At 45.0% G+C, this 66,304-nt stretch overlaps 1 protein-coding gene across 4 annotated transcripts; it reads right to left on the reverse strand.

Annotated features, from left to right (window-relative positions):
• Positions 1–2,114: 2,114 nt before the first annotated feature.
• LOC119962988 (protein NOXP20-like) lies at positions 2,115–49,928 on the reverse strand. Of its 4 annotated transcripts, none has more exons than XM_038791410.1 (14): positions 49,793–49,927; positions 46,271–46,681; positions 43,351–43,435; positions 42,987–43,103; positions 39,579–39,679; positions 39,042–39,176; positions 36,370–36,522; positions 30,190–30,316; positions 16,607–16,689; positions 12,685–12,831; positions 10,430–10,569; positions 9,236–9,308; positions 5,831–5,884; positions 2,120–2,664 (listed from the first exon to the last, which is right to left on the reverse strand). In XM_038791410.1, exons 2-14 carry the CDS (start codon positions 46,667–46,669, stop codon positions 2,563–2,565), a joined length of 1,716 nt encoding a protein of 571 aa, XP_038647338.1. In that variant the 5' UTR covers positions 46,670–46,681; positions 49,793–49,927; the 3' UTR covers positions 2,120–2,562. The 4 variants fall into 4 exon arrangements, with proteins under 4 accessions (XP_038647342.1, XP_038647338.1, XP_038647340.1 ...); XM_038791412.1 differs by having other exon boundaries at positions 49,660–49,795; XM_038791413.1 differs by lacking the exon at positions 49,793–49,927 and adding an exon at positions 49,608–49,769.
• Between the last annotated feature and the right edge of the window lie 16,376 nt (positions 49,929–66,304).

Here is a 66,304-nt window from a genome sequence, read left to right on the forward strand (position 1 = left end):
TGGGACATTTTGTTTGACACAGTTATGCTTATAGTTTCTGGCCATTAGCAAAATTGAGAGTTGCACTTAATTGGGTCACTGATGTATTTAGACAAATGAACTATCAGTCTTACAAGGGGTTTCCTGAACTTTTTTGATGAATATTTTGCTTTGTCGATACAGCTACGTCAGAACACTAATGAGGTATTGTATTTAAACTTCCATTCATTTTTGTGAATACATTAACCAATGTAATAGTCAACATCATCAACATGATCCGACTTTTGGCAAAGAATAAGGGAATTCAATGTGAGCCAGTAACAATGTCAGTCCAGTTTTCCCTTCTGGCCAGGTTTTGTTTTATATCTGTTGTGCATCTCACAGAAACATTAGGTATGCACCCACCTCTCATTAACATACGAAATAGAGCTTTATGCCCATTAAGTTAAAGGGTTAGATTTTTCATCTATTTAATATGACTAGACCAAAAACAAAATCTAGATAAGTGTTTATTTATCTGCTGTACTGGAACTGGATTAAACTTCAGATTTTTTTGTTGGTCACTGTTAAATTAAAAACTCAAAATATGAAAAATACCAAAGGTGGAATTTTCCCTGCAAGCTTCTGAAACCCATTATCAGGTTCAAATGGGGCTCAGAAGCCCCCATTTGTGGAAACAGTCATCCTTGCAATTTACCTCTGGAGTATTCAATTAATAGTTAGAAGACGGGCTCGCTATCCAATTAAGGACAATGGGCAGCCTCTCACAGTTGAAGCACCAATCAGAGGTCTCCAGCTTGAATATAATTCAGCAGCAAGATGACATGACAGGGAAGTGAGGGAAGGAGTGCCCTAAAATGGAGGGGCCCTGTTTTTAAACCTCTGGGGAAACTGGAGGAGGAATGCAAAATCCATATCAACCTCCTTCAATGGTCTATTTTTAGTTTAATCAACCACCCACTGCATGCACTCTCGTCGTCCCCACTCGCCATCTCTGGACCTTTTACACGGTCCAACTACTGTAATGTAATAAGGCCAGATAGGCAAAAATAATTCTTTTTACGTTTAAAAAATTTTTTTTTTTGAGTGATGACCTGCTACGTTTATCTACACACAGCAGGAGTGTATCTGGGCTACTTTAACTACTCATCTGCTCCATTCATGATCCAATGGAGACTAAAAATTCAGTCCAGATCTTTGCCCACTCGTCTGAACTGCGTGAAGAATGTAATTTGGATTCCAAAATGGGGAATAGGCAAGTTTGGAATGCAAAATAAAAATAGAAAAATATGATCGCATTTCCCCAGGATAGGTAATGCCACTGGGCGATAGGTAGAGACCTTGGAAAACTGTCACTTTAATGCTAATTCTCATCAGTCTTACTAGTCTCTACTGAAGTTATGGTGGGAGGTGGAGAGAGCCCTGTGGAAAGCCAATGCTTATATATTTAACTGGGATGCATTTAGTTTATTTTTGCCCACTTCAGTTCCGTGTGGATTATATTAATGGTAACTGCTTCAAAAATTCAAAAATCTACTACAGTAACATTTAACTTTCACACATTAGTCATATCAGCATCTAAAGTATTGTAGTGATTTTCCTGCAATCTTATAAATTATATTTTTGCATCCACATCCTGAATCAAAACATTATTTGCTTACATTAACTATGAAACTATTGCAGTGACATAAAAATATTAGTGATGATGTTTGCCTAGTGTTTAAGCTTACTAAAATAGAAAAGTGCGGCTTTGGTGACAAGGGGCTGAATTTTTAAAAATTATTTCGAGGATTGTAGGCATCGCTAGCTAGGCCAGCATTTATTACCCATTCCTTTTGGATGGCATGATTTTAATATGATCACAAAATAGTTTTTAAAAACATTTTTGGATAAAAAGTCATTTGGAATTAATGTTAACATTTTGTAAAAGTTAATGAGAACATAGAACATAGCGCAGAAGGAGGCCATACGGCCCATCCAGTCTGCACCCACCCACTTAAGCCCTCACTTCCATCCTATCCCCGTAACCCAATAACCCCCCCTAATCTTTTTTTTTGTCACTAAGGGCAATTTATCATGGCCAATCCACCTAACCTGCACGTCTTTGGACTGTGGGAGGAAACCGGAGCACCCAGAGGAAACCCATACATACACGGGGAGAACGTGCAGACTCCGCACAGACAGTGACCCAGTGGGGAATCGAACCTGGGACCCTGGCGCTGTGAAGCCACAGTGCTATCCACTTGTGCTACCGTGCTGCCAGGAGTTGGATCTCCAGGTCTCTCAAGAAGTTAAGAAATTGGATATGTACAATATTAGTGATCATTGCTTCGAAAAGAGTATTGCACACCATGGAACACTTATATTTATTTCACTGTGTTAACTCATGTCTTTCTAAGGCAATTGGTGTTTCAATTGGTCTTACAAAACTAACAGAAATCCTAGTAATGACTTTTCTATTGCCTTAGCGTATACCCTTGGTGCAGAATTATGTTCCTGTTAGCTTTGTTGCAAGTTGTCTGAAATTCTACAACTCAAAAAGTAACATTGCTGAATGCAAAGGTAATGCCACAATTCCTTCCCTTATTTGGCTGCTTTGTTGATTTTGGACTGCATATGGCAAATCTGAAGAATTGGAAGTAGTAACTGAAATGCACCTTTGATGTAGGTGGTACTGTTGGAGCCCTGTAAAGAAGAACCCAAAATAAATTAGTTAATTTATTGCTAACAGTCCTTTATAGATAAACAAGTGTCTTTTTTCACAACCAAAACAAATAAGAAATTTTCTCTGCGCTTCAATTTATTGCCTTGTTTTCAAAAACGACTGACAAAGTGTGGGATTCTGTGAGCAGATAGTGTGACTTGTAAGTAGCAAAATTCTACCAGGTGTTTTGCAAACATATTTTCAGGATTAAAGTAACTAAATGGCAGAGTGAAGCATCATAACATAAGTAGTAGGGGTGGTGTAAATATCTTCAAAATCTAGCCCATAGCGTTATACAGCTCACAACTGCTGGTTCAGTAAACAGCATTCATTAGGGAATGTTGAGTTCTGCAGAATAATTAGATGATAATTATTCTGTTTGAATTAAGTGATTTAAAAAGCCCATTTCAATTTACTTCCAGCTACCATTAAAATTCCAGGACTGACTGTGATTCCAAGTCATAAAAAAAAAAGCCTTGGCTCAACATCTCAACAAAAGGTTTAAAATAATGAGAACATGCACTTTAAGAAATAAAAATGGAAAGGTGCAAATGATGGATATTTGAAATGAAGCGATAAAATACTGGACATACACAACAACTGCAAAGGAAAGATGTGCTACGATATTTTAAATACATAGCCTACTTAGAACTGAAGGTTGGAAGCTAAGCAAGCATTTTAGGAAGGCTAGGGGGGAAAAAAAGGCTAAAAAGTTGACAGAAGAGACAATCAACATATACATCAATCACAGCAGGGGATGCTGACCTGCATATTGAGAAAATATTTTCTTAATACTGTGCAATGAGATTAAACAAATGGAAAGAGCATATGTAGTGTTTCAGGAAGGGAACTGTAGACACAAGGCTATCTTTCACACATACACTCTTGCCACCCAACTCAACGTCTCCACCACCTTCTTCGATCTTGAATGAGCCATAATCTACTCCAGCTAAATATGGAGAAGGCTGAAGTTACTAACTTTGGCCCTCACTACAAACCTTGCAACTTTGGTGGGGAAGGGACAATCATCTAGGATTGAACCAGACTGTCACAATCTAGGCTCTGAACAATTCCGGAATCCTTTAAAAACGGCAGGCAGGATTCCTGTCACCATTACAAGCACGCCCAATTTTCACTGGTGCGGGATAGATGTGTTCGTAGTTTGCCCAAATCCTGCACTCCCAACCTGGCCAGCTCCATTGTGAGGGGAGGTGTCTTTTAGACCTCCACATTCTTCGTGCAGTTCAGCCAACTTCTCCGTGACCCATGGTTCATGGCACCACAGAAGAGTTCCGAACCATAATTAGGATTCAAAACATTAAAAAAGTCCAGTTAAAAAGACCTTGCCCATGATCCCCTGTCGCTTTCATTAAAACTTAATGCCAACTGATGCCCTCTACCCACTCCCAGGACCACTCATTTCCATGCCAACCTGTGGCCCTTCCATGCCCATTCATCCAGTATATACTGTGCCCAGAACCAATGAGCCATATAGTAGCAATATCATCTGTGGAACTGCTCAGAAAAAACAACACCCATTCAAAAGCAACAGTCAAAATGTGCAAAACCCACAGACAGCAATTTGATAATGACCAGATAATCCATGTTTTATGATGTCGGTTGAGGGATAAATATTGGTCATGGCACTGGGATCAACTCTTCTTTTTCAAAAATGCAGAAGGATATTTCACAAGTATCCAAGCAGCCAGATGGTGGTCTTAGTTTAACATCTAATCTAAAGATGGCACCTCAGACAGTGCAGCAATCCCTCAGTATTGCACTGGAATGTCAGTCTTCATTGGCGATAAAGCGCTTTGTGATGTCCACTGGCTTTGAACAGAATGATATAAATGCAGGTCTTTCTTTCCCCCTTTTGATGACGTTCTTTTACTGTTTAAATGTTCACAAAATACTTTTAGGTTCCCTTTGATGCTACTAACCGATTTTTGTACAATTTTATTGTTCCTCTCATTTCCATTTTCAGTTCGCCTCTGTATTCTGCGTAGTTCTCTACTGAATTATGAGCTAACATTCATCGTAAGCCTTTTCCTATTTTGTTTGACTCTTTTTATTGCCACGGGGCTAAGACCTCACTCTATATCATCCTGGCTAATTTCTAGCATATTTTTATTTAAACTGAAGCTAAAATGACTTAGCTATGACCTAAACAAAAATAATTTCTGGCCTTCTGAAACAGCAGCAACCTTGTCATCTCTAAAGATATGCTAATGTTCCCTGTGACTGCAGATATCAAATCCCAAGGAATTGTATAAAGCCCCTTTATACTTTTAAAGCCAACCCCTGGCCAACAAGACGATCCAAGGGGCAGCACGGGTGGCGCAGTGGGTTAGCCCTGTTGCCTCACGGCGCCGACGTCCCAGGTTCGATCCCGGCTCTGGGTCACTGTCAGTGTGGAGTTTGCACATTCTCCCCGTGTTTGCGTGGGTTTCACCCCCCACAACCCAAAGATGTGCAGGTTAGGTGGATTGGCCATGCTAAATTGCCCCTTAATTGGAAAAAATTAATTGGGTACTCTAAATTTATTAAAAAAAACAAAACGATCCATCTGCGAACAAAATAATTCTGAAATCTCTGTTGCACTTAATAATAGGTGAAGCATTAACCTTTCTGTTTACAAATAGGTGGTGAAAGGAGAAATCAGGGCTCTTTTAAATTAAACCCCATGCTGCCCGTAATAATATCTTTAGTCACCCAGGAAACTCCAGCTTTGGATGTCCTTCCATTCCCCTTTCGAGTTTGTATCCAAATTATATTTTTGTTAAAAGTATTCTAATGCTCATAAGGCATGTTCAACAAGAGACAGTTGTGGAAAGAGCATCCATAGTAGCATAACAAAGAGTAGATAAATAGTTGAAAAAGTAAAAATATAAAAGGTTATGGGAAAATTGCAGGGGAATAGGACACCGAGGAGACTGGCCTCTATCGGTACTGTTAATTCTCTGTCAGATCAGACAGACTTTACGTATTCAGCATGCAGTTAATAAACTAAAATAAATTTAAGAAAATTAAACTGGACATCTTGTTTAAACAAATGTTAATGGTAGGTGAGATAAGTTATCCTGCTTAAAACAAAGAACTACATTAAGGAGCATTGTATCAGCCTTATTTAAAAAGTATAAAGCTCACCTCCAATAATATGGAATTTATCTGTGGATTTAAAACCTCTGCTTTCTTTTTAGCCTGTAAAAAATTACACAAAAGCAATTAAAACAAATCAGCTGTATGTTACAATGAACCTACTACGGATGCTTAAAATCTGGAATAAAAATTTAAAATGCTGGAGCCGCTCAACTAGTCAGACAGCATGTGCGGGGAGAAACAGAGTATCGGCACAATTTAACGGACGTGTCGTGTCCGCCGAGGATTCGTGTGGGGTGGTTAGATCATGGGAGAGGCCCAAATTGGGACCCGTGCTCAGTACCAAGCAGTTTGTGATCTAACCGGCCCGCTCCAGTTGGTGGGGTCCGGATCCCACCTAGGGGCAACGTGAAGCTAATTGAAGGCCAAGGGCAATCGTTGTCTCATTAGCCAGATGGAAGCCCAATCTAGCGGCCACCCGTGATCTAACTGACTCCCCAGTGAGAGGTTGCGCAGGCGCCATTAGTACTGGTCCACACAAAAATCCAAGAATCCCTAAAACAACACTGCAAAGGTGAAAAAGCATGGGAGCCCTGGCCCTCTTGCAACTTACAATACTACCACTGGGCACTAATGGCCGAGAGAGTGAGGGGGTGGTTGAAGGAACCAAATTCATGGAAACGGGTGAGGATAGAGGAGTCCTCCTGCACAGGAGCGACCTTCCAAGCCCTCACCACGACAGCACTCCCATCCCCGCTGGCAAAACACTGAACCAGCCCAGTGGTAGTAGCAAACTGAGAACCTGTAACCAAACGAGGCAGAACTTCGGTCTGACTGAGGTGTCCATCATGACCCACATCTGCGGCAACTACAGGTTTCCACCAGCCATGCCAGACTCCACCTATAAGAGGTGGAGACAAGACAGTGGGATACTAGCGATTAAGAACTTTGACATAGGTGACAGCCTTACGACCTTAGAAGAGCTGACGGAGAGAAAGGAACTACCGAAATGGACAGGAACTCCGACATTTACAGATCAAAAACTTTCTCCGCAAGGAGACGACAAGGTACCCCAGGGCCCCGAGAGACACAATGTTGGAGGAGTTACTGGACAGGGCAGTTTGGAAAAGAGGAACTTGGGAACATATACGGTCGACTCATTGAAAGGACACCCTCCCCACTGGATGGAACAAGGGAGAAATGGGAGGAAGGGTTAGGGACGGAAGTAGACTGAGGACTCTGGAGCTAATACTGAACAGGGCTAACTCCACCTCCTCCTGTGCAAAGCTACGTCCCGGAAGACGTGCTGTTAGGTAATTTGGACGTTCTGAATTCTCCATCACTGTACCCGAACAGGTGTCGGAGTGTGGCGACTTGGGGATTTTCACAGTAACTTCATTGCACTGTTAATGTAAGCCTACTTGTGACAATAATAAAGATTATTATTATGAATAGATTCACTAAGGTTGATTCTGGAGTTGAGAGGATTGGCTTAGGAGGAGAGACTGAGTAGGCTGGGACTATACTCATCGGAATTTAGAAGAGTGAGGGGGCATTTTATACAAACTCAGTAGCACAGTGGGCAGCACTATTGTTTCACAACAGGGTCCCAGGTTCGATTCTCAGCTTGGGTCACTGCCTGTATGGAGTCTGCACGTTCTCCCCATGTCCGTGTGGGTTTCCTCCGGGTGCTCAGTTTCCTCCCACATGTCCCGAAAGACGTGCTGTTAGGTTAACTGGACATTCTGAATTCTCCTTCTGTGTACCTGAACAGACGCCGGAATATGGCGACTAGGGACTTTTCAGAGTAACTTCATTGCAGTGTTAATGTAAGCCGACTTGTGACAATAAAGATTAGTGTTATTATAATATTTATGAAGTGAATAGATAAGATAGAAGTAGGGAGGTTGTTTCTACTGGCGGGTGAAACTAGAACTATGGGGCATAGCCTCAAAATAAGATGGAACACATTTAGGACTGAGTTCAGGAGGAAGTTCTCCACCCAAAGGGTTGTGAATCTGTAGAATTCTCTGCACAGTGAAGCAGTTGAGGCTACCTCGTTAAATGTTTTCAAGGATAGATAGATTTTTGAACAGGAATTAAGGGTTACGGTGAGCGGGTAGGTAAGTTGCTTTGAGTCCACAAAAAAGATCAGCCATGATCTTATTGAATGGCGGAGCAGGCTCGAGGGGCCAGGTGGCCTACTCCTGCACCAGTTCTTATGATCTTATATTATGTCTGGGGCCACTAGAGACCCCTGGTGGTAAGGGACAGGGCGACATACTGGCACTCCCTCTGGCACCCAGATTCCTTGGCAGTGCTGGGATGGCACCTTGGCACTGCCACCCAGGCACTGCCAAGGTTCCTGGAAGACACTTGCCAGGTTGGCAGTGCCATGATGCTCAGGTGGTATTATCAAGGTCTGAGGGGGGACATGCCAATGAAAAAATGGGGGGGTTATGGCGGTGGGGGTGTGTGTGTATTTAAATTGCGGGTTTGAAGGGGCTCCCTGAAGGCTTGGAGAGGGGGGGGGGGAAAGAGGGGCCCCTAAGCGGCCCATAACCGGGTGTCCTCACTTGAGAGGTGGGGGAGGGGGGGTAATGCTGTTGAGGGTGACATTGCCCGTAGATGGGGTGTGGGGGACCCTCAAGCTCACTTAGAGATCGCTGCACACTTTCAAAATAGTGGCCCGATTTTGGAGGAGCTGGTCAGGCCAGCAAGGTCAGCTCAGGTGATGAAAATAATTCTAAGTGTGGGCTAGCGTGGTGAGGAGCTCCCCAAGGCCCACATAATTGGCTAAGTGTGGTTAGGTTGTGATGGAGAACTTGCCGGCAGAGCTGGGGAGAAACTCCCAGCCAAACCTACCTGAAATGACACTTGGAAACCTTTCCGTTAGATCGCGCCCAGTGTTGCAGGCTAACGTTGACCCTTCATCAGAACTGAGAATAGATATGTGATAGGCTTTGATCAAGTAAAAGGGGTGCGGGACAGGGAGCAAGGGAAAGGTCTGTGGTAAGGTGGAGGGCAGGAATGATTAAATGAGAAGAGATGTTGTGCTATTAGGCAAAGAAACAAGAGGTGCATCCAGATAAGGGGTAAATAGCTAGATGACATCCATCCAAATGCGAAGTATGCCTCATGTTAAATTGACTAACTCTACAATATATGGGAGGAATTTCAAAAGTGAAATCAACGTGTGTTTAGAAAATTATCCTATTTATGGAGTTGCTCAGTGAAGTATCTTTTGTCTTGACTTTTCTCAGCAATGCATATTCTTAATTCATTGAACTCTAATTTGTAGTGCGCCAATCACGAATATACTGAATTTTTATTAAGATACTGTGAGATACTGATAAACTCCCTGGTGACCTTGAAGACCATCTTCCTTAAAGAAGCCAATCCTCCTCAAGTTTGAGACAATAAAAGTGATAATATATAACTGCAATAACTTACCCCTGCTCGAGTCAAACAGGAAACAAACTTCTGAGACAGCAAAGACACTTCCTTACACATGGCAACAGTTAATCTGGATCAACATAAAATAAAACCTGATCAGAAAATGTGATTTAGAAACAAACTTGATGTAATCAAACTTGTATACGAAGGCTTGGTGAGCCAGTTAGTTGAAAATGTTCACATACACTCTAAGAAAAGGTTTGCACGACTAAATACGCAAACATGTTTTGATTTATTTCATAGCTCGGTATCAATATAAGGACATCGTATTAAGATATTAGTAATCTGAATAGTAGCATTCATTTTCAGAGAAGTAATGGATGACAATGAGATAAGAAGGGATAAATGCCTCCTAAATTGACATGGTTGAGAAGATTTGTGATCAAGAGCAATTTTTGTTAAAAAGCAGAATGAAAGGCCATGTCGCAAACTTTTATTTAATGCAGGTATGAACTTTAAAAAAAAAACATTTTATTAAGGCATTTATTATTTTCTAACAACAAATACAAATGTAAACATAGAACATAACAGCGCAGTACAGGCCCTTTGGCCCTCGATGTTGCGTCGACCTGTGAAACCACTCTAAAGTCTATCTACATTATTACCTTATCATCCATTATGTTTATCAAACATAACCCAGTAAATAAACCCCCCCCCCCCAACCAACAACCATACCCAGCCAACATGGCTTATACACACAATTCTCCAGTCCCATCACCTCCTCTAGCTGATCCCACCTACACTAAACAAACTACCCCCCCTCCCACGTTCTCTAACTCACCCCCTTCTATTGTTTCTGCTAACAGTTTTGTTTTCTCCAAAGAAGTTGATAAACGGCTGCCACTGTCAGGTATGAATTTTTATAGCTAAAAATAACAACCGTTTGCATATGGAGATTTAAATATTTTTAGCCTGTGAGTAATGAAGATAGTTTGAATATTGTAAAATTCCTTTTGTCATATTTTGTCAAAATTTGTGTCATAAATTCTGCTGCCCCAAATATGTATTTTTTTGGCAGTTGAGGGATTGTTTTTCTGTTTTCTAAGTTTAGCAAAAAAAGGAACCATAAAGTAGTGTTCCCTGATTCTCTCATCACTGTTCTTTTCTAATTATGTTATACTGAACACACACATTTGTGATTAAATCAAATAAATTATCCCAAATCAAGATCAGTATAGTTTTAGGTCTTACGCAGTGAGGATTTTAGACTGATCCAATGCTGGCTTCTCCACGTCCTGTCCATGAAGAATTAACTCAGCCACCTTATGGAGTTGCTCAATGCAGCGTGCTGTTATCTCAGCCAGGCTCTCAACGGACGACATCAAAATATCCTGAATTCAAAACAGTGTGTTTAATTTACAAATAAATATTTTTCTCTACAAATATTAGCCCTTCCTCCTTGCAGGAGCCACCCATCACTATGTGGCCCAAATAGCCATTACAACGTATAATCCTCACTGCAGAGGCATTACAGTCTAGCCCATTTATGTCCACACTTTGCGACACTTTTAGTACAGGTTGCTATGTGTCGCTCCAAGTTATTGGTACACCTTGGGCTTGATTCTCTGGTCCACCAGTGGCATATTTCTTGGCGGCGTGCCGTTTGCTGAAGGTGGGATTCTATACTCCCTCCACTTGTCAATGAGATTCCCAATGAAGGCTCCCCACGCCGCCGGGTAACCGGCGGGCGGGGTGCACAGCCGGCTGGAAAAGTCAATCGCATTTTTCCTTTATAAACTTCTGGGGCGGTATTCTCCAACCCCCCCCCTCCCCCCGCAGGGTCGGAGAATCGCCCGGGGCCGGCGTAAATCCCGCCCCCGCTGTGGCCGGAATTCTCCGCCACACCGGGAATCGGCAGGGGCGGGAATCACGCCGCACCGGTCGGCGGGCCCCCTGCGGCGATTCTGCGGCCCCCGGTGGGCCGAAGTCCCACCGCTCACAGGCCAAACCCTGCCGGCGAGAATCAGAGCACCTCTGGTGCCGGCGGGAGCAGGCGGCGCGAGCGGGCCCCGGGGGGGACGGGGGGGGGGGGGGGGGGGACGGGGGAGATGCGGGGCGATCTGACCCCGGGGAGGGGGGGGGTGCCCCCACGGTGGCCTGGCTCGTGATCAGGGCCCACCGATCGGCGGGCGAGCCTGTGCCGTGGGGGCACTCTTTTTCTTCCGCCGCCGCCGCCACAGCCTCCACCATGGCGGAGACGGAAGAGACCCCCTCCACCGCGCATGCGCCGGGGTGACATCAGCGGCCGCTGACGCTCCGGCGCATGCACGGACTCACGCCGGCCGGCGAAGGCCTTTCGGCCAGCCGTTCGTGCCGGCTGGCAGGGCCCCAACCACTCCGGTGCGGGCGTAGCCCCTAAAGGTGCGGAGAATTCCTCTACTTGCCGGAGTGGTTCTCGCCACTCCGATACGCCGGGACCCCCCGCCCCGCCGGGTAGGGGAGAATCCCCGTCCAGGTTCCCATTGCTGTGCCAAGACAGGCTAAACTACCACCAGTCAACTGTCTCACACAGATATTGGTTCCGGCTCTGTTCAGGTGCAATCTTGATCTGAGTGTGCCAGACAATGAGGGACCCATCCCGGTAGGTCGCTGGCAAACCTGACCGGGTTTGCCGAACTGCCCTTGGGAAGCTCAGAAAGCAGCGTGACTCCCATTTAATCGGCAACCCACCACTAAAGTTCGTTGGGTTCAGGGATAGTTGGTGTAAATATGGTCACTGATGAGCCTAACTGACATCCCGCCGCAAGTAGAGGAGTTTCTCTCATCAACTCATTCCAGCCTCTGAATAAATCGGGTGAGATTTTCCGGCCACCAGCAGACTGATGTGCAGCCTCTCTCGTGATTAACAGTGTTCAGCTGCCATGTCTCCCTCGGTGATGGGCTGGGTTAAATTCCATGCACAAATTGTTGAAAGTGGCAAGGCAGGTTGTGACAGCACTGTTGTAATGTAGGCTAAATATGGCAGGCATTCTGCATAAACCAAAATCTCTTAAGAAGCACTGAAATGAATAACCAGTTCATCTAATTTTTCATTGAATCTTGTAAATTTTGGCTTTATCACTTCCAAGATCGAAAGGCCGGGATTTTCTGGTCCTGCCGTGATGGGAAACATCACAGGCGGAATGGAAAATTTTGAGAGGCATTTACAAGTCCATTGACTGTTGGCGGGAATGTCCCAGGTAGTCCTAGCCAAAGTCTATTGATCCTGAGCGGGCAGCCCGGTCCACAGCATAGTATTTCTCTAAAAGTTAAGTTATAAGCTAGAGTCCTTATATTGAAACTAGAAGGTACATTTTAAGTAAGTTATCCACAACTGGAATGCCATTGGCTATCATAGCTGGAATAACACTTTTTACTTTTGAAAAACAATAATTTAATAACGGTTTTGACAAGATTATCTGTCATTCTAATATTTGTATACACTTCACATTTGAGAAAAATCTCACCTCCACAGATATAATGTCTTTTTGACTTTCTTTGTATTTTTGTTTCTCTTTTTGTTCATCCGCTTTTTCATTATTTGTTTCTGAACTCTTTTCTTCAGCAAGCAAAGCATTGGTCTCCTTCAGCCAATCAAAAGCCTTTCTCCTCGCCTGAAAATGTGAACGGCTATAATTTAGGACATCAGCTGATTTTAAGTGTTTTAACATTACATAAAATCTCTTCTTTAAAATAACATATATTTGTGAAAATATTTTTGAGTTTCATACTTTGCTTCCAACAATTTACAAAACAATGCTAAACCAACACACATATTCACAACAGAGGAGCATCCCAACAACAACTGTGGCCATGACCCCTCCTTTAAGGTGTACTTTTCTTACATATTTGATATTTTTCAACATGGCCAAGACACGTAGTTACAGACATTTATGTAGTTTGGTTCGGGCTTTAGCTTGCCTACGAGCCGATTTTTATCCATCCTGCTTGAGACCACCACTTTTGCGCATGGCTCCACCCTCGCCTCACAATCCTGGATATGGCCTTAAAGAAGGTTGTCCAATTCCCAACAATTCTGGGGCAGGGCCAGAACATATGGGTATGATTGGCCGGGCCTCCCTGGCACCGTTTGCAAATGTCCTCCACCTCCAGGGAGAACCTGCTCATTCGAGTTCTGGTTGGGTGTGCTCTGTGCACCACCTTTAGCTGTGCCCTGCACACGTGGAAGTGAAGTTTGCCATGTTCAGCACTTCAATCCAGAGACTTCCCCTTATCTCCATCTAGTTCCTTCTCCCATTTTTTATTTTGTCTCGTCGAGGGGTGAGTGTACCTCCTCCAACAATCTCCCATACCATACATGTCTACACAGTTCCCCCTACCCAGGGCACCCATGACCAGCAGTCTTTCTACTACTGAGTGCCCTGGTATCTGGGGGTGGGGGGTACATCGTTGCTTCTTTGCGGAGAACGTTTTTGACGTGAATATGTTCACGGATCATTTCCTCTCAGGAGCTGGAATTTTTCCATGAGTTCCCCAGGGTAACTACTCTACCGTCCGTGTAGATGTCCCTAACAGTCAAAGTCCCCTTATCCTATCTCCACCTTTGAAGGAGGCATCCACTGTTACAGGAGTGAACCTGTGGACGATGCAGATGGAGATTTCAGTTAGACCAAAGTGCTGCCTCATATGCTACAACATTTGGAGTGTGGCTACTACCACTGGTATCTGGCTGGGGGGAGGGGAGTGCGGCTGTAGCCCGAGCTTGGAGGGCCCTGCACCGAACTCTCCTCCCATCCTTCCTCACCCACTCCGCTCCAGATTCCTTGACCCAACCCCGTACTCTTTCTGCTGTAGCATAATCAAGAATAGAAGAGTTGTGTATGGCAATATATTTTTAAACCTAAAATATAGGTTCAAAGTAACACTGACTTGAGGGAAAAAAATGACTTTTGATTTGATTAATTTATATCTGTTCCCCTAAATGAAATAGTTGCAAAGTGGCCTCTCTCTGTCCATCTTAGGATATTTTTGTGGACAAATTACATGAGATACTTTTACACCAATTACTTTCACATAATTAGTGTGTTATATTTGCAAAGTACAACTCACATTACCTGAGCTTCAACATATTCAATACATAATTTTTTACATTTAGAAACGGATGCAACCTAATAATTAAAGTTGCCGTCTCTCCCACACGGCGTGTTGAGACAGCTTGCCGTTGGCCAGTGATAGGGTCTTTTTGTCCTGCCACTGTCAATGGGATTTCCCATTGAATCCACCCCTGCCACCAAGAAACAAGCAGTGGGGGTTTGCTATCAGCGGGATTGAAAGATCCCGTTGGCGGGAATGCTGCCCCCCTGGATCTCAAATCTCGGAGTAAAAGATTGGGGCGTCATCATTAAAGGACACTCCGATCAGCACTAAAGTGGATCTCCACCCACCCCCTCCTCCACCCACCACAATGGAGATATAAGGGGCTCCCCCACCCCGGACAATTATTAGGGGCTCCTGGCGATGCTTGAATGGTCAGTGAGGGGCGAATCATGTGGTGGAAGGGGCTGGCTAATGATATTCAAATTTATTGAAAACCATTGAAATGAGGTTCTTGACCTTTGGGGTCATTAACCTCGTGTCCTCACCAGCATGGAAAATCGGGAAATACAATCTCTTCAGAGAGAATCGCGATTTTCTGCCTGCGTCGCATTCTCTCTGCCGGTGAACAATGGGGCTGAAAATCGTCCCCATTGTCGTGTCTTTTTCAAAAGTGAATAAAGCCAATGGACTATTTTTGAACAGTTATACAATAAGGAAAAAGTTGCATAAATATCTCAATAACAGTAATTGCAAGAATATGATTATTGTACTGGTGGGACAATAATTAATTTTAGAAGGTGTTGCTTGCAGTTCCTTTTGGAATAGTGCCCAAAACATAAGATGATTGTTGTTAATTATACTCACTAATCAGGGACCCAATGGAAAATAGATTTAGTGGCTGCACGCAGATTTTAGTATGGTCAGAATAGTCATAAGATATAGAAATATTACAATTTATACAAGGAAATACCAGTTTATATAATTTAATTAAGCTGAATTAATCAATATGAAATTGATTAGATTAGAATTTAAAGTTTTGATTTTCCACAATGCCAACAATATTATTTCAATTGACAGTTTGACTGAAAGCATGTCAAATATGTCTCTACTGAATTCAAGAAAGGCTCAAAGCACTTCAGAGCCAATGAAGCAGTTTTGGAATATTTGTTGATACTGTTATAGAGAAACCCAGCAGCTAACTGTGCAGAGCCAGGTCCTGCAAACAGTAATGAGACAAATGCTTCATATGCTTTAATTATTCTAAACATTTCTACAAAACAGCAAAATATGACAGAATATGTTCAAGTAATAGATGTGATGCAATACCGAGATATGTAAACCATGTTGAACTATGTAGAAGGAACTCAGAATTGATCTTCAATGTATACAAAGTTAGGTTTTGTCAATCAGGGTCAACGTAGGTTCACTACAATAGATCGGCTGGGCTGAAACCTTTAAACCTTTAATTCTTAGCTAATGGCTTCTCTTTCTTCCTCGAGTTAGAAAGGAAAGCATTAGGGCAGCACGGTGGCGCAATGGGTCAGCCCTGCAGCCTCACGGCGCCGAGGTCCCAGGTTCGATCCCGGCTCTGGGTCACTGTCCGTGTGGAGTTTGCACATTCTCTCCGTGTTTGTGAACTTGGTTCTCCTGATTATTGGGCAGCAAAACTCTGCTGAAAATTTTACTTGGTTGGACTTTTGAGTGAGCATAGGATTTGACTTATATGAATAGTATGCAGACGCTCATCTTTCAAGCTTACAAGGAAAAATGGCTTTTGAGGGAAGTACTGGTTCTGATCATTTGTAAATACGAAGTGATACTTAATGAATGCGAGTGAACATATGTTCTCTCAAATTGCAACATCTAATGAGAATAAATTTGTGTGATTGAATGCTTTCCTTTCTTTTAATAAAAATTTAGAGTACCCAATTCATTTTTTCCAATTAAGGGGCAATTTAGCGTGGCCAATCCACCTAGCCTGCACATCTTTGGGTTGTGGGGGGAAACACCCACACAAACACGGAGAGAATGTGCAAACTCCACACGGGCAGTGACCCAGAGCCGGGATCGAACCTGGGACCTCGGCGCCGTGAGGCTGCAGGGCTGACCCACTGCGCCACCGTGCTGCCCTAATGCTTTCCTTTCTAACTCGAGGAAGAAAGAGAAGCCATTAGCTAAGAATTAAAGGTTTAAAAAAAACAATGCAGAACAGACAAAAGGGCAACTATAGAACATCAAGAGTGATCTCCCCACACACCATTACCCCATCCCAATTAAACATCTCCAAAACTTATGACAAATGTGTTGTAATTATTCACAAAATTTACTTGCCTTGTTGAGCTTGTCTGGAGTGGCAGCAACATGCAACTCAAATAGTAGCTCAGTTAGCATGTTCACAAACTCCTCACCCTCATCTGCCAGAAACAAAATAGTATTTAGTCTACTTATTGCATTTGTTTACACTATTTTCAGATTTTCAAAAATGACAGATGTTGACAGTTTCTTCCTTAAACCTGAGGTTACAGTTTGTCACAGCACTCATGCAAAAATAATTCAGTATCATACTTCCAGTCTTTCGCCGAACGAGCGATAAATTATTTTACCATAGACGTAGGAGCAGAAGTAGGCCACTCGGCCCATCACGTGTGTTTACCATTCAATCAGATCATGGCTAATCTGATATAATCCTCAACTCCATTATTTTGCCTTATCCCAAAACCCTTCATTCCCTTCTTGATTAAAAATCTGTCTATCTCAGCCGCAATGATAATTAATGACCCAGTCTCTACATCTCTCTCCGGTAAACAATTCCACAGATTCACTAACCTCTGAGAAGAAATTTCTCCTCATCTGTCTTAAATGGGTGACCCTCTTACTCTGAGATTATACCCTCTGGTCCCAGACTTTCCCACAAGTCAAACTATCCTCTCAGCATCTACCCTGTCAAGATCCCCGAGAATCCTATATGTTTTAATAAGATTAACTCTAATTCTTCTGAACTCCAGTAAGTACAGGCCCAATCTACTCAACCTCTCCTCCTAAGAAAATCTCTCCATTGCTGGGATCAATCTAGTGATGCTTCTCCTATTGCCTCCAATGCCAATATATCTTTCCTTAGATAAGGGGAACAAAACTGTTCACAGTATACCAGGTGTGCTCTAACTAGTGCGTTGTATAGTTTTAGTCGGTCTTCCCTATTTTTGTACTCCATTCCTTTTGAAATAAAGGCCAATATTTCATTTGCCTTCCCAATATCCAGCTGAATTTGTATGCTAGCCTTTTGTGATTTATGCACAAGGATACTCAAATCCCTCCGTGCTGCAGCTTTCTCCAGTGTTTCTCCATTTAAATAATATTCAGCTCCTTTATTCTTCCTACCAAAGTGTATAACTTTACATTTTCTAACATTATATTCCAATCGCCAAGTTTTTGACCGCTCAACTGTCTGCATCCCCCTGTAAATTCTGTGCGTCATCCTTATTACTTGCCTTCCCACCTATTTTGGAGTCATCTGCAAACTTGGCAATTATATATTCACTTCCCTCGTCCAAGCCATGAATATATATTGTGCCCTAGCATGGATCCCTGTGGCACTCCACTAGTTACAGATTGCCATCCTGAAAATGCTCTTCTTGTCCAAACTCTCTCTCTTTCAACCTCGATCCATGCTAATATGCTACCCACAACACCATGGGCTCTTATTGTACCAATTAAACTTTGTGTGATAACTTACTGAACACCTTTTGGCAAGCCAAGTATATTACATCTACTGGTTCCACTTCATCTACGCTGCTCATTACCACCCCAAAAGAATTCTAATAAATTTGTCAGGCATGATTTACCCTTCATGAAGCCATACTGACTCTGTTTGATTATATTATGCATTTCTAAATGCTCTATTACATTCTTTACAATTGACTCTAGAAGTTTCCCAATAACAGACGTTAAGCTAACGGACTTATAGTTACTTGTTTTTATCCCCCCCCCCCCCTTTTGAACAAAGGTGCTACATTGGCAGTTTTCCAATCTCTGGGATTTTCCCAAATTTAGGATTGTTGGAAGACTACCAGTGCTTCCACTAACTGTGTAACTACTTCCTTTAATATCCTGGAATGCAACACATCAGGTCCAGGGGACTTAGTAGCCTTTAGTCCCCTTAGTACCCCAAGAACTTTCTCCCTAGTGATTATTATTGGATGTATTTCCTCCTCCCCTTCTGCCGCTTAATTATTTAAATTTGGAATGTTATTAGTGTCTTCCACCGTGAAGACTCATGCTCCTCTGCAATTTCCTGGTTCCTCATTATTATTTCCCCAGTCTCGTTCTCTCAGGGTGCCATGTTCACTTTGTCCTCTCTCTTCCTTTTTATATATTTTTAAAGAACCTCTTGCTGTCGTTTTTATATTATTTACTAGTTTCCCCTCATGGTTTATCTTTTCCTTCTTTATTTTTTTGGGTCACCTTTTGTTATTTTAAAAACTTTTCCTATCCTCTGCCTTACCACTAATTTTGCCATGTTTTATATTTTTTCTTTCAGTTTAATACTATCCTTCACTTCCCTTGGTCAATCATGGTTGATTCATCCCCTTCCTAGAATCCTTCTTCCTCACTGGGATATTTTTTGCTGTGAATAATGAACTATTTTCAGAAATGTTTGCCATTGCTGATTAACTGTTCTTCCTGCTAAACTCCTTTCCCAGTCGACTCCCGCCAACTCTGCCATCATTCCTTTATAATTACCCTTATTTAAGTGTGGCACAGTTGTTTCCGACTCAAATTTCTCACTCTCAAATTGAATGCTAAATTCTACCATGTTATGGTCACTGCTTCCTCAGGGATCTCGAGGTGGTTTATTAAACTTGTCTCACAAAACATTATCAAATCCAAAATAGCCTGATCCCTGGTTGGATCCACAACATGTTGTTCAAGGAAACAGTCCAGAATACTCTCATGAGCTGTTCCTCATGGCTATCCCTGTCAATTTGATTTTCCCAATCTACATGGAAATTCTAGTTATCCATGATTAAAGTACTGTCTTTTTAATATCCTTTATTATCTCACAATTTATTGTCTGTCCTCCAGTACAGCTAATGTTATGGGGCCTCTAGACTACTCCCAACAGTGCATTCTTCCCCTTGTTATTTCTTACCTCTACCCATATGGATTCTACATCATCCAAGATCATTTCTTGCTATTGCACTTATTCCATCTCGTACTAACAGAAGTACCCCATCACCCTTTTCTTCCGACCTGTCGTTACGAAAAGTCACATGCTCCTGAATATTTTGTTTCCAGTTTTGATCTCTCTATAACCATGTCTCTGTAATGGCTATATGATCAGACCCATTAACCTCAATTTGTGAGGTAATTTATTTATTTTTGTGCCGAATGCTACATGCATTTAAGTAAAGAACCATTAATTTTGTCTTGTTACCATTTTTTCCCTTTTTGATCCTATTTGTTGTTTTTTTTTAATGCTTGTCCCTTCCTGTTACACTCTTGAGCATCATTGCCTTAATGACTGGCTTGTAATGTTGTCATATCTGACAGCGCTTTGGCAAAAGAGTCATTCAAACTCGAAACATTAGATCCCTTCTCTCTCCATAGATACTATCAGACCTGCTGAGATTGTCCAGTATTTTCTGTTTTTATTTCAGATTCGAGCACACGCAGTAATTTGCTTTTATATTATTATAATGCTGTCATAACCTTTTGCTTTATGAGCCTCCATATCCCCTCTATAGAACCACCTCCCTATTTAATTTAAAGCCCTCTCTACTTCCCTCGTTATGCAGTTTGCAAGAACACTAATCCCAGCAAAGGTCAGAATCAATGATAACTTATTTTACTTGATTGTATGAAGCACCTCTTTTGAGAAGAATGCAGAATTAATCGGGAAATCTTATTTCTGCAACTTGTTAATCTGATGTAATAAGGCATATTGGGACTTGTGCAAATTGAGATTTCAGTTCTGGTTCTGACAAAAGATCCGGCATATTTTGTTGGGGTTAAGTTAGGCCAAAATGGATTTATTTTTAAATAGGGAAAGTTTACTTCTTGCTCCTTCTAGCCTACATGTTAATTCTCTGCTGACATATGTAGTGCAACATGTTTTTCATTACAGCTCTATGTGAGAATAGTTCTCTATCTTGCTAAAACAGTTGAAGTGACCCAACTTCTTGTAGGGACGTTCATTGTATTCATCCTGGGAAGAGGTGTTTCAACCTGGTTCCGCCATTTAGATATAAAATGGCTGACTTGCACTGGACTTCCTTTTAGCCATCTTTTGTTCATGCCATTCTTTCATAAGAAATGTGTTAATCTTGAAAATTTCAATTGATTCAGCCATCAGGGGGGGGAGAATTCTAAATTTGTGCAAAGAAAATGTTTCCTGGTTTCACTCCTACCTCCAAATGTGCTTCCCAGTTCTTCCTGCACGAGAGAAAAGAGTTTTGTTGTGTCTAACCTATCAAATCCTTTCTTGCTGTTAAACATCTCAATTATGACACCAATCTCCTTCTGAATTGAAGGAAATACATGCCAGGTTTTTGAACATGTTATTGAAACAATTATTGAACTGGTTTTATTCCTGCAATTCTGGGGGCCTGCTTAGCTCAGTTGGCTAAACAGCTAGTTTGTGATGAAGAGCAAGGTCAATAGCATGGGTTCAATTCATGTACTGGCTGAGGTTATTCATGAAGGCCCTGGCTTCTCAACATTGCCCCTCGCTTGAGGTGTGGTGATCCTCAAGTTAAATCACGACCAGTCAGCTCTCCCCCTCAAAGGGATAGTGGCCTATGGTCATCTGGGATGATGGCAACTTTACTTTTACTTAAGTACAAGAAATATGAGGCTTAAAAAGATGACGTAATAAAATGCCCAGTTAAGAGAGAGTCGAGAAGAAAATGAGAAACGCAGTATTTTTTTTTAAATTAAAGGCACTTTAAAGTGTTCATCATTTTATACAACATCAGCAATGGGCTGTAACTTGAGAGCTCCTCAGCATTGCATTGAGGAAATTACCAAATATGTGCTGGGGAATCCCCTTTGGAGGTTCTCTCATGAGGTTTACATGGCAATTATCCAGAAGTGCAAATTTTCGCTGCGCAACTACCCTACTACTGGGAACCATCCGAAAATGCAATCTAAATCGCAATCTTCGGATGATTCCAACTGGGTGGCATCAATAGGTACAATGTTAGAATTTTAAAACCACTTCTAATTTCGGAGTACCTGTGGAAGAAACCCAGACCCCGAGATTCCCCCACACCCCTGACCCACCAGGGACTCAACTCCCATGCCTCTGCAACCCAATCCCTCCCAGGGGTCTAACCCTACATCCGACACCCTCCTCCCCACCCAGGGCTGACTCTTCCCCGAGGCACGACTCTTCCCCCCCCACCCTCGCCCCACGAACATGGGCCTGACCTCCCCAACCCGGTCCTTGAGACCCTACCCACCACCTCAGAAGGCTAATATCCTGCCCATACTCTGCCCTGGCATGACATGAGACCCAAACCCCCACTGATGCCCTGCCACCCACCAATCCTCCCACCCCCCAATCCGACCTTAGCCAAGGACCCTCACGCCATAACACAGACCCATCCAGCTAGTGCCGTGAAAAAGGGGATTGGCCTCTTGGTCCTGCATAGAAATTAGTGCAGAAGGAGGCCATTCGGCCCATCGAGCCTGCACCGACTCTTGGAAAGAGCACCCCACTTAAGCCCACAACTCCATCCTTTCCCCGTAAACCAGTAACCCCACCTAACCCAAGGGTAATTTAGCATGGATAATCCACCTAACCTGCACATCTTTGGACTGTGGGAGGAAACCGGAGCACCCGGAGGAAACCCACGCAGTCTCGGGCAGAATGTGCAGACTCCGCACAGACAGTGACCCAAGCCGGGAATCAAACCTGGGATCCTGGAGCTGTGTAGCAACTGAGCTAACCACTGTTACCGTGTTGCCCTTACTTTGACTGCTGGACTTTGACGCTGAGCCTGGGGACGCTCTGCACTGCCTTGATCTCGTCCGGCCCGAGCCAAAAAATCGAGCGCAGTTTGGGAAAAACATCAGGTAATAAATTAGGCCTGATGTGGTAATCTGACGCTGACTGCCATTCTGAGGAAGTTCAAGCCTATAGAAATGAACCCACTGCTGAAATCTGGGTAGTAATATTAGGGAATTATTTCATTTTGATAGCATGAACTGAAATGTATTTTTCAAAAGGCCAGCTGTTACGTAATATTTTTAGGTAAACATGGATTGGAAAGGATTAAATCAGGGGAGCTACTAGACTCTAGTGTAGCACTGCCAACAATTTAATTACTGAGCAGATTACAGCTGTGAGACTAAGGATTATGTGGTGCTGCCGCGTTTTGATAGGGGGTACACAGTCTGAAGTATTACTCAGCAAGAATCATCTATTCGGACAAATAGAATAAAGTTCATGTAACGCCTGGGAAACAAAGGAATACATCTAGTAAGCCATACTGACAGTCAGGCAACAGTCAGACAGATATAAAAATAATGAGGCTGCACTTGCAGAAGGGAATGATAGGGCAATCACATGGACTTTAAACTGCTACTGGCAGGGGGTCAAGTGGAAAGGGTAATATAACTAATCGTTCAAAACTAAATGATAGGGAAGAAAGGAGAGTAAGAGTCAGAAATTGTGCTTTAAGTACGACAGGTAAAGGAAAAACTAAAATGTGGAATTGATGTTTTACTTCTGTTTTTTAAATTTCTCTCCTGGTTTAGAGCTCAAGGGTGGATTAGGTTGTGCCACAAATAAACGTTCTTTATCCAAGGAACCAATAGAATGTATTTTAGGTACAAATTCAACTGGAGGGTATGAAATCTGCATAGGGTGCACATTACTGGGGCAAGGCTGAGCCGGTTCTTTGGGAGAGAGGACAGGTGTGTCAGGGAGCCCAGCAAACCATACCCACATATTGTGGGCGTGCCCTGCGCTGGAGGGTTTTGGAGGGGCGTCGTGGAGACGCTGGCAAGAGGGGACATAGCTTTAAATTGGGGCCGCACGGTAGCATTGTGGACAGCACAATCGCTTCACAGCTCCAGGGTCCCAGGTTCGATTCTCGCTTGGGTCACTGTCTGTGCGGAGTCTGCACATCTTCCCCGTGTGTGCGTGGGTTTCCTCAGGGTGCTCCGGTTTCCACCCACAGTCCAAAGATGTGCAGGTTAGGTGGATTGGCCATGATAAATTGCCCTTAGTGTCCAAAATTGCCCTTAGTGTTGGGTGGGGTTATTGGGTTATGGGGATAGGGTGGAGGTGTTGACCTTGGGTATGGTGCTCTTTCCAAGAGCCGGTGCAGACTCGATGGGCCGAATGGCCTCCTTCTGCACTGTAAATTCTATGATCTATGAAATTGTAACCATTACTGAGATATTACTGAAAGATAGTCAAGGTTACAAACTAAATGTACCAAGTTATAATGATAGAGAAAATGGCAGAAGGGGAGGAGTAGCCTGTGATTGTGAAATCAGTTCAACAATAGGAAGATAGTGGGCTGGATTTTCCGATTCTGAGGCTATGTCCTGATGCTGGCATGGGAACGATGGTGTTTCACGACCGGAAATTCGCGCAAAACGACTACCGATCCTCCGTTTGGCTGGGGACGAGCATGAAGGCAGCGTAGAGCACCCAGCTCGAGATGCCAATACGACCCGGAGAAGTGCCAGGTCCGTGGGCTGCGCCTGTGCACGGAGGCAGCCTGCAATGGCCGTGACGCATGGCGCCGGCCACGCGTGGACCCGGTCTGTAAAATTGTGCCCCCCCTTTGGCCGGCTCGTGAGCCCCGGACCACCCTCCAACAGTGCCCCTAGCCCCTGACAAAGTCCTCGCGGTCCGCAGATGGCTCTCCCTCGACTGTGACGCCGCTAGACTGAGTCCGCAGCCACCACGCCGAGTTCCCGACAGGTGATACCATGAGAGATCCATGCCATCGGGAACTCAGCCGGTCGGGAGCGGAGCATTGGGGAGTGGGCTTCAGGCAACGTCCCGAGGCTGTTGATGCAGCATACTCCTAGAGCACATACCTTTGGATAGTGCGGAGCATCGTGAACGTGGCGCCGCCCCCAATTTAGGCAGAAAAGGGGATTCTCCGGCCGATCGGCAAACGCAATTTCGGCGTCGGCGACCGCCGGATCCCACCCAGGATGCAAGGAAAGTTAGCTGTGGACACTTTATGGGTAGAATTAGGGAAATAAAGAATTTAAGACTGCGGTGGGTATCAGTAAACTGGGCAAATTCGCTAAAGGGCAAAATGACAGAGGATTGGTGGGAGGTGTTTAAAAAGTAGTAATAAAACCAGTTTTATGCCCCTAAGAGATAAGAGCCAAATTTAGCTTTTAGCTGTGGAAAATGAAAGAGGTTAACGTATAAAACTAAAAGTAAAAGCATACAAACATTTTAAAAAAGCACAGATTCTGGCAACTAGGAAAAATTAACAAAATCTTTCACAATAGGAGAGAGAATATCAAGAAAAATGTGGGTCCCTTGAAAACATATATGGTGGTATTCACAAAAATATGAAATTTGCAGGGATGTTGAATATTGATTAGGGTCAATATTTACTGTAAAGGAACAGTTGATTTAGGGAAACAGGGTTCATTTTAAATGAGGAAACGTAGCAACAGCACTGGTCCAGAGACACCTGAGGGGGCCCAGGTTAAAATGTCATGAACTAATTGTTAGAATCATCTCCTTCAAAACTGTATTTGTATTTTAAAATATGTTTAGGCACAGTATGAAAGGCCATAAGTTCACCTTGGTCTGTCAACAAGCATGCATTTTCTCAGAGATAACCTGACCAACATGGTACGGTAAAGTTAAAGTCACCACAGCCCCAAATGACCATAGTCTGCTTTCCCCTTTGAGGGGGAGAGCTGACTGGTGCTGATTTAATCTGAGGGTCACCACACGTCAGGCGAGGGGCAAGGATTAAGAAGGCAAGGCCTTCATGAATAACCTCAACTGGTATAGGCTTCTGGCCTTGCTCTGCATCATGAACCAGCTGTCGAGCCAATTGAGCTAAATGGTACTTGAGGGGTACTTGAAAGGCAAGAGTTGTTTGTTTGTTTTGAATTGCAATCACTTTTAATTGATGGGCAAAAGATTGGTAAAGGCAAAGGCTAGTGACTTGCTGGAAATCAAATGACAGAGACAAGCTTTAGGTTCTGGACCTGTTATTTTTGAAATCAGTGTGTTTTGGGGGGATAAGCTGAGAAGAAAGGATGCCCTGGCTTTCTCTCTCTTTGCCTTTCCAGAAATTCCATATATGGTTAGCAACCTGCAGCCAGAGAATCCTCATTTGAGTATATCTTGTCTGCAAATCTGAGATAAGAAGAATTGATCCTGCTCGATATACTCCTCAATGCTGAAGCTTTGTTAGTGAGAACTTCCAGGCATCTATTGGTCCAACAGACTTTCGTTACATGAGGGAGCTCCAGATTGACTACATCGAAACCTTGCGAACTTTATCCTTTATTTTATAAAATCTATTCTCCAATGCCCATCTCTGCAGAGACCCTATCTGTTGATTTGTGTATGTGCATGCGCTTGGATATTTAAAAAAAAGGGATAAATAGTTACACTTCCAGTGTCCAGTTGTGTGTGTAGCAGGTCTTGCAACTTAAAAGAAAAGTTTTGATTTCTAATAAATCATGAGATTATTGAAAGAAGCCTAGTTATTCTGTGTCTAACATTGGCAACTGTAAATAATTGGCTGTTTGGTGAGGGCATTAAACTTTTAAACGCTGCGGAGTAGTGGGGCTAGATAAACAGGGCAGGGCAGGGCAGCCCCCCCCCCCCCCCCCCCCCCCACCACCCACCATTCTGGTCATAACAAGGTATAGAAAATAATCAAAAAGGCTAATGGAATGCTGGCCTTTATAGAGACATAGAAAATCTACATCAGAGAAGGCTATTTGGCCCATTATGTCTATGCTATTGTACAGGGTTAATGTATTTAATCCCATTTTTCAGTTCTTGGACTGTATGTTATGACATTTTGATTGTATATCCAAGTAGGTTTTAAATGCAATCAGGCTTTCCTCCCCAGCACCCTTTCAGGCAGAGTCCCAGGTCACCAACACTGTTTGAGGAAACAATTTCTTCTCAACTCCCTGCTAATCTCTCTTCAATTACTTTAACTTTATGCCGCCTTGTTATTGAACTCTCAGCTAAGGGAAATGAGCCCTTTTTACCACTCTAAATAGGTCCTTCATAATTTTATACACTTCAATTAAATACCTCCCCTCAGACTCCTCTGTCTCAAAGAAAATCTCCATTCCTGACAACATTCTCATTGACTTCCTCTATACCGACTTTAGGGCAAGCATATACTTCTGTTCACAGTACTCCACGCTGAGGCCTAATTTGTATTTTATACATTTCCAACAAAATTTCCCTGCTCTTATATTCTATGTCTCGCCAATCACCTTCTACTACCTTCAAGGATCTGTGAATATGCACTCCAAGGTTCCTGTATAACTAGAGGTTTAGAATACAAGAGGGTAGAAGTCATGCTTCAGGAATACATAGGTAGATTATGGTTAGGCTACATGGAGTACTATGAACAGTTTTAGGCACGACATCCTAGGAAGAATATACATACTTTGAGGGAGATTTACACTGAATGATACCTGGACTCCAAGGGTTAAATTATGAGGCGATATTACACAAATCAGGGTTAAATTTCTACAAACTTAGAAGTCAAGGGGTGTCTTGATCAAGGTTTTCAAGATATTAAGGAGAACAGACAGGCTAGAGACGCTATATCTGTTAGATGGGAATCTGAGGACTAGGGGACAGCATCTAAACATTAGAGCCAAACCTCTCAGGAGTGGAATTAGTACACACTTCTAGACACAGGGTGATGGAAGTTTGGAACTCTCTTTCACAAATGGTAATTGATGCTAGATCAATTACTCATTTTAAATCAAAGTGTGATAGAATTTTGCTAAGCAAAGGTATTAAGGGATTTGAGGCAAAAGTGGGTAGATGGAGTTCGGTTGCAGATCAGCCATGATTTCATCAAATGGCGAAACAGACTCAAAGGGTGAATGAGTCTCATCTTCTTCCCATGTACCAGGGTTTGAACTACTACAGAAATTCTCCACAGAAGAACCTCAGCTGACCTAGTTTTCTGGGCAGAGGTGGTTTCATTGGTGGTTAATCTGTCCTGTTTGTAGTTAAGGTAATGGTAGGGAGACCAAGATTCCTGGTAATTGAATCCAATTCTTAAAAAATTCTTTGATAGAATAAAGAACAAAGAAAATTACAGCACAGGAACAGGCCCTTCGGCCCTCCCAGCCTGCGCCGATCCAGATCCTTTATGTAGACCCGTCTCCTATTTTCCAAGGTCTACGTCTCTCTGTTCCCGCCTGTTCATATACCTGTCTAGATGCATCTTAAATGATGCTATCGTGCCCGCCTCGACCACCTCCGCTGGTAAAGCGTTCCAGGCACCCACCACCCTTTGCGTAAAAAACTTTCCACGCACATCTCCCTTAAACTTTCCCCCTCTCACCTTGAAATCGTGACCCCTTGTAACTGACACCACCACTCTTGGGAAAAGCTTGTTGCTATCCACCCTGTCCATACCTCTCATAATTTTGTAGACCTCAAATCAGGTCCCCCCTCAACCTCCGTCTTTCCAACAAAAACAATCCTAATCTACTCAACCTTTCTTCATAGCTAGCACCCTCCATGCCAGGCAACATCCTGGTGAACCTCCTCTGCACCCTCTCCAAAGCATCCACATCCTTCTGGTAATGTGGCGACCAGAACTGCACGCAGTATTCCAAATGTGGCCGAACCAAATTCTGATACAACTGTAACATGACCTGCCAACTCTTGTACTCAATACCCCGTCCGATGAAGGCAATCATGCTGTATGCCTTCTTGACCACTCTATCAACCTGCGCTACCACCTTCAAATGTGGATTTAACCTTAAACTGCTGCTCCCAATCCACATTCTCTAGCTCCTGCCGAATTTTGTTATACTCTGCCTTTCCCCAATTTAGTACTCTTTCTTTCGGACCACTTTTGTCCGTGTCCATGAGTATTCTAAAACTTACGGAATTGTGATGACTATTCCCAAAGTAATCACCGACTGAAACATCAGCCACCTGGCCGGGATCATTCCCCAATACCAGGTCCAGTATGGCCCCTTTCCGAGTTGGACTATTTACATATTGATGGGATGTGAACTTCACTGGCTAGGCCAGCGTTTGTTGCCCATCCTTAAGTGCCCCTGAGAAGGTGGTGGTGGGCCACCTTCTTGAACTGCTGCAGTTTGTGTGGTGTACATACACAACAGTGCAGTTGGGGAGGGAGTGCAGGATTTGTGACCTAGTGAAAGTGCAGAAATGATGATATAGCTTGTGGCATACATCCAGATGGTGGTGTTCCCATATATCTGCTGTTCTTGTTCCTCTAGATGGTACTGGCCGTGGGTCTGGAAGGTGCTGCCAAAGAAACCTTGGTGAGTTCCTGCAGTGCATCTTTTAGATGGTATACACTGCTGCCACTGTGCATCTTTGGTGGAAGGAGCAAATGTTTGCGGGTGGGATGCCAATCAAGCAGGCTGCTTTGTCCTGGATGGTGTCAAGCTTCTAGAGTTGGAGCTGAACCTATCCAGGCAAGTGGAGGTATTCCATTACATTTACATTCCTGATTTGTGCCTTATAAATGGCAAGTAAGCTTTAGAGAGTCAGGATTGTTAGCCTAAGAACTGTTCTTCAAGTAATTGGCAGGTTGGATTTGTCCTGCTTTTGTGTACAGGATATACTTGGGCAATTTTCACATTGCTGGATAGATGCCAGCGCTGTAGCTGACTGGGACAGCTTGGCTAGGGGCACAGCAGGTTTTAGAGCACAAGTCTTCAGTAGTATTGCCAGGATATTGTCACGGTGCATAGATATTTTCAGTATCCAGTGCCTTCAGCCATTTCTTGATATCATGTGGAGTGAATCACATTGGCTGAAGACTGACATCTGGGATGTAGAGGATGTCAGCAAGAGAAGGATCATCCAGTCAGCATTTCTGGCTGAAGATTATAGCAACTGCTTCAGCCTCATCTTTTGCACTGATGTGTTGGGCCCTCCCATCATTGAGGATGGTGTATTTGTGGATCTTTCTACTCCAATGAGTTGTTTAATTGTCCACCACCATTCGTGGTTGGATGGGGCAGGATGGCCAATCTTAGCTGATCTGTTGGTTGTGGAATCACCGAGCTCTGTCCCATGTCCCTAGTTGCATGCATCTGGGACACTGTTCTTCCCATAATTCAGACTGTTAAATCCCATGCATGCACAGTACCCTCTGCTTCCCTTTGAACTCCCTCACAACCATCTACCCCGCACCACAACCCCTCGCTCACTGCATTGGCACAATCATTACCTCACCTACACTGTTCTCACAGCCCTGACAGTACCACACCACCCTGGTGCTCTACTGGCCCCCATGGCAGTGTCCCTAAACCTTTTCAGCAAGTTGGTCACTCTGGATAATGGCATGGTGAAAAGTTGTGAGCTATTTTCTTATGAAATGTTGTTACTTGTTGATTTTGAAGTCTGTCATCGATAATATTGAAATTTTGTACATATTTTGTATATATGCACAAATTATATATGTACATATATATTTTAATATTCAGGTCTTATTTGACAGGCCTGAATTCAAATTATATGTAGAGACACAGTAACTATTATTTAGCTAACCATAACTTAACAAATTCAGAATCTCAAAAACAGTCTGAAGATTAAAATTCTCAGAACTTTTCAGTTTTAGTTACATCATACTTGTTACTTCTGAAAAGCTTTCTAATGCCAAGTCTTCACATCTTTTAAGAAACTGAGCAGAGACAAAAATATCACATTAGCATACCTTTTTGCTCCTCTTGCTCTTCCTCTGTATTTAATTCTTTTAGTAAGAAGACATCTTTAATACTGATCAAGTCTTTTCTCAGAGTCTCCAACTCATCTCCTGAGAGAGACATCAAAATAGACTGAACCTGAAAAGTAAAAAACAATCTTTAATCAAGTGATTTAAGAATAATGGGTGGAATTTAATAGGGCGGTGGAAAAGGCCTGATGTCAGCCTCCAAAATTGCCAGCATATCCATTGCTCTAATTTCCAGGAGTTCTATGGGAATTAAGGCCCTAAATAGCACCAGGAACTCTGCTATGGGACTCCTGGCTCCATGGCAGACATTTACTTGCTACAGTTCCATTTCGGTGGATACCCTACCATTGCTCTAATTTCCAGGAGTTCTATGGGAATTAAGGCCCTAAATAGCACCAGGAACTCTGCTATGGGACTCCTGGCTCCATGGCAGACATTTACTTGCTACAGTTCCATTTCGGTGGATACCCTGCCTGAGAGCTGCTGGTTAATCTGAAGCTGGCAGCTCCCCATTACGCAGAGCCATTGGCAGTGGTGGCTGCTGCCAGTAATTCACTCGGACCTTCACCGGGGATCATCGCGGATCCTTGGAGAAAGGTAATTGAGGGAAGGCAGATGAAAGGACAGAGGATGACTCTCAGCAGGTACCCCATTCCTGTTGCTGGGCCTCTTAATCAGTCAATGAGTGTCTTTGAACGAGAGGCCAGGTGCAAACCCAATAGGGTCTCCCTACAAGTACCCTAGTCGTGCTGGATATGGTTATTATTAATAATAATCTTTATTATTGTCACTAGTAGGTCTACATTAACACTGCAATGAACTTACTGTGAAAATCCCCTGTGTTGCTATGAAAATTAAGTGGGTAATAATTGCCTACTTAAGAGTTTCAATTGCTATCCAAGCAGGAACGCTGTCCTCAAGTCTTCCCACACAAGACTTAATCAGGGGGAGGCAGTGGGGACCCCACCACACACTTCCAACCTGATCAACATCCCCCCCCCCCCCCCCCCCCCCACACCTCCAGATGCTCTGTCCCCACCAGACCTTTCCATCGGGAGTCCCAACCTGTACTCTGTTCCCTGCTCGGCCACCCCTCTATGTCATGAGATCCAGACCTATCCAGTCCTGCGTTCTCCGGCACTTCAGCTAGTGGGATCAATTGCAGGCCCATCTGTGATCACTGCTCCCAAATAGATTAGCTGGCAGCTCTCTGAAGCAAGTCTTTCTCGAGAGTCAGGAGAGAATGTCCTGCCTCCAGCCAATTAATGCTGAGTGTCAAATGGCTGAAGGACAACCGCAATCGACAGGATGCATTCTCTGCTGACTCTTCACATAGCAGGGCAGAAAACCCTGCCGAACGTTAAATTTTGCCCTACAAATCAGATTGTAAATCCTCGTGCAATAGTTTTTACATTAAGTATTAATATGGAAAAAGACAATGTTGAGGAACTACGTCCCAAGGTAATTATGCTCTATTCTTTTTTTTTCAAGTAACCATAACAATGTCTACAGATTTGTAAATGTCAAGCTCTGGTGCTACAATTGCTCTAATTATGTCAAAGAAAGAACTGGAAAATGCAGCTCAAATGAGAACTAAATGAGAACATTAGAACATGAGAACTAGGAGCAGGAGTAGGCCATCTGGTACCTCAAGCCTGCTCCGCCATTCAATGAGATCATGGCTGATCTTTTGTGGACTCAGCTCCGCTTTCCGGCCCGAACACCATAACCCTTAATCCCTTTATTCTTCAAAAAACTATCTATCGTTATCTTAAAAACATTTAATGAAGGAGCCTCAACTGCTTCACTGGGCAAGGAATTCCATAGATTCACAACCCTTTGGGTGAAGAAGTTGCTCCTAAGCTCAGTCCTAAATCTACTTCCCCTTATTTTGAGGCTATGCCCCCTAGTTCTGCTTTCACCCGCCAGTGGAAATGTCTTCTGTTTAATTATATCATTCAATGTTTCCTGTTTTGAAGACAACAATTAAATGTTATGAAACCCCCTGTCTTGCATGGTACCATGTTTCTACTGATCCCAGCACCAGTCCAAGAACATTGAGAAATATTTCACTGAAGCAATGTGCAGTGATTGCAGTTGCCACTTTTCCTAGTATTTATTTAGAATCTACATTCATCTCAGTTCCATCCGATCAGCTCAGAGGTTTAACAGAATAGGTGGATAAATAAAAATTGGTGCATTTTTGTAGAATGGGGTGACACAGAGTTAGCACTGCTGCCTCACCGCTCCAGGGACCCGGGTTTAATGCCGCCTTGGGTGACGGTCTGTGTGGAGTTTGCACGTTCTCCCATGTCAGCGTGGTTTCCTCCCACAGTCCAAAGTGCAGGCTAGGTGGATTAGCTATGCTAAATTTCCCCTTACTGTCCAAGCATGTGCAGATTAGGTGGGGTTACAGGGATAGGGCAGGGAGTGGACCTAGGTAGGGTGCCCTTTCTGAGGGTCGGTGCAGACCCAATGGGCCAAATGGCCTCCTACTGCACCTTAGGAATTTTATGGTTCTTCTATGGTTCGATTTAAAATGTAACTTATAGCTGCACATAATTGTAAGACAAAACAAAGTGAAAGAAAGTTAAAATGAAAATGTGTGGTGGAAAAAATAACACAGAAGAATGATAATAAAAACAAAGTTAGGTTGAAAGAATAAAAGCAATTTTTTAAGATCCTTCAGGAGAGTCTATTTACTTCCTCCCTATTTATGTGAAAAAGCCCCAATAACTTTCTTCAGGAAGTGAAAATACACATTCAACTTCAGGAGAGTCTATTTACTTCCTCCCTATTTATGTGAAAAAGCCCCAATAACTTTCTTCAGGAAGTGAAAATACACATTAAAACTTAGTACTCTGCTACCTTTGCGGTTACAGATGTTTCAAAGATTTGCATAAACCAAAAGTTTCCACAGAGGTCAGACAAAGGAAGCCTTTCATGTTCATCTTATATGCACTTTGGTAGGAAGAATAAAGGAGCTGAATATTAGTTAAATAGGGAAAGACTGCAGAAAGCTGCAGCACAGAGTGATTGGGGGTCCTCTTGCATAAATCACAAAATGCAAGTTCAGCAGGTAATACGGAACAGAATATAAAAATAGGGAAGTTTTGTTAAAACTAGACAAGGCAACATCCGGAATACCGTGAACAGTTTTGGTCCCCTTATCTATGGAAACATATACCGGCATTGGAGGCAGTCCAGAGAAGATTCATTACATTGACCCCAAGTATGGAGGTAATTTCTTATGAAGAGAGGTTGAGTAGGTTGGGCCTGTAGTTATTGGAGTTTTAGCAGAATGAGGGATCTTATTGAGGCACATAGGGCAGAATTCTCTGGCCTGCTAGCAGCGTGTTTCTCGGCGATGGGAGGTGGCGTGACATTCGCTGGTGGTGTGATTCTCTATTCCCTCCGCTTTCAATGGGAATTCCCATTAAAGCCACCCCACACTGCCCATTTAATATAGAGATGAGGATAGTGGATCTGTGGAATTCTTTACCGCAAGGGCTGTAGAGGCTGGGCCATTACGAATGTTCAAGACTGAGATAAACAGGTTTTTAATCTGGAAGTGAATCAAGGGTTATAGGGACATGGCGGGAAAGTGGAGTTGAGGATTATCATAACTGATTAGTTATGATTTCATTCAATGGCAGGGCAGACTTGATGGGCTGAACAGCCTATTTCATGCTGTCTTCCAGTTGTTTGTTGCACCAGGCAGTCTGTGTGGAGGAATCAACATTATGATTCACTTTAAATTCTTATTTTGAATGTTGCTAGAGGCGTTGAGGTAGGCACCAGATGTAACAATAGATCTATAAAGTGTGAATGCCATGGACGGACAAGTGATAAAAATAGAGCAAGTTCAAGACATTTGGAACAGAATCTTTCAATTAGAAGTTCCCCTCCAAGTCGCTCTTCATTCTGACTTGGAAATATATCACCGCTATTTCATTGTCGCTGTGTCAAAATCCTGGAATTTCCTTCCTAACAGCACCGTGGATGTACCTACACCACAGGGACTTCACCACCACCTTTTCAAGGGCATTTAGGGATGGGCAACATATGCTGGTCTAGCCAGTGAAGCCCCACATCCTGTAAATTAATTTTAATAAATCATACAAGGTACTAATGTCCTGTTGTGGAGGATGCTCTGGAGTTTTAAACAGGACACCCTTCAACATGGAAGCATAATCACCCCAAAATGGTGGTTAGGTTTCGCACTGCTCCTTCACTTGCCTACAGGATGTATTCACCTTCATAATTTCTGAGACTTTAAAAAGGCTACAATTTTTAAATTTCGTTATGCTGTCACTTAAAGAGAAGGGACCTCTATCTCATTTTGAATGCTCACACTATACTGTAGTGTCTTATTTATCTCACTCCCTGCAAAATAATCATATTCATGAAATAGCTTTGCTGCAGAATTGTTCTGCCAGTGAACAATTTGAACTTTACAGAGATGTGCTTTGGTTTTTAACTGGGATCATTGTATTGGTCCTTAGATGAATTGTTCATAGTAAGTTTTGTTAAAACTACTGTTGTTATAATTCCTGTACTCAACTTATGCTTACTAGGTATTGGCTGCATAATTCAAAGAATAAACGGAACACAACAAGGAATAGGAGAAGGCTATATGATCCTTCAAGCCTACTTGCAAATCAAAAAGGGTGGTTCCGGTGGCACAGTGGTTAGCACCGTTGCCTCACCGCACCAGAGATCCAGGTTCAATATCAGCCTTGGGTGACTTGTTTATGAGGAGTCTGCATGCTCTCCCCATGTCTGCTTGTATTTCCTCCGGGTGCTCCAGTTTCCTTCAACAGTCCAAAGAGGGGGCAGTGCGGTAGCATGGTGGTTAGCATAAATGCTTCACAGCTCCAGGGTCCCAGGTTCGATTCCCGGCTGGGTCACTGTCTGTGCGGAGTCTGCACGTCCTCCCCGTGTGTGCGTGGGTTTCCTCCGGGTGCTCCGGTTTCCTCCCACAGTCCAAAGATGTGCAGGTTAGGTTAAGGAGTTATGAGAAAAAGAGTGGGGTGGGCCAGGGAGTGGACCTGGGTCCCATGTTCTTTCGGAGGGTCGGTGCAGACTCGATGGGCTGAATGGTCTCCTTCTGCAATGTAGGGATTCTATGAAAACAATATGACTGGTCTTTGACTTCAATACCACTTAACTGCCTGTTCATCATACCCCTCAATTGCCCAGAGTCCAAAAATCTATCTTGGCTTTGAATATACTCAATTACTGACCATCAACAGTCCTCTTGGATACAGAATTCCAAAGACTCACAACCCTCTCTAAAGAAATTCATCCTCAAAATGTTGGAAATTTAAATGAAAATTAAAAAAAAAATTCCTCCCCATTTCACTTTCAAACAGTCAGGCCTTTAACTGGAGAGACTAACCTTCGGGCCAGATTTTCCCATTGGACAATGGAATCAGGAGGTGGCTTCAATTCCAGATTACAAAGCCGCCTTTAATATGAAACAGGAAGCAACTGCTATTTTAACCAAATGGAGCTAATTCCCTAAAGGACAGACCTACTGTCCTATGAGCAGGTAAAGGCATGGAAAAGGAGGCGGATCAGTCGAAAAGCAGGCCATGTCCTGAATTACTTCAGAGTCAAATGTTTTATCGCGGAAATTGGCAACAGTAAAACTTCCCACATTTCGAAGGGCAGCAGGAGACCTGGAATCGAGACTGGTGATGCATTCATTAAAGTTAGTCAATTTTTATGTAACAGTGTAGATTCCATCTGGCATGCTTAGCATCTTCAGTGCTGCTTTGAACTGTATCTTTGCATACAAGCTTAATGAGGAGAGGCTCACAATGAGCCCACAACAATGTCATGTACCTAAGCTTATAGGAAAATGTCGGTGGGAGAAAGCAGAGGTGGGACTTATGGTGGTGCTCCATGAATCACCACACTTTCCCCACATTATACTCTATCTGTCTCCCTATTGGTCTCTTAACCGACCTACATGTCTTTGCAGCCTCTTTGTTTGCCTCTCAGCTGATTGTCCTATCTCGCTTGGTCTCATCAATAAACTTAGTTTTACTCTCAAAGTCATTAATAGGGGGTTGTAAATTTGTAAAGAGAAAGAAAGCTAAATAAAGAAAATAGAAATAGAGAATAGGACAGCAAGAGAAAATCTTCAAAACTCACTTTTATTTCACTCTCATTGGACAGAATTTCCAAAGCCTCCAAATGAGAAAGGCCTTGAAAATCGTCGAACAACATTCCATAGTGAGCAGTCTTCTCAGCAGTAATTTGGTGAGAAAGTTGTTGTTTCTCTTTTTCTTTTGCTTCCCTTAACATCTACTTGGAAAAATTAAATACAAGTTAAAGCATTGTTATATTATATATATATATATATATGAATAAATTCAGATATGAATAAGATGGTCAGCACTGATTTTAAGTGAAATGTGCATATCTCATCATGCAGTGTGTAACAAGAGTCAAATATGTCCACACGATAGCAATTCAGATGCTATGAAAAATGCAAGATTGAATTGCTATTGCAGTTTTATGTACGGGCTCCTGACCCTTTCCAATATGCCTCAATGTTCAGGTTGTGGAATGAAAATCTTGATGGATAAATTTGCACATTTTGGTAGTTATTGAAATCATAATGAATGAGCCTTACCATGGTGTGACACTAGTCCAATTTCTATTCTGTACCGAGATAAAACTTGGGCTCCTTTATAGTTCGACCTAATGCACTTCCAACCCTTCCCACCAAACCTCAAATTCCTCAGCTGGGAACAGGTGAATTTTTATCACATGTACCAAAACGGAGCATGAAAAATTCAGCCACTTGTCGTTTTCCATTTGTGGGTTTGTCTAGTTACCTATCAGAAGTATTAACAGTTTTCTCCACAACTGACCATCAAGAACAACAACATTTGTTCCTCTCAACCTTATATTCATGGCAAATGCTGAAGAAAAGTATGCATAAACTAGTACAGCACTGTGCCAAGGTTTAGAAGGAAATAAACATCCTTGCTTGAGTTTTTTCCTGCGTCAAGTAGTTAAGTAAGTTTAAAAAGAAATCTAAAAGATCTACATCAATTAAAACAAATTGCTATTCCACTAAATTACAAGGAGAAATTGTTGATCTGGACTTTGCAGAGACGTGGAGACACTGAGAACCTGCTAAAATGAGGAGCTGTACTGTGATCCAGAAGCTCAAGACCCATTTTTAAACTATCAGTTTGCAGGGCTGTAAATTTCCATTTGATTGACAGCTTAATGAGGTTGCTAAAGCTGTCTTTGATGCTGTCTATGAATACAAATGTTTGATTTAACAAAGTCGAGTGGAGCTAAATGTGTTGAATGGGCTTTCATAAATGGGTCTTTTTTTATCTCGAGAAGTTTATAATAGATGATTAGAATTTTATTGAATTCAGCTCAGCACAGCTTCTGAGGTCTACCTATGGTGGATACTGGGAGAGTTGGCATGGATGTTGTAAAGGGAAAGGATAGTGGGTAGTGAGACATGAATTAGCATTACATTGACACATGTAAGAGGCCACTGGGGGTGGGTGGGGAGCATGGATTGACATGGAGGATAGGAGCGATCATGGGTTGGAACGGGTGGGCGGAGGGTGAGGGAGCATGAGAGATGAGTGCAAAAGGACCTAATGTTTAAAAACGTTACTGGGACAAAGGCACACAGAACCAGGTAAGGCCTTTTAAACAGCCTGCCAAGGCACTTGGTAGCTCTGTGGCCACTTCTGATATGTGTTTGAATGATTTAATTGGTGGTAAAGTGCTTTGGGACACTCGGTGGTATGGAAAAACATGATATGAATGCAAATCTTCCTTTGACTTGATCATGTTTTTAAGATATTAAGAGGAACAAATGATAGAGAAAATACATTTCCACTGGTTGGGAATCTAGGACTAGGCAGCATAGTCTAAATACTGGAGTGGAATTAGGAATAATTTCTGCACAAAAACAGTGATAGAAATTTGCTTCTGAGTAAATGGCAATTGTTAATTTCAAAACTGAGATTGACAGTTTTCTGTTAGGTATTACAGGATATGGGGCAAAGCTGGGTAAGTGGAGTTAGGTTGCAGATCAGCCACAATACCATTAAATGATGCAGCAAACTCCAGAGTTAAATAGCCTACTCCTATTCCTGTTTAATTCCAAAAAATGTTGCAGCTTTTAAGACAATTAAAAGAATTTAGATATTCTCTTTTGTGAAAATGAGATTCCAAATTGACATTTAAATATGTAATAAAATTTGTATTTGCAATAGTAGGCCACGGACAGTAGCCACTAAGCTTTTAGTGTGTCATTTGGAGGACTCATTAAATTGGATACTGTGAAATGTTAAAAAAGTTCTGCTAGGTACTACAGCTGACAGTTGTGCACATTCAAATACATTGCATCAGTATTTTTTTTTTTAAATGAGGGCAACATTCCCTTTTCTTACTCATTTATTTTCCTCCCCTTTCCCGGTATTAATGCATCATGTAACATCAATATCCATGATAACAAACTTTCTTTCAAACTTCATTGGTGTTCTAAGAAGGCCACTAGCAGATATGTGAGACCCTAGCTACTGGGTCTAAGAAGCTGGAGCTCAACAAAGGACACTGCGCAGGCACATAAACTTGTTCCATCATTGTGTGGCACAGCGCAGTTGTTTCCTGCCCCATACCACTCAGTGTCCTATTTTATAAACTGACCAATTCATACTAACTTACAAACTAAAACGGAAAAAACAAGTGATTGCAAGTGTGAAGATGAGATCAATAAAAACGTAAAGTTATTTAATTTAGTATCAAAATGCTACTGTAGTTATGAGATTCATTCTCAATACCTGGGACAAAGTTGCAGTTCGATGTATTAATATCTTTGTTTTCTTGAATCCAGGATCACTTTCTGCAAGAACATTCATGGTCTTCTTGCCAATAAATTCTAGTGCATCCAAGCCACCAGTGATCACAGTCTTACCCTAAACAGAAACCACAAAAAACAATATGTAATATTTATAGCTGATCACCATTTTTACAGTTGATAAATTAATCCACTTTGTAACTTACCACATACAGCACCACCTATTGTAAACATGTTCATCAGACAGTTGCTGATTCTAAACCCACTTACATTACTGAATTATTTCTAGAACAATGGACAATGCAAGAGTTTAGGTTATGTGGAAGCCAGCATTGGTTGACGTGTTTAAGTATGTTGCCCCCTTTATCATTTGGGTATGAAAAACGTTATGAAAGATCATGTCAATGAATGTTAACTAAATTAAACAAGACTGAAAGTAGTTGATTAAAAAGGACGAAATCTTGCATAAAAATCATAATGTGGGCTTCCCATGTCAACGAGGATGTCTCATTTCACTTACTGTGCTTTGAACAACATTAGAAATTGTTGACAACATGCCACGAGATCCAGTAGTGGGGGACGAGGGTGGAACATCTTCAGAATGGGTTTCTTCTTGTGGATCTGTCCAGGGAAGTAAAACAATCTACTAGGATCACAACATATCTCAATTATTAGGGAATTTGAAGCTGCACAATTCTATCAATTCCTTTAAACAATTTCCCATAATAAATCCAATAAATATAGAAATCATTTTAGCTGCATCTTGGTCTCCATATCCCTTGACACTAGAAATAGGTTCAAACAGTACTTGTGTTCTTGAGACTTATGAGGACTTGACAATGTTTAATTGTATTTCCAAAAAAAATGCTTTCTTCTTTGCTGCACAGCACTTGACAAGGACCAACTAAACTGGACTCCATTTTAAAATAGAAATGTGATTATCCTCCCAAAATGACCCATTCCCTGACATCCAAAGACATCATCATGGTCTGCTCCCTGAATTCAACAGAACCACCTGACTTTGTTGGATGAGTTCCTACAGGCAGATTTTAGGAAGCTGGAAAATAAATTAAAAATTAGGACCTCAAGATAGCTTTAGCGGAATAAGCTGGGCAGGTGGAAGGGGCATTAGTGGGACAGCATTTTAGTCGTAGTGATCATAATTTAGTTAGATTTAGTGTAGTTATGGAGAAAGATAAAGATAGAGGAGTAAAAGTTCCCAACTGTGAAAAGGCCAAATTTAGAAAGCCGAGGTGTGATTTGGCAAAAGTGGACTGGAAACAACTTGGAGGCAAATTAGTGTCAGATATTTGGAGGCATTCAAGGAGATAAGAAAGAGATCAGAGCAAATATGTACCCACTAGAAAAAGGTTTGGACTCCAAGTCTAGTTCCTTCCCCATCCCCTATGTCAAAGAGCATTCAGAACGTGTCATGGCAAAAAAAAGAGAAACACGTGTCAGATGTCAACAACTCAATACTGCAAAAAGCCTTGAATACTGAAAGTACAAGGATAAAATTAAAAAAGAAATTAGGAAAGCAAGGGCATGATAAAATATTGGACAATTAAAACCAAGGAAAGACCAAACAGCAGTAGTATAACTGAAGAAAACAAATAGATTCTGATAAAAGGTCACAGATCTTAAACATTAAACTTATTTTTTCTCTCCACAGATGCTGCCTGACTTGAGTTCTTTCTGTTTTTATTTTCAGCATCTGCACCATTTTGCCTTTGCATTAGTGTTCAACCAAGAGGAGCAAAGGCATTGCTGAGGGGTTCAACAAGAGGCAGGGAAGGAATCAGGAAATGTTAGAGAGGTTAAAATATGTGATCTTAGTGATGATGTGGATGTGGTTAAATCTAACACTAAGGTTGTGAATGTCTGGTTTAGCCTCAGCCATTTGCCAGAGAGGCAGATGGAGTCGGTGACTAGAAAATAAGTCAGTTGGGGATTGAAAACAATGGTTTTGGTCTTCCCAATAGTTGGTTGGAGAAAATCTTTGCTCATTCTGCACTGGATGTCAGACAATTAATCTGACAATATTGGAGGCAGAGTCTGTGAAAGAGAAGATAATCTCTTTCAGAAAGTTGGTGTAATACAGAATAAGGATGGGCAGCATGGTAGCACAAGTGGGCAGCACGGTAGCACAAGTGGATAGCACTGTAGCTTCACAGCGCCAGGGTCCCAGGTTCGATTCCCCGCTGGGTCACTGTCTGTGCGGAGTCTGCACGTTCTCTCCGTGTCTGCGTGGGTTTCTTCCGGGTGCTCTGGTTTCCTCCCAAAGACATGCAGGTTATGTGGATTGGCCATGATAAATTGCCCTTAGTGACCAAAATTGCCCTTAGTGTTGGGTGGGGTTACTGGGTTATGGGGATAGGGTGGAGGTGTTGACCTTGGGTAGGGAGGGGGGTGAGGAGGACTGACAATAGCCAACCCACCAGAAGCATCCACAGGTCAAAGCTGGGATTGATAAGAGGGATGGGAAGGAGGTTGGCAAGATTAACCCCCGGTAGGTACACCATATGGGAGTTAAGTAGGATACTGCAATTGAGGTTACTGTTTGTTAGGACGCAGTAGTAAGAGTCTTACTCGACCTTTTAGAAGATGCCATGGGAGGCACAGAGAGAAACTGTCAAGCAATTTATGAGGGAGTCATGCATGGGATTATAGCAGGATAGGAGGAAAGATGAAATCTGTAGAATTAAGGTTTATGAGGGCAGAGTGACTCATGGTACGGGATAAAAAGAGAAGAGGAAAAAAGGAAGAGTATTTAAAGTGATGAGCTGGGGAACAAAACACACATACAAATGGGTTCAGGTAAACTAAGTCATCCAGGCATGGTTACATGCTAGCTCTAGATAACTGTTTTGAAGTGCATGGGTAAGACAGAGGAGACAACACATGAGGGGGAACTCAATGTAAAATTAACAGTCTGATAATCTGATGCAAGATAGATGGAATTGCCCAAATGAGGAAGGCTAGAGCCTATTCAACAGACAGAGCATTGATGTAGCTATTTCCATAATTTAAGTATTTCCAGTAATCAGGTGTTGTTGGTGCCTAGATTTCTACATAAAACAGTCACTGATGCTGGTGATGGATCCCCAGGAACCACTGCTGATAAATTTGAAAGTTGCAAAACAAAGCACTTTTAGCAAGACTACTAGAAGGCGCACACAATGGGCGCGATTCTCCTCCCCCCACGCCAGGTGGGAGAATAGCGGGCGGGTCTCCCGACATTTTTCACGTCCTCCCGCTATTCTCCCCCCCGACGCCGACCCACGGCACGAATCGCCACTCGCCGTTTTTTACGGCGAGCGGCGATTCTCCGAAGCCGATGGGCCGAGCGGCCGGGCCTTCACGCTGTTTCAACACGGCAGCAAACACACCTGCTCGCTGCCGTCGTGAAACGGGCGCCAGATGCCCGTTTGGGGCATCTGGGGGCCCGATTGCCATGGCAGTACCACAGCCGTGGCAAGGGGGGCATAGGCCCGCGATTGGTCCGTGCATCCGTAACGGACACACTCTTTTCCTTCCGCCGCCCCGCAAGATCAAGCCGCCACATCTTGCCGGGCGGCTGAGGGAAAAGACGCCAACTGCACATGTGTGGGTTGGCGTTGTCCAACCTGCGCCTGTGCAGCTGACGTCATCGGCCGTGTCAGCCGCATGACGCTTGACGTGCGGCCTTGACGACCGTCGTCAAGGCCGCACCGCCGTGACGCACGGGGGGAGAATCGGCCCCGGAAGTGGGCGTGAAGGCTGCCGTGGGTCACGGCCTGTCCCACGGCAGCCTTTACGATTCTCCGCATTTGCGGAGAATCTCGCCCAATGCATTTGAAGTACACCCAAACAAGGAGTCAGTACCTTCAAAAGAGAAGGAAAAAAATAGAAAGAAAAAAAACTCAATTCAGCCTCTTTTTTTAGCTACCTGATGCTGAGGTAACTTCACTGGGCTCAGACAGTTCCCTCTCTTCGGATGCTTGAGTACTACTGTGTATTTTGAGGGATGCTTCTGCCTTCTCCATTACAGTGCTCAGCCCGTGACCTGCAATTGTATTATAACTATTAATTTATTCAATATACAGATAATGATTTAAAGCATATTTCATAAAAGAAAAAAATGTATATTCCCCCCCCCCCCCCCCCCCCATCAATCAGTAATACGAGGGCCACTGCATTAATGTGTTAACCTGTATGCTAATCTGTAAAGCTACTGGACTCCTCTCTGGAAAACTCCATAGTCAGTGTACTTTTAGTGCTCTTTGTCACTAGATTTCTTCCATGACACTTACCAACAGTTGCTGTTGCTGTGGACAGCAGCGATTTCCCCCAGGTTCCCCAGGATCCCCAGGCTTTACCTTTATTTGAAGTTGAATCCTGTAGAATTGATGCACAAAAGAAAATGTTTATCTATTATACATTTAATAGCACAAGGTACTTTGAGGACCTCTGACTGTACATAATCTGCACAGTAACCATGGTATCATTTCATAAAATGGTGGGTATTAGTTATATTAGACAAATAAATAGTTGGACGTATTCTTTGACTTTACAAACTTGCATTGCCTACAGAAAACTTCAAAGCAGGGATTTAGGCTCAGACAAAGATGGAAGGTTCTGTACATAGGTTTCCAATATATGTTCCTGATGCAGAAGTGCTGAGGCACAGTCCTTCTCAGTCTCCTCCTTACCTTCACACCACCAAAGATGTCAGACCTCAGCCAATGTGATCCCCAACAATATTTTGCTATTGTACTGAAGACTTGTGTTCAAGAACTAGCCACATCTCTAGACAAATTGCTCCATTACAGCTAGAATACTGGCCTCAACCAATGTGGAAAATTGCCCAGTTACATTTTGTCCACAAAAGGCAGCATAAATCCAATCTGGCCAATTATCATCTGTCAGCTGACTTTGAATCATAAGAAAAGTAATGGAAGCACTAATATTATTAAACAGCATTTATTCACCAATACTCAGTTTAGGTTCTGAAAGGACAAGGCTTTGAGTTAGTCTGCACGTGGAAGAAGGTTCAAAAGATTGTTTTTAAAGTAAATGGTCCTGACCTACCTGCTAGAGCCTCACATGCTCATGTAAAGCATTGGCACTTCCATACCCATTCACTCTCTATGCACTGTACAGAATAAATTAACCCTACAGTGACAGTATGATGTATAAATAAAACTTTAAAGTAAACCAATTCATAACTTTCCACTTGCTTAGAAAGTGAGTTTGCTACAGGCCAATAAAAGTGTCAATCATCCAGATTCTTTGAAGTATCAACAGAAGAAACCTCTTTTTCTCATGTAAATAAACATTGTGCAATTGACAGTATAGGTCAAAGATCCAGAGATGCCAATCAAGTAATGTTTTCTCCAGGCTCAGGTGTTTCATGGGCTAACAGATTTCTGGACTGTCAGTCAAGCCCCATATGTATTCTGACACTCCCGAGGCAGGCAGGTCGAATCAGGAATTTTTGACTCCCACTACTCACCCTGAGGATGAAAATACAACCCTAAAGCTAAGTTTTGGGAAGCGGGTGCTAGAGAGGAACAAAGTAACAACTAACATAAAGAAGGCATGCAGCATATCCAAAGTATTTTATTTATCTAAGAATTGGCATCTTTTCTGTAGAACCTGATGATTGATGCACATGTGGTGAGGTAAGAATAACAGATCTTGTTATGTCAAAAATAGAAAACCATAACTTTACATTGTTTGTCATTAACAAAGTATATCCAAGCCATCCCACAGAAAACAGGACTGAATGTTTCAGACACTGTCCGAACTGATAGGAATAACGCTTTGCCATTTATTTGAAATGGAAGTCACTGATCATACACACAAATTAGAATACTCAATGCTTCAAACTGTAATCATTAACTATCAGAAAAATTCATTTTGGAGAAAGGAAATTCTGCCAGCCAGCATTGGGGAACACAACTAGCCTCGGCATCTCGGTGACAGTGAAAGAGGGGTGAAAGACGCAGAGTTATCAATCCTGATTGCTATTCAGTAACTCTGCTAGATCATGCAAAATTAAATACATTTTAATTTATAATATGGATGCAATTTTTGGAATACAGACACAAAACTTCACGTACTGGATCAGATTTGTATAATGCATAGAAATTATCCATTTTATATTATACATACACATGCACTGATCGCAGGATTTTAACTACACCAGTTATGATGATTTATTAAAATAAGCCAATAATTTAATTTGATTAGAAAATATTTGTACAGCCCCAGTTTGCATTCCATTCAGTCTGCAGCGATGGTAAATTGTCATCCTAGCCATCATAAAAAAATGTAGCTGACAAGAATAAGAGGCACAAGATATTGGCCCGATCGAACGGCCTCTTCGTGCCCGACTCGGTGGCACGACAAGGCCAGATGCCTCTCGCATGATTTGCGGCGCCCAGGACACCTCTAACGAGATCTCGCGACGCATCGCGATCTGGATCGCGTCCTCGCTGGGCGGGATCCAGACGTACATTTTTAAAGTGAGTAATTAGGCTCGCCTAAATATATCAACTCTGGATTCTCCCTAGGTTTAGAATCGAATGCTCGCGCCTGGGAGTCATCACCTGGGAGTTGCTTAGCACTGTTCCACACAAATGTGGACCAGTCATAATGGCGTGTCTCCCAGGCCATCGGAGATTGGGCTCTGGGCAGGGTGGTACCCTAGCACTCTGCTACCTGGGCACCTTCGCACTGCCAGCTTGGCACTGTGGCGGTGCCACCTGGGCACCCCTGCAGTGCCAAGGTGCATGGGTGCCATGTTGGCACTGCCAGTGATTGGGCATCCTGCCCTTATGGGGTGGTGTGAGGAGGGGGCTCGAGGACCCCCCCCCCAGAGGTAAGTTTTGGGGGGGGGGGGGGGGGTTTAGAGGCCACAGTGGGAGATCCAGAGATCAGGCGGCATTTTAAAATGACGAGCAGGAAATGAAGTTAAGTGTGGCCTCGACGGGGCATTTCTCACCGAGGCCAAAAAAAAGAGTCCCGTTTGACAGCAGAGTCATTCTCGGCATTGCAGGCTACGAGAAACACCCTGCTAAATTCACCCAAAATGCGGCTGTTTTTTCTCCGTTAAATCACGCCCGATGTCTGTAGAGATCTCAACAGAGCTGAAGAATTAGAAACCTGCATAGTAATGAGAACTTTATTCTGACTGTTTAAAAATTAACTTCCAAATGCACCACATACCTCAATAATATTATCCTTTGTTGATGCATGTTCATCCAAAGTCGGAGGTTTGCCGAATTCTGATTCAAGACTTACTGTTTCCTCACACTCAGCAGATATGCTCTTGAATGTCTCTTCTGGCAACAGAGCATCTTTTCCCACAGCCTCTTCTACTAGATCACTCTGTTTTGGCTCATTCAAAGCCCAAGGATGGTGTTCAGTGTCTTGTTGGATTGAACTCCTATTGTCAGTTGGCAGTTGACTGGGGCCAGACTCCGAACAATCACTTACTTGAGAAGATGGTATCGTGGCTGAAAAATCAGCACCATTTCCGGGTGGCACACCGAACCCATCTTCCACTGATAAGCTTGCCACCGCAGCTGAAATATCACCCCTTTTGCCATCCTCTGCTTCAGACATTGCAAATCATACCTATCAAATAAAATGCTATTACCACTCACATTTATTTCAAATCTCTCAAATGCAGACAGTTGAAGCATTTAAAACACAAGCAAGCAAACATTAAAAAATGAACAAACGTGTGCCAATGGTTGATTTTAGTTGGACCAACAAGGCTTGTCCCAATGATCGGAGAACTGGTGGGGAGCCACCATCAGTTTTGTGAGGGAGGCCCGATGGAATTAAGTGCTCTGCAAGCGCTGAAGCGGCCATTTTGGGCCTTACACTCTTAAGTCCCCGAGAGCAGAAGTTTCACTCACTGACAGAGGCTAGCAGTTCGTCATTGCTGCTAGCGCTAACAGACCTTGGCCTCACAGACACATCCAAGACAGTATCGGTAGGAGTGCCAACACACAGTACTTGTGAGATGAAGCCCCCTCTTCACCGTGTTGGATGGACCCACACCATGCTAAATAGTATAGATTTAGATGAAAACAGAGCATACACAAGGTCCTTTAGACAGAACAGAGGCCCTCAATCAAAATCTGTATTCCCATGGCCCAGCTTATTTCTCACTTGACCATCGCTATCAAGCCTGGTTCAAGGAGAGCACCAGGGACACCTAAAAATGTTAACCTGGTGAAGCTACAACACAGGACTATTGGCATGCCTATCAGTGGAAGCAGCATGCCATAGATTGAACTAAATGATGCCACATACAAATACTCAGATCTAAGCTCTGAATACTGCCACATCCAGTTGTGAATGGTGGTAGACAATTAAACAACTGGCGGAAAAGTGTCCACAAATATCCCCACTCTCAATAATGGGAGAGGTCCGGTACATCTGTGCAAAAGATAAAGCTGAAACATTTACTGTAATCATCAGCCAGAATAGCTGAGTAGTTGATCCATCGCAGTTTTCTCCCGAGGCACCAGCATCACAGGTTCCAGTTTTCAGCCAATTCGATTCACTCCATGTGACATCAAGAAACAGCTGAAGGCACTGTATAAAGCAAAGGCTATGGGCCCTGACAACATCCCAGCTGTCATGAAAACCTGTGCTCCAGAACTAGCCGCACATCTAGCCAATCTGTTCCAGAACAGCTACAACAATGGCATCTACCCAGCAACATGGAAAATTTTCTCAGGTATTTTCTATCCACAAAAAGCAAGGCAGATCTAATCCAGCCAATTAAATGCCCCATCAGTCTACTCTTGATCATTAGCAAAGCAATAGAAAATATCGTTGACAATACTATCAAACAGTACTTGCTCAGCAAAGATCTGTTCACGGAGAGTCAATTTGGATTCTGGCAGGGTCACTTGGCTCCTACCTCATTATATATAGCCTTGGTCCAAACATAGTCAGAAGAGCTGAAGAAGAGCTAAGAGGTGAGGTGAGAGCATTTACTCTTGACATCAAAGCAGCATTTGACTAAGTATGGCATCAAGGAGCATGAACAAAATTGAAGTCGATGGAAATCAAGGGAAAAACTCTCCACTGGTTTGAGTCATACCTAGCACAAAGGAAGATGGTTGTGATTGTTGGAAGCTAATCATCTTAGTCCTAGGACATAACTTCAGGAGTTTCTCGTGGTAGTGTCCCAGGCCCAACCATCTTCAGCTCTTCAATTATTTTTCCTCCATCACAAGGTCAGAAATGGGATGTTTGCTGATGATTGCACAACATTCAGCACCATTTGCAACTCTTCAGATACTGAAGCAGCCATGTCCGTATGCATAAAGACTGGGACCACACTCAGTTTGCGCTAAGTGGCAAGTAAAATTCAGGCTACACAAATGTCAAACAATGACCATCTTCCTCCAACATTCAACTGCATTACTATCATTGAATCCTCCACTATGAACATTTTGTAGGTTACCACTAACCAGAAACTGAACAGGACCAGCCATTTAAATAAAATGCCAAAAGAGCAGGTAAGAAGCTAGGAATTCTGCAGCATGTAACTCACGTCCTGACTTGCCAAAGTCCGTCCACCATCTCTACAAGGCACAAGTCAGGTGGCGATGCAATACTCTCCATTTGCCTGGATGAATGCAGCTCCACCTACACTCAAGAAGCTCAACACCATCCAGGAGAAAGCAACCCATACACTGCCTTGAACATTCACTCTCTCCCCTCCACCACTGCTGCACATTGGCAGCAGTGTGTACCAAGATGCCCTGTGGCAGCTCACCAAGGCTCCTTCCACAGCACCTTCCAAACAAACAACATCTACCTGCAAAAGAGACAAGGACAGCAGATGCCCGGAAAAATCAGCACCTGGAAGTCCCCCTTCAAGCCACACACCATCCTGACAGAGAACTATATTGCTGTTACTTTCGTGTTGCTGGGTCAAAATCCTGGAACTCCCTTCCGAACAGAGAACCTACACAAAATGCACTACAGCTGTTCAAGAAGGCGATTCATCATCACCTTCTTGAGGTATGGGCATTAAATGCTGACCTGGCTATCAATGCCCTTGTCCCGTAAATGAATAAATGTCAAGGGGAGATAGTTGGATTCTCTCTTGGTGGAATGGTCATTGCCTGACATTTATGTCAGCAAGTGCTGACTATTCCAGCGACCCAACATCCCATGATAGAATAAGATAAACTGCACTCCCCCAATTCAAGCCTTCGGAGCATTCCCGTTTTGAATTACTCCAGAATTGGTGCCTTAAGTTGCCCGGGTCGCAAGCTGCTACAGCCCTCCGCGCCTCACTTTCTTCCTTTCAGATGCTGACCAAGCTTTTGGAGGTCTATCTGCTTGAATATTTCTTTACCCGGGTCTGTGCCAGTTCTTGATATTGACACTCCAGCACTTTGGGGGTTGTTGCAAAACCATTATGAATGCAAGTTGCTGGCTCCTTCAACGCTGTAATTATGTATATAATAATAATAATGAGCACCAAGAACATTTCCTACTAGTCTCCCTGGGTCAGTTTAATGTCTACCTGCATATTCTAGGTGTGCAACTTGTGAAACTATCGGAGACCGGTCACTCACAGTGAGCCTAAAAGTTAGACAGTCTACTTTGTCCTGACATCAGTCCCTGAGCGACAGCTGACACCCTGGGTCTGCACCCGAGTCCGTGACACTTCAAACCTCCCGGACCCGGGGCTCGGGGCTCGGGGCTCACCTGTCCGCGCGCGCCGCCTCGCCTCGCGCCCTGTCTCTCTCTCCCCCCGCCTCTCTCGGCGCCGCCACGTCGACATCCTGGACCCGGAACTTTGTGCTGGACACAGTGCGGCCCTCCGGAAAGGCATCCCCTGCACCCCCCCCGCCGGCTCCACCCTGTGATGGGCCAGGCAGGCGGGGGATTGATTCAGTGTTGCACCGACGTTGAGAGCGGTTTTCCTCAAGACTGCGGAGTATTTTTATTTCATTTTAAAAGTTCGACCTGTTACCCAGGCATGATCACGGCTGACCATCCCCTCCTGCAACTTTTTCCCTTTCACGTTTATAAGTTATGCAGGGACGATCTCCGCACTCTCCAGTCACTTCTCAACTCAAGAGTGAGTGCTTTACGTCAGGGGTCAGTGCCTATAGTGTAAACCAGAACTTCCCAATCAGACAAACTATTTAAAATAACACTCCAGGTAAATGTCAGCTCCCCCAGTTTTACTTTCAGAAAGGAATTGAGTGTCCAAGTGCATAAATCACTAAAAGCCTGTGCACAAATGCACGAAGCAATGGAAATGCCGAGGAATTGTTGGGCTTTTATTTCATTGGGGTTGGAATACCAAGGGGAGGAAGTTCTGTGGTTGCATGGAATTTCGTCTGGAGTAGTGTTTCCGTTTTGGGGACCAGACCTCAGCAAGGCCATACTGGCCTTGGAATATGCAGCACCAGAATGCTGCTGTAATTTAGGATAATTTTTTGGGACAGGTAGCGGACACTTGTTTGTATTCCTCTTGTCAGCCATGGTCCAGCTGCTAGTACTCTTATCTCTGAGTCAGAATATTCTGAGTTCAAGTTCTACTCCAATACTTCAGTCCAAAGGTTTACGCTGACACACCAGTGCAGTACCAAGGGAACATTGCACTGTCAGAAGTGCTATCTTTCTGATTGATGCACTATCAATTACGACGAGTAGAGTGTAATCCAGGCTTCATTACGCAGAGATGTGTAGCCTCCCACAGCTGCTGCCGAAATGGCTACAGCTTGGAGAGCCCACACACTCAGAGCCAGCAGGCAGGGATCTACCCCCGTACCTGTAGTACAGGGGCCTTACCGTAATACACCTCATATGGTAAATACAATGCAACAGTGGTGACTACCACATTCACCCCCCTGTTAAAAAGGAGTCCGGCAGGGTTCGTGTAATGCTATTTACAAGTAGGCGTTCATAAATTCAGACGATCGGGCGCCTTGATCCGTCGTTGCGAGCGCCGCAGCCTCGATGGTGATTCAGGTGTCGGTTCGGTCGTCGGTGACTCCGGGAGCGTGTTGGCCTCATCTTCATCCCCGGGTGGGACCAAGGGGAGGACAGATCACCCTGGAGTGGGGGCTGTGGTGGGGTGCGCTGGGGGGAGGGAGGGTGGCCCCTAGGCGTACTGCGGTTTCACGTGAAGAAGCTGTACCCTCTCAACCAACGGGTAAGCCTTGTGGAGCCACACGTGCTTGCGGATGAGAACGGGTCCTGGAACTGCCAGCCACATTGGGAGCGAAACCCCGGAGATGGACTTCCTGGGGAAGGCAAAGAGACGTTCATGGGGAGTTTCGTTAGTCGTCATGCAAAGGAGTGACCAAATACAGTGGAGGGTGTCGGGGAGGACCTCCTGCCAGAGGGAGGCAGGGGGATTTCTGGACCCTAGGGCCAGCTGGACGGCCTTCCAGACCGTCCCATTCTCCCGCTCCACCTGCCCGTTTCCTCGGGGGTTGTAGCTGGTCATCCTGCTCGAGACAATGCCCCTGCTGAGCAGGTACTGGCGCAGCTCCTCGCTCATAAATGAGGATCCCCGGTCGCTGTGGACGTAAGTGGGGAAACCAAACAGAGTGAAGATGGTGTTAAGGGCTTTGATGACGGTGGCAGACATCATGTCGGGACATGAAACGGCGAAGGGGAATCTGGATTACTCGTCGATCACGTTAAGAAAGTATGTGTTTCGATTGGTGGAGGGGAGAGGCCCTTTAAAATCCATGCTGAGGTATTCAAAGGGGCGGGAGGCCTTCACCAGGTGTGCTCGGTCTGGCAGGTAGAAGTGTGGTTTGCACTCCGTGAAGACCTGGCAGTCTTTGGTGATAGCCCTGACTTTCTCGATGGAGTAGGGCAGATTGCAGGCCTTTATGAAATGATAAAAACGGGTGTCCCGGAGACAGAGATTGTCGTGCAGGGTCCGGAGTCGGTCCACTTGTGCGCTGGCACATGTACCTCGGGATAGGGCATTGGGGGGCTCGTTGAGCTTACCGGGGCGATACAAAATCTCGTAATTATAGGTGGAGAGCTCGATTCCCCACCTCAAAATTCTATCATTTTTGATCTTATACGCTGTGTGTTATTGAACATGGAGGCAACCGACCGTTGGTCAGTGAGGAGAGTGAATCTCCTGCCGGCCAGATAATGCCTCCAATGCTGCACAGCTTCTACTATGGCCTGGGCCTCCTTCTCGGCGGAGGAGTGCCGGATTTCAGAGGCATGGAGGGTGTGGGTGAAAAGTGCCATGGGTCTGCCTGCCTGGTTGAGAGTGGCGGCCAGAGCGATGCCTGATGCATCGCACTCGACTTGAAAGGGGAGGGTCTCGTCGACCGCATGCATAGCGGCCTTGGCGATGTCGGCCTTGATACGGTCGAAGGCCTGGTGAGCCTCGGCCATCAGTGGGAAAACAGTGGAGTGGATAAGTGCGCGGACCTTGTCCGCATAGTTAGGGACCCATTGGACGTATTATGAGAAGAACTCAGGGCATCGTTTGAGGGCCTTGGGGCAGTTGGTGAGTGGGAGTTCCATGAGGGGGCGCATGCGATCAGGGTCGGGTCCTAGAACTCCATTTTGGACCACATAGCCAAGGATGGCTAATCGGTTAGTGCTGAACACGCACTTCTCCTTGTTGGTTAGGTTGAGGAGTTTGGCAATGTGGAGGAATTTGGAAAGGTTAGTGGCGTGATCCTGCTGGTCGTGGCCGCAGATGGCGACGTTATCCAGGTACAGGAAGGTGGCCCGCAGTCGGTACCGGTCAACCATTCGGTCCAGCTCCCGTTGGAAGACTGAGACCCCATCAGTGACGCCAAAGGGAACCCTAAGGAAATGGCAAAGGTGGCTCTCCGATTCAAACACGGTGCAGGGGTGGTCCGCCTTGCGAATGGGGAGCTGGTGGTAGGCAGATTTCAGGTCCACTGTCGAGAAGACCCGGTACTGTGCAATCTGATTGACCATATCAGATATGCGTGGGAGGGGGTACGCGTCGAGCTGCGTGTGCCGATTGATGGTCTGACTGTAGTCAACGACCATCCTGTTTTTCTCCCCAGTTTTCACAACTACCACTTGGGCTCTCCAGGCGCTACTGCTGGCCTCGATAATACCTTCCCACAGCAGCCGCTGGACCTCAGACCTGATAAAGGTCCTGTCCTGGGCGCTGTACCGTATGCTCCTGGTGGCAACGGGTTTGCAATCCGAGGTGATGTTTGCAAATAGGGAAGGCGGGTCGACCTTAAGAGTCGTGAGGCCGCAGACAGTGAGGGGTGGTAGGGGCCCGCCAAATTTTAGGGTTAGGCTCTGGAGGTTGCACTGGAAGTCCAGGCCAAGTAGCAAGGCAGCGCAGAGGTTGGGGAGGACGTAGAGGCGGAAGCCACTGAACTCTACGCCCTGGATGGTGAGGGTGGCGGTACAATACCCCCGGATCACCACGGAATGGGATCCGGAGGCTAGGGTGATCTTTTGGTTAATGGGGTATACGGCGAGGGAGCAGCGTCTTACCGTATCGGGGTGCATGAAGCACCCAATGCTCCCGGAGTCCAGAAGACAGGATGTCTCATGGCCGTCGACCTGCACTGTCGTCGACGCAGTCGCGAGGTTGTGTGGTCGGGATTGGTCGATCGTGATGTAGGCGAGACGCGGCTGATCGCCGGCAGTTGCAGGTGATGATCGGCCAGGTGAGGTAACCCGAAGAGCAGGGTTCCTGAGGCGGGGAAGATGGCGGCGCCCATGGAGTGCCCGTTGTAGTCTGCAGTAAAGATGGCAGCGCCCACGGGCTGCACGTGTCATGGGGGGCAAGGTGGCGGCGCCCATGGGCTGCACGTGGTCTGAGGCGAAGAAGATAGCGGCGCCCACAAAACGCACGTGGGGGGTGCAGGGATAGCGACGATGGAGCAGGCCTGGCACACAGCAGCGAAATGTCCTTTCTTCTCGCAGGCCTTGCAGAGCGCGCTCCGCGCCGGGCAGCGCTGACGGGGGTGTTTTGTCTGTCTGCAGCAGTAGCACTTGGGTGCCCCAGGGTTGGTTGGCTGCTGCGCGGCGCAGGCCTGGGGTTGGCTGGGGGCGGCCGCTGGTGGGGTCCACGATGGGGTGGTCGCTAGTGTGGTCCACGATGCACAGGAGGGGTGGGACGGGCGATCAGGAGCATATGACTGAACATTGCGGGAGGCGACCGTAAGAGAAATCGCTAGCTTCTTGGTCGCCGCGGGGTCGAGGGTAGCCCCTTCTAAGAGGCGCTGGTGGATGTAAGTGGATCCAATGCCAGTGACAAACGCATCTCGAATTAAAAGTTCAGAATGTTCAATGGACGAAACGGACTGGCAATCGCAGTCCCTTGCCAGGGCGTGCACGGCACACCAGAAATCTTCCACAGACTCACCGGGGAGTTGATGCCGCGTGGACAGGAGGTGTCTGGCGTGGACCTTGTTGGTCTGCTGGGTGTAGTTCTCCTTCAGTAGTGCCATGGCCTCTGCGTAGTTCGGCGCATCCCGGATGAGGGGAAAGATGTCGGAGCTCAGCCGCATGTAAAGGATCTGGAATTTCTGTGCCTCTGAGGGTGGTTCAGTCGCAGATCCAATGTATGCCTCGAAGCAAGCTAGCCAATGTGCGAAGGCCGACTTGGCATTGTCTGCTTGAGGGGGCAGCTGCAGGCGATCGGGCTTGATGCGGAGATCCATTGTTTTAAAACCTCTGCATAATAAATTGATGCACTATCAATCACGACGAGAGTAGAGAGTAATCGAGGGTTTATTACGCAGAGATGTGTTGCCTCCCGCAGCTGCTGCCGAAATGGCTGCAGCTCGGAGAGCCCACACATTTAAACTCCGCCTACTGGGCAGAGCCAGCAGGCAGGGATCTACCCCCATACCTGTACTACAGGGCCTTACCGTAATGCACCTCATATGCGGTAAATACAACACAATACAATACAACAGTGGTGACTACCACACTGATGAAGCTGCAATATGTCCTAGGGTCCCAAGTCAATATTGAGACTCCCAGACCCACTTTCTCCCGACTGTACACCACTGTGCCAAGACCTTTAGTGGATCTGTTCAGCCAGAGGGACATGACATATCCAGGGATGATAATGGAGGACGAAAGGGAAAATGCTGGAAAATCTCAGCAAGTCTGGCAGCATCTGTAGGGAGAGAAAAGAGCTAACGTTTTGAGTCCGATGACTCTTTGTCAAAGCAGCTTTGACAAAAAGTCATCGCATCGAAACGTTAGCTCTTTTCTCTCCCTACAGATGCTGCCAGACTTGCTGAGATTTTCCAGCATTTTCCCTTTCGTTTCAGATTCCAGCATCTGCAGTAATTTGCTTTTATTTATGATAATGGAGGAGGCTGTTATTCTGTTACTGTGACCATGGCTTGACTGTTACTTAACTCACCTGTACAATAGCTTTCCAAACTTTTGCACAATTCTCCAGAAGTTGGTGAATATGATTTTTCTTGGTTGATTGAGCAAAGTGTCTCTGTCAGATCTGTTTCCCAGGTTGAAGCTGGGTGCTTTTTAAAAATAAATTTACAGGATGTGCACGTCACTGGTTAGGCCAGCATTTATTGCCCATCTCTAGTTGCCCTTCAGGTGGTGATGGTGAGTTGCCTTTTTGAACTGCTGCAGTCCCTGAGGTGCAGGTACACCTGCAATGCTGTTAGGGAGGGAGCTCCAGGATTTTGACCCAGCGACAGTGAAGAAATGGAGATATACTTGCATGTCAGGGTTGTGAGTGACTTGGAGGAAAACTTCCAGCTGATGGGGTTCCCAGGTATCTGCTGCTATTGTCCTTTCAATGGTAGTGGTCGTGGGTTTAGAAGATGCTACCTAAGGAACCTTGGTGAGTTCCTGCAGTGCATCTTGTAGATGGTACACTTGGCTGTCACTGTTCATCAGTCGTCGAGGGATTGACTGTTTGTGTAAGGGGTAACAATCAAGCGGGCTGTTTTTCCTGGATGGTGTTGAGCTTCTTGAGTATTGTTGGAGCTGCAGTTATCCAAGTGGAGAGTCCATTACACTCCTGACGTGCCTTGTAGATGGTAGACAGGCTTGGGGGGTTGCGAGGTCAGGTGGCCAGTTACTCGCCATAGAACTCCTAGCCTTTGACTTGTTCTGGTAGCCACAGTATTAATATGGCTAGTCCAGTTGGATTGGATTTGTTTATTGTCATGAGCGAGCAGCTCAACAGATCATTAAGTACATGGGAAGAAAAGGGAAGAAAAGAAAATACATAATAGGGCAACACAAGGTATACAATGTAATAATATATGCACCGGCATCGGATGAAGCATACAAGGTGTCGTGTTAATGAGGTCTGTCCATAAGAGGGTCGTTTAGGAATCTGGCAACAGCGGGGAAGAAGCTGTTTTTGAGTCTGTTCGTGCGTGTTCTCAGACTTCTGTATCTCCTGCCTGATGGAAGAAGTTGGAAGAGTGAGTAAGCCGGGTGGGAGGGGTCTTTGATTATGCTGCCCGCTTTCCCCTGGCAGCGGGAGGTGTAGATGGAGTCAATGAATGGGAGGCAGCTTTGTGTGATGTACTGGGCAGTGTTCACGACTCTCTGAAGTTTCTTGCGGTCCTGGGCCGAGCAGTTGCCATACCAGGCTGTGATACAGCCAGACAGGATGCTTTCTTTGGTGCATCTGTAAACGTTGGTGAGGGTTAATGTGGGTATGCCGAATTTCCTTTGTTTTCTGAGGAAGTATAGGTGCTGTTGTGCTTTCTTGGTAGTAGCGCTGACGTGGGTGGACCAGGACAGATTTTTGGAGATGTGCACCCCTAGGAATTTCAAACTGCTAACCATCTCCACCTCGGCCTCGTTGACACTGACAAGGGTGTGTGCAATACTTTGCTTCCTGAAGTCAATGACCAGCTCTTTAGTTTTGCTGGCATTGAGGGAGAGATTGTTGTCGTTACACCACTCCATCCGGTTCTCTATCTCCCTCCTGTATTCTGACTTGTCGTTATTCGCAATCCGGCCCACTATGGTCTTATCATCAGCAAACTTATAGATGGAGTTGGAACCAAATTTTGCCACGCAGTTGTGTGTGTACAGGAAGTAGAGTAGGGGCTAAGTGTGGTGAATGTACAACATAAATTCACACTGTATATTACAGTGTCCCTGTGGGCTCCATCTGTGAGCTGTTGCGTGGCTCTGCCCACAGGGGGAGATGAGGAGCATGTACAGGGCTCCGCCCTTGGCTCCACCCACAACCGGAAGTATAAAGTGCTGCGGTCTTGCGAGTCTGCCTTCAGTTCAGCTAGTCGCAGGCAGGCTCAGTTGTAAGTCGATTAAAGCCACAGTTTACTTCAACTCGTGTCTCTGAGTGAATTGATGGTCGCATCAATTTAATCGAGTTAAAAAACTACCATGGAATCAGCCCTCAAACCTGATCGACTGGAACTCGATCCACAGGCCGCAGAAGCGAAGGGAATATTTTTGCATTGGCTTCGGTGCTTCAAGGCCTACCTGGCTGCGTCGACTACCTCCGCTGTTACAGAAGAGCAGAAACTCAGTCTTCTACACGCACGGGTGAGCCATCGTATTTCAACGCAACTTGATAGACCTGACTCGTACACCGAGGCCCTCGCGATACTCGACCGCCTGTACGTGTGGCCCGTACATGGTAAATCAGATCGCCCAGTACCGCATCTTCGCCACGGTGGATCTGAAGTCTGCATACTACCAGCTCCCAATCCGCCCGGAGAACCGTCACTACACGGCGTTCGAGGCAGACGGCCGCCTTTTCCATTTCCTCCGGGTTCCCTTTGGCGTCACGAATGGGGTCTCGGTGTTCCAACGAGCAATGGACCGAATGGTGGACCAGTACAGGCTGCGGGCCACTTTTCCGTACTTGGATAACGTCACCATCTGCGGCCATGAACAGCAGGACAACGCCGCCAACCTCCACCGATTTATCCAAACCGCCCAAAAACTCAACCTCACACATAATAAGGAGAAATGCGTTTTCCGCACAACCAGACTAGCCATCCTCGGCTACGTCGTGGAAAATGGGGTCCTAGGACCCGACACTGACCGTATGCAACTTCCTCTCTCTCACTGTTCCAGGGGCCTCAAGAGGCGCCTCGGATTATTCTCCTACTACGCCCAGTGGGTCCCCCAGTATGCGGACAAAGCCCGCCCACTATTTAAGACTACACTCTTCCCACTGTCAGCCGAGGCCTGCCAGGCCTTCAACTGCATTAAGGAGGACATCGCCAAAGCCGCCATGCGGGCGGTGGATGAATCCGTCCCATTTCAGGTGGAGAGCGACGCCTCAGAGGTCGCTCTCGCTGCCACTCTGAACCAGGCAGGTAGGCCAGTAGCGTTCTTCTCCCGAACCCTCTCCGCTTCGGAACTTTGACACTCCTCAGTCGAAAAGGAAGCTCAAGCCATTGTGGAAGCCGTACGACACTGGAGGCACTACCTCGCAGGTAGGGGGTTTACCCTCATCACCGACCAGAGATCGGTTGCCTTCATCTTCGACAACTCGCAAAGGGGCAAAATTAAAAATGACAAAATCTTGAGGTGGAGGATCGAACTCTCCATCTATAATTATGATATTGTATACCGTCCGTGGAATCTCAACGAGCCCCCAGATGCCCTGTCCTGCGGCACATGCGCCAGCGCGCAAGGCGACCAATTACAGGCAATCCACAATGACCTCTGCCACCCGGGGGTCACCCGGCTCGCCCACTACATCAAGTCCCGCAATCTGCCTTTCTCCACCAAGGAGGTCAAAGCTGCCACCAGGAATTGCCCGATCTGCGCAGAGTGTAAACCGCACTTCTATAGACCAGACAAGCCCACTTGGTAAATGCATCCCAGCCCTTTGAACGACTGAGTATTGATTTCAAAGGGCCCCTCCCCTCAACGAACCGTAATATCTATTTTCTTAATATCAGATGAATTCTCTCGCTTCCCGTTTGCCATCCCATGCCCCGATATGACCTCCCATACAGTCATCAGAGCCCTGCACAGTGTCTTCACCCTATTCGGTTTCTCCAGCTACGTCCACAGTGACAGGGGTTCGTCCTTCATGAGCGACGAGCTGCGTCAGTTCCTGCTCGACAAGGGCATCACCTCGAGCAGGACTACCAGCTACAACCCCAGGGGGAACGGGCAGGTGGAGAGGGAGAATGCGACGGTCTGGAAGACCGTCCTACTGACCCTAAGGTCCAGGAATCTCCCGACCTTCCAACTGGCAGGAGGTCCTGGCCGATGCGCTCCATGCAATTAGGTCCCTCCTATGTACGGCCACAAATTAGACTCCTCACGAGCGATTATTTGTTTTCCCTAGGGGCACTACCACGGGGGCCTCGCTTCCATCCTGTTTGAGGAGACCGGGCCCTGTCCTCATTCGGACGCACGTCCGGACACATAAAACAGACCCGCTGGTAGAGAGGGTCCTACTCCTGCATTCAAATCCCCACTACGCATTTATCGAGCACCCTGACGGCCGACAGGACACCGTTTCCCACCGGGACCTGGCACCTGCAGGATCTACCACTATTACTACCACTACCGCTGAGGTACCCCTCACACCACACCACACCCGACCCCCCACGCCCTGCTCCCCTGCACCTACAGGCTTCCTGCGCCCCCTTTCACCCGTCACACCGGTCAGGAACGAAGCTCTGGAAGAACCACCCCCGGAGTCCACCCTCGGAATCACACCGAACATTTGTCCACAGCCATCCGAAGCGGCTGCAACTCCGGTGCTCCGTCGGTCCCAACGAACGATTCGAGCACCAGATCGACTACACTTATAGACCCGCCACCCCCGCCGGACTTGATTTTTTTAACGGGGTGAATGTGGTGAATGTATAACTTAAATTCACACTGTATATCACTGTGTCCCTGTGGGCCCCATCTGTGAGAGGTTGCGTGGCTCTGCCCACAGGGGGAGATGAGGAGCATGGCAGGGCTCCGCCCTTGGCTCCTCCCTTGGCTCTGCCCTTGGCTCCGCCCACAACCGTAAGTATAAAGTGCTGCGGTCTTGCGAGCCTGCCTTCAGTTCAGCTAGTCGCAGGCAGGCTTAGTTGTAAATCGATTAAAGCCACAGATTACTTCAACTCGTGTCTCTGAGTGAATTGATGGTTGCATCACTAGGTACGCAGCCTTGCGGGGCCCCTGGTATTGAGGACTATTGTGGAGGAGGTGCTGTTGTTCATTCTTACTGATTGTGGTCTGTTGGTCAGAAAATTGAGGATCCAGTTACAGAGTGGGGAGCCAAGTCCTAGGTTTTGGAGCTTTGATATGAGCTTGGCTGGGATTATGGTGTTGAAGGTGGACCTGTAGTCAATAAATAGGAGTTTGATGTAGGAGTCCTTGTTGTTGAGATGCTCTAGGGGTGTGTGTAGGGCCAGGGAAATGGCGTCTGCTGTGGACCTGTTGCGATGCTATGCGAATTGCAGTGGATCAAGGCGTTCTGGGAGTATGGAGGTGATGCGCTTCATGATCAATCTCTCGAAGCACTTCATTACGACTGACGTCAGGGCCACCGGACAGTAGTCATTGAGGAACGTTGCCTGGTTCTCCTTTGGCACCGGTATGATGGTGGTCTTCTTGAAGCAGGTGGGGACCTCCTTCAGTTTCTGATCAATGATAACCCCCAGGGTATTGATTGTGGGGGATTTAGCGATGGTAATGCTATTGAATGACATGGGGCGATCCTCTCTTGTAGGAGACGGTCATTGCCTGGCATTTCTATGATGCGAATGTTACTTGCAACTTGTCTGCCCAAGCCTAGATATTGTCCAGGTCTTGCTGCATTTGAACATGAACTGCTTCATTATCTGAGGAGTAGCGAATGGTGCTGAACATTGTGCAGTCATCCCCACTTCTGACCTTATGATGGAAGGGAGGTCATTCATGAAGCAGCTGAAGATGGTTGGGCCCAGTACACTGCCCTGAGGAACTCCTGCAGTGATGTCCTGGAGATGAGATGATTGACCTCCAACCACCACAATCATCTCTTGTGCCAGGTATAACTCCAACTAGCAGAACATTTTCCCCGTTTCCCATCGACTCCAGTTTTGCTACGGCTCCTTGATGCCATACTCAAATGCTGCTTTGATGTCAAGGGCAGTCATTCTCACCTCACCTCTGGCATTCAGCTCTTTTGTCCATGTCTGAACCAAGGTTGTAATGAGCCAGGAGCTGAGTGACCCTGTCGGTACATAAACTGAGCATCTATGAACAGTTTATTGCTGAGTAAGTGCTGCTTGATAGCACAGTTGATGACGCCTTCCATCACTTTGCTGATGATGGAGAGTAGACTGATAGGGTGACAATTGGCCGGGTTGGATTTGTCCTGTTCCTTGTGTACAGGACATACCTGGGCAATTTTCAACATTGCCGAATAGATGCCAGGGTTGTAGCTGTACTGGAACAGCTTGCCTAATGGTGCGGCAAGGTCTGGAGCACAACTCCTCACGACTATTGCTGGAATATTTCAGGGCCTATCGCCTTTGCAGTATCCAGTGCCTTCAGCCGTTTCTTGATATAACATGGAGTGAATCGTATTGACTGAAGACTGACATCTGTGATGCTGGGGACCGGTGGAGGAGACCAAGATGGATCAGCCACGGGGCACTTCTGGCTGAATATTGTTGTGAATACTTCAGCCTTGTCTTTCGCACAGATGTGCTGGGCTCCTCTATCATTGAGGATGGGGGTATTTGTTGAGCTCCTCCTCCAGTCAATTATTTAATTGCCCACCCCCATTTACAGCTGTATGTGGCAGGACTGTAGAGCTTAGATCTGATGCATTTGTTGTGCAATTGCTTAGCTCTGTCTATTTCTGCTTATGCTCTTTGGCACACAAGTAGTCCTGTGTTGTAGCTTCACCAGGTTGACACCGCATTTTTCAGTATGCCTGGTGTTGTTCCTGGTATGCTCTCCTGCACTCTTCATTGAACCAGGGTTGATCCCCTAACTTGGTGGTAATGGTAAAGTGTGGGTTATGGCGGGCCATGAGGTTGCAGATTGTGGTCAAATATAATTCTGCTGCTTCTGGTGGCCACTGCCCATGGATGCCCATTCTTGAGTTGCTAGATCTGTTCGAAGTCTGTCCCATTTAGCACGGTGGTAGTGCTACACAATACGATGGAGGAATACCTTCATGTGAAGACGGGATTTTGTTTCCACAAGGACTGCGGTGGTTGCTCGTACTGATACTGTTCTGGACAGATGCATCTGCAGCAGGCACATTGGTGAGGATGAGGTTCAGTCTGTTTTTCCCTCTTGTTGGTTCCTTCACCACCTGCTACAGTCCCAGTCTAGCAGCTACAGTCCTTTAGGACTTAGCCAGCTCGGTCTATCGTGGTACTACCGAACCAAGCTTGGTGATGGACATTGAAGTCCCCACCCAGAATAATGTTATAACGTTCCTAGAATGCCTACGGTACAGAAAGAGGCCATTTGACCCATCGAGTCTGCACGATCCTCTGAAAGAGCACCCTAACCTAGGCCCAATTCCCCACCCTATCCTCGTAACCCCACCTAGGGACAATTTAGCACAGTATTTTTCAAACATTTTTCCCGGGACCCACTTTTACCAACAGATGGATCTTCAGGTCCCATGCCGGCCAACTTTCGTGACACACCATTATTGCTTACCTTTAATGCGGCAGGTGAGCCTGCTTGCTCCTCACAATCTCACTTGCTTCGTCATTCAGTGTTACATTTCTGCGAAGGACTTCAGCTGATGATTTAAGTTTTCGCTGCACCATTTGAAAAGAATCAAGAGGTATATCCTCAAACACGCCATGCTTAGTCTTCAAATGCTTTTGAAGATTTGAGGGGTTTAAAATTTCATTTTCCTGTACTTCCCTTCATATAACACATCTGGGCTTTGCATCCTGATTTGCATTGGCACAATTAAAGCCACACCTTAAGAAATCATCTTTCTACTGTTTTGTTCCTGATTTCAGTTTCTTCTTAATTCTTTGTTCACCAGAGGCCCTGGAGCTCTGGATACAGCTCACACCATCACTTCTGGACTCTCCTGAGAAGCTCTCTCCAGCAGATTCAATTGTTTTTTTAAAATAAATTTGGAGTACCCAATTCAATTTTTCCAATTAAGGGGCAATTTAGTGTGGCCAATCCAGCTACCCTGCACATCTTTGGATTCTGGGGGGCGAATCCCACGCAAACACGGGGAGAATGTGCAAACGCCACATGGACAGTGACCCAGAGCCGGGATTGAACCTGGGACCTCGGCGCCGTGAGGCAGCAATGCTAACCACTGCGCAACCGTGCTGCCTTTTCAGATTCAATTGTGAGATCCTGGTCTGTTTGTGTCTCTGGCCCTCTCTTCCTTAATACTAAATAATCCATCTTCAGTTCTTCACACAGTCCTGTTGCTTGCTTGCTGGCAGCTACAAAATGGAGGAATCTCTCCTTCGTGATTTCATGCCCAAAGCGCGGATGTACAGGGAACGTGGTGTCAGTGTATGTGCTGGGCGCCTCCCCAGATTTATTCCTTTTTTTAAACTTTTATGTAGTATTTTGATACAACTGAGCATCTTGTTTCAGGCATTTTGGTGCAATTTAGAGCCAACCACATTGCTATGAGTCTGGAGTTGAATATAGGCCAGGCCGGCTAAGGATGTCATATTTGCCTTAGGGACATTATCTAGCCTGGCTGTTGCAGTCAACGGCAAAATGCCTACACTTGCCACTGACCTCAAAGTGCAAACTTGCCACACGCAATGGTGGGGGCAAGGATTTCACTTGCAAGGAAGAATGATTCCTTAAAGTGTAGGCTCCTGCAGCATTTTCTGATACAGGCGAAAAGGATAGGACACATGGTACCGTAGATGTCATAAATAGCCACAGACTCTATCAAGAAAATGCTGCTACAGTATCTGTCATAGTAGATACAGGTTAAGCCATTGAAACAAAAGAATAATTTTAAACCGAATCATTTTAGAAAATCATTTTTTAAAAGTCATATAAATTGTATCAGATTAATGTTATAATGTCTTTAAATCATTTAAAGCATCATCTCTCCTCTAGGCATTCTAAAGGCTAAAATGTCTTCCAGTCTCATTGTCGTCATTGGGCCGGAATTATTTGAAAGTAACTGCAGAGGCTCTGGGAACACACACCCTAAAATTTTGCAATGAAAGTGCTTTGTTATTAGTGGGCAGTCAGCCCACTGTCTCGCCAGTGCCATTTCTTCAGTTTTATTTATTTATTTTTTTTAATGTTTTTATTCGGGTTTTTCTTATTATTCAGGGCAAAGATGAAAGTGAACATACACAGAAAATATATGTCTTATTTTGCTCTTGACTTAGAAAAGCTGTATCCTTGATGTGCACTCCGACAAAGGAAGGTCCAGACTTGGAGATACCCTGTCGTACCAGTCGTTGTGCCGTAGTTGTTGTTTTTGTCGTGCTTGCTGTTGACGTTGTTGCCTTTGGTACGCTTCTTGTTATTGTCGTTGATGTGGTTTCATAGATTGTGATGTTGTGTTGGATGGTTCTGTTGTTGTGTTTGCTGCGCTCGAGGACTACACTCGTGGATAATATGAGTCCTTAATACGAGTCCTTCACACAGTTACTCGTGTCAGCGTGGTTTGTGGCATCTGTTGTTTTCTTGAGCGTGCCATCATTGAATTTGCGGCGCTCCCCGTCTGGAGTCATATCCGGCTTACTCGAATCAGTTTTGGCTTGTCGATTCTTCCCTTCTGGAGTCTGGTCTGTTTCACCTGAGTCAGTTTTGGTTTGTTGATGCTCCCCGTCTGGAGTCATAGCAGGTTCACTGGAGTCAGCTGAGGTTTCTTGATGCTCCCCGTCCGGAGTCAAAACATTCATGAATGCATTTGCTTGTGGAGAGGCTCGAGCGACTGAGGTGTGAAGTAACGTGGTGTCACCGGAGTCACTAGTAGTCTCACTTTGATTGTCGAGTTCCTCTGTACACACTAGCTGAGGTCTGTCACATTGCACATCTTGTATGGGAAGTGGGATGCTGTCCTCACTTGTCTCACATACAGTGGGTAGAGCCTCAGTAGCTTCTTGTTGTTCACTTGAGCTGGGTAGACTGTCAGAGTCTACTTCCTGTGTCTCAAACAATCTGGGTGGACTGTCATAGTCGCTTTGTTGGTCACTGGAGTGTGGCAGACTGTCATAGTCGTCTTGCTGTTCACTGGAGCGTGGTAGACTGTCATAGTCTTCTTGCTGTGCACTTGAGCATGGCAGACTGTCATAATCTTTCTGTTGTTCACTTGAGCGTGGCAGACTTGCATCATCTGCTGTTGGTTGCTCAGAGGAGGTTGCCAGACCCTCATGGTCTTGTTCATGCAAGGACTGCGCTTTGGAGTCTTGCATCGCTTTCTGTGTCGAGGCTGGGACCCTTTGTGGTGCATGGACCACTCTCTGTGTGGAGTCGGGAACCCTTAGCGGTGTGTGGACCACTCTCTGTGTGGCAGCAGGCCGCTCTCTGTGGGCTTGTACCGCTCTCTGTCTCTTGGTGTCAGGCCGCAGCATAATCCTGCACTCACGAGTCAGGATGTCATATATGCTGGGCTGAAGATCCTCAAATCCGAAGAACACATCCGCGTCTGTGTCGGATTCTTCACTGTAGAACACATCTCATTGCAGTTTGGATTTGGTACTGGGGTCGCCATCTCCAATGATGAAATCATCGTTTGAGTCGTAGTCTTCTAGGACCATATCATCACTTTTAGTGTCGGAGCTGGCATTGGGCTCGCAATGTCCAAAGAAGAAATCAAGGTCGGAGTCGTAGTCTTGAAGGACTGTATCATCTCTTTGGGTGGTGCTAACTGCTTGTTGCAGGGTTCTGCGGAGGTTACTTTCAGCTACTGGTTGAATTTCAGGGATTGTGCTGTCGTTCCAAGTGAAAGAATTGGGTTTTATGGCTTTAAAATTTTTTTTTTTTCATGTTTTGGGACATTTTCCCTTTAAGTGGGCGTGGTCTGGGGCCTCTGACGTCACGAAGTGTGTGACGTGGTGCGTAGGAAACGATTGCGCATGCGCAGATCGCTGCTACTTTACTTTGTGCATTTCTCTCAACTGCGCATGTGCGGTACCTTTTTCAAGATGACCGCCGATCAAAATTGTCGTTCTCTGCTCTGGGACCACGGCCTAGTGGTGAGTACTGGCGCCTCTCTTACCATTTTCTGTAGGTTTGTTTGTGTTTTCCTCGCAGCATTGTTCAATTTGTCCAGGACTGCCTGGAAGTCGCTCCTGTTTTGCCCTTTGGAGAACTTGA

This window comes from Scyliorhinus canicula, chromosome 3, assembly GCF_902713615.1.
Source record: "Scyliorhinus canicula chromosome 3, sScyCan1.1, whole genome shotgun sequence".
NCBI lineage: Eukaryota > Metazoa > Chordata > Chondrichthyes > Carcharhiniformes > Scyliorhinidae > Scyliorhinus > Scyliorhinus canicula.

Bases quoted from the DNA above. Each gene is read 5' to 3' on its own strand.
- LOC119962988 (XM_038791410.1), bottom strand. From the start codon at position 46,669: ATGTCTGAAGCAGAGGATGGCAAAAGGGGTGATATTTCAGCTGCGGTG. The intron at 16,690-30,189 runs GTATGCTAATGT...TGTTTCTGGCAG, and splicing joins AGAGCAAGAGGAGCAAAAAG to ATGAGGGTGAGGAGTTTGTG. The intron at 12,832-16,606 runs GCAAGTAAATTT...TCACATTTTCAG, and splicing joins CTCCAGACAAGCTCAACAAG to GCGAGGAGAAAGGCTTTTGA.